Source organism: Dryas octopetala, chromosome 8 (assembly GCF_963921425.1).
Source record: "Dryas octopetala chromosome 8, drDryOcto1.1, whole genome shotgun sequence".
Lineage (NCBI taxonomy): Eukaryota > Viridiplantae > Streptophyta > Magnoliopsida > Rosales > Rosaceae > Dryas > Dryas octopetala.
In genome coordinates this window covers 823,232-891,419 of record NC_141373.1, presented here as the reverse complement: position 1 = coordinate 891,419, position 68,188 = coordinate 823,232, and the positions used below count along the sequence as shown (strand labels likewise).

Below are 68,188 nucleotides of genomic sequence, written 5' to 3'. Positions count from 1 at the left end.
TTTGGTAGGATCCGAGAGAACATGAGAAGATCTAAAAGAATATGAATATATATATTTTCGGATTGCCACCAAAAAATCTTACATGTTGGTAACATAAAAAAAAAGAAAGTAATAATAGTAATGTGGATGAACAGTAGATGTCTCTGATTCTCTCACTGAGCGAACTTTTAAACTGCAAAATCTGTTCAAATTATATTGAAAAATGGGGGAGTGGAAGGGTAGTCTCTCTTCTTGTTATATCTTCGTGTTTGATATGTAGTGAGTTTCTCTGTAGGGCCAAGCCCAGTTGCCCAAGAAATTAGCAACAGCTTGGACCTGTCAAACCCCAATCAGCCTTTGAAATACCATGGTTCTCTAACCGAGTTCACTGGAAATCCCTGCTTCATTTAACCAAGTTAAAGTTTCAGTGTTTTGCTTCATCCCTAGAAAAATTAGTGAGTTAGAAAATTTGCAAAATTAGTGAGTAATAGTTTCTATAACCACAAAAATTATGAAGCTAAAAACAAATATATTCTACTCCCACAAGACAAAGGCCATTTTACATTAAAAAAAAAACAAACTTCAGTACCTGAAGTCATGTGAAGAGAGTAACATCTCTCAGTCTCTAAATTTGGCTGGTACTGTTGCTTCTGTAAAATATTCCTTCCTGACAGTCTCCAAAGAGCAAAACCTCACCTTCAAAAGACAACTTCTTAATATGAAATGGAAGTAGACAGAAAACAACATCAAACAATAAAATCGCACATTCACAAATTTCAGGTTTTACATCAAGTTGTTATCTGCCTAGGTGATAGCAAAGCAATGCCATATAAATCTCAGAAATGAAAGGGAAAAATTATGGTTGACCATAGCCTATCAGCGTATAACAGAAATTAATACCAAAGTATAGCTCAAATAGCTTTAGCGCATGAAGGTCAGCACTTATATAGTTTATGGTAGTGAGCCTGCATCAGATTTACAATAGAGACTTAATGGCTTTCAAAACTTAAATGACAGGCCACATTCAGAAAAAACTTGTAGTAGATCAACTCAAACTCTGCTGCCTATAAAGATGAAGAGTTCAAATAAAGTGTATGAAATTTGAGTCTAAACATGCTTCTGGTATGGAGTTTACACAAGTAGGTGAAGAAGTTTTTTAGCTCAAAGATATATCATATTTGAATGCCATTCAAGTACAGAATGCAGTATGAATTTTCATTTTCAGACTGACAATAGACCTTTTGAACAATATGGTATTTAATAATAATAATAATAATAATAATAATAATAATAATAATAATAATAAAAGAACAATATGATACGAAATATTCATCTAGGATGGTAATACATACCACCGAAGCATAGGACTTTAACAAGGGTTTGGCAAGCTTCCAAATTGGCTTGAATATAAATGGAGCTTCCACAAAGAGGACTTGCCCCAATCGCTTTGGATAATAATAGTAGAATACATCAAACTGCAACATATAAAGAATCAACTCACAATGAGCACTGTCAGATCAAGGATATATTGTATTGTTGCAACTTGCAAGCAACAGAAACAGAATTTGATTAGCAAGTAACAAGAGAAAAACTAGTTACAACTAAGTATTTGAAGGAAATTAGCAGCTCGCTTGTAAAATATACCAAAAATGTTACGAACTTTAAATCCGTATTCTCTATACCGAAGCCTCGTAGATCGAAGATTCCAAGTATTTCTCCTTTCCCTTCCGGAAGGGCACTCAATGCCTTCTCAATCAAAAACACGCAGAGCTTCTCATTCTCGGCAGGATGGTGCACCTGTGGCACATTTTTGCATCAACAAACAAAAACCAAATACATACCAGAGTCCAGACAGTGGGGAGTAAGCGAGACAGAGATGGTGGTGAGAGGGCGAGACAGAGATGGTGGCGAGAGGGCGAGACAGAGAGGCGACTGGCGAGACTCGAGAGTGCGAGACAGAGGGGCGAGATGGTGGCGAAAGGGCGGCGAGACAGGATATGGCGAAATCTCCAAGAGCGGCACGACTGCACGAGAGAGACCGAGTGACTGAGAGATCGAGATTAGAGAATAGAGAGTCAGAGTCTCAGAGATGGTGGCGAGAGGGCGAGACAGAGAGGCGACTGGCGAGAGGGCGAGAGAGAGACCGAGTGAGTCGAGTGACTGAGAATCTGAGATAGTTAGAGAATAGAGACTGAGTCTGAGAGATCGAGATTAGACTTTAGGGTTTGGTGTATTGGGGTTTCAGGTTTGGCTTTGGGGTTTGGAATTTGGGGTTTTAAAACATATATATAAATATATAATTTAACAAACATACATTAATATATGGTATATACCCTAAACATATATATTTGTTAATTTACTTAACATATATATGTTTTTTCATTTATATAAAGCTTAAGGTTTAGGTTATTAATTTTATTATCTAAATTGTGTATAAATATATAAATTGGAAGAATAAGTTTAGGGTTTAGGGTTTAGGTTATTAATTGTATTATCTAAATGTGTATATAAAAATATAAATTGGAATAATAAGTTTTGGGTTTAGGGTTATTAATTTTATTATCTAAATTGTGTATAAATATATAAATTGGAAGAATAAGTTCGTTGAGAGTGAGATTTGTGGCGGCCGTGGCAGTGACATTCCCATATATCCGCTGACTCACTTGATCTTCAACACTCTCAAGTCCACCCCTTTTGACCGGGTCAAGGCTATCATCCTGGGTCAGGACTCGTATCATGGTCCGGGTCAAAGATACTAATCTTGTTGATGCCTACACAACCACCTATAATGAATGGAGCTATGATGAGCATCTCATCCGTGCAGTCATTTGCTATGCCTTGTATTCTGGAATTTGCTCTGTTGTGGTAAGCATGGCGCTTTTTTTTCCCGTGTTTTCGTTAGATTATAATATTTTCTAATTTTTTCTCTAAGTTCTTGATGTTGTCAATCTCCTCCATCTATTGTATTCATCATATTTACGCCATGATGAATACAGGCTTTTTTAATCAAATTGGGAAGTAAACTTACAATAGTCATAGGAAAGTAATTAAAAATGCTTTATCAAGCACAGTTTGGCTACATGGTCCTCAATTGGCTAAATATTGTGCCAGTGTCTGTTTGTTGTGTGTGTATATATATAAAATTTGATTTGTCCCAATATGCATTATATGATTCATTTCCTCTTGTATGATTTTCTTGAGGGCTGACATAAATGGATATGCAGCACAATGAAAAGTCATTTTCGCTGAAAGCTGTGGAGGATGGCCAGGTGCTGCTATACTCTGTAAGCATTCTTGTTCATCTCATCAATGTATCATCAATATAAAGTAATGCCCTTGATTACATGTCAGTTTGATTTTCTGTTCTTTGTCGTTTGCCTAGAACTCTGTCAATGCTTGGGAAACTAAAATTCCATATCCGTGGCTAGTTTTCAATGAGAAGATAAAAGCGAACTCTGTTTTCCTACGGGATTCAACAACTATGGGTCTGTCTTTCTCTGGCCCAGAGGGTGTCTAGTCTGGTTAATATGTTCAAGGAACTTCACCAAGATGTTGGTTGTTCAATTCCATCTCATGGCAATCTTGAAAGTGGGTTGTCCAGGTTTCTTTTGTGAATTATGATTGATATTCATTTTTCAAATTGATTCTAGGGTGTTCTCTTGCTCAATGTTGTTCTCACTAGTGAGATTCTACTTGCCCTAAATTGTTCTCATGTTAACACAGCCATGTTGCTTGTCTTAGATTTTACAACTGTTTTTTATGTTACCAGTAATGAGATTCATGAAAATATGTTACCAGTCAGGTCAAAGAAAGAAAAGATGTTACTGGTAATTTTGTTAGTTCGATATTGTTCTAAACTAGATTGTTCACAAAATGCCAATCGTTTTGCTGCTTGTCTTTACCATTTTATCAATAAAATAAGTTGCAAGAGTCTTGTAGAAAGTGTGTTGTAACCAAAGGGTGATTCTTACTTTTATTATCAATAAAATATATAGAACAGTTTCTTACTGAGCCTAATTGATGATCAATAGCGTGTATTTGTTGTTGCTATTACATGTGTACTGATTGATGAATAAATTTTAGCTTCAATGTGCTTTATGTCTGGGTCGATCGAAATAGAAAATGTTTTTGTTCCTGAAAATGAGGTAGGCATGTGGCAATGGCTTTTTGGCAAGAAAGTTAGTAGCATAGTTTTTCACAATAGTGGTCCAGGTGATGGATTTGTTGGAATTGCTGCACCTTCTATTGCAAGAATTCTACTGGTTTGTGATTTTAATCATGCCAAATTTCTGTCAATAAGGCATTTTCTTGATACATTTGCATAGCTTTTGATCCCAACCGTTGTATATAACTTATGTATGGATTCTTCTTTTTTGACAGATTGATTTGGCAATGTTTGGTGGAGAGATTTTATGCCACGTATAGCTAACTTGTCCATTTGGGATTGTTCATTGTTTAACTGAGTAATTGTTTTATGTCAGCTTCTATTCCCAGTTTTCTGTGAACAATTTTTGTCTTCATCAACTGAATTTTTATGGGAATTTGTTATAATTTTTGTACCCAGATGCATTCCTTTGTTCTGTCAATGATGTTAAAGTCTGTAATACAATTGATCAAAGGTCACATAATGCTATTCCTGGTGCGGAGGTGAGATATATATTGAGGAGTTTCTGAATTGCTTCTCAATCATTTTTTATTTTGTCTCTTTAATTTGTTTCTCAAAGCACGTTCATTTTTGTTTTCTTTTGTCTATCTGATTGCCATGTTAATGTCACTATAGAGATTTCTAAGACTAAAGCTATCTGGCCAAGGGCTTGCATTTATATATGCAGCTGGATCTGGTATGCATTTCTTGACACATTTATATGTCTGCAAATTTCAGATTGTGCCCTCATAAGAGTTTGGGTCAGGGCCAAATTCTACAAATAATGCTATTTCTAGCATAATATTGAAGGCATTTTATGCCTATTCAATGTCCAAATCAAATACAATGGTCCAATGAGAAGAGCAGTGTTTGGTGTAAGTTGCTACCATTTATGGAAAGTTTCACTCTTTTTGCTACTGCTTCTATGTTGATTACATAAGGCAATGTATTACATGCTCATAATATTGCAGTTTGTCACGTATTATCAAACTGAAAGTTGATGTTATCCATTTCTTTTTCTTCTTCTTTACTTTTTGAGGTTGTTAATTTCTTTTTTGCAATATGTGGAAATCTAATATTGAATTTGGCAAGAAGAAGGATGTGTTCTAAGTGTAAAACACTAACCGTGAGTGTCAAAACTGCTACCTAAAGTAGCTTATTGATCAAATTCATTTTTTTCCCTTGTAAAAGATATTCATAGTGTGATTGTTGTTAGTAGTTGTACTTGCTAATGAAATAATGAAAGTGAATGATTGAGTGAAATATGAAGTTGGAAGATTTATGTATAAGTCCTGATTCTTCTAATGAAAAGTGGCTGCTATTTGTAGCTTTAATTTTATATATATAGAAGATAATCTTTGCCAATTATTTAAGACTAACATTTAGAGTCTACTTTCTATTGTGAGGGACTTGAGATTTTGTGTTTGTTTTTTCATTGTTTTGACATTCAAGTTTGATTGTGGCAGCTTTTTTCAGGAATTTGGGACATGCATAGGTTTGATCTTGTGGGGATGTTTTTAGTTGAAGCATGTATGACTTAGGCATTTGATGAACATGTTATCAAGTTATTTTGAGAGAATGTTATGTTAATTCCTTTTTATTGTAAAATGTATAATTTTTCATTAGCTCAACAATGTAAGCTTATATTTTGGTACTTTTGTATATTTGACCATGTAGTTATTTTGGGTCATATAATGAAAGTTTTTAATTTAATTATTTTTGTCTTTGCATATATTATTTATATCAAGTTTACATTAAAATGCAAAGAAAAATAATTTGGGAGACACAAAAAAATGTCAACAATAACTACTATAGCATTCACTAAATGCTTGGAAGAAAAAAATGATAGTGTTTTAAAATGCTATAGTAATGATTATAATAGCATTTAAGAAAAGCTATAAAAGATATATATAATAGCATTCAAAAATGCTATTATACACAATATTATAAAAACGTAAAAACACTATTATAAAATATTATAGTTTCCCAATAATAGCATTTCTTGTATGTTACAGCGTTTTAGAAACGCTATAGTAGTAGATCTATTATAGCGTTTGAAAATGCTGTAATAGATGTGTTCTTTAATAGCGTTCCAAAAATGCTATAAAAAAGTTTGATCTATTATAACGTCGGCTGTCATAGCATTTTTTATAATGCTATTATATGGCTTTTATAGCATTTTTTGAGTGCTATGAATGACGTTTTATGTTGTAGATATATATATATATATAATTATACGTTATTACTTATCATACAAGGATCTGAAGTTCCTTAACCCATACAAGGACCTGAAGTTCCTTCATACGTACAAGAGTATTAAGTTTCCAATACCTATGTGAGAAACAAAGTTCTAATGGGGACCAAAATTCTGAACCTGTAGTTTCGGATATATCAAAATAGATGAACTTACAATTTATGGATCATAATATTATGAACCAAAAGTTTCATAATTGATTATAATATAATTTTCTTATGCAATTTTAATGTTATTTATATTTTAATTATGTTTATATTTCACTACCCGTTCTATATTATTATACACTTTATATATGATTATTCATACATAAATGCGATTAGGGCCTGAAGTTCCTTATTCTCAACATTATAAAGACTTGAAGTTCTTTGACCTTAATTATTATAATGGTCTGAGGTTCCTTATCATATGATCCAATCGAAACCTGAAGTTTCTCGATCCAATCGAAACCTGAAGTGTCATGATGATTGGTCAATATTGGAACAATATGCAATGAAGTACATGTTCGATGATAGTGCAAATACAACATATTCGATCATTGAGGTCTTGATATTGTTAAGCACTCGATTTTGCTTTATATATGATATACACGACGATTATCACATATTATATTAGGACCTGAAGCTTCTTGATTTTGATTAATCATTTAATCATACGAAGATCTAAAGTTCTTCCATTTTTATGAGGACCCTAAATTCTTTGGTTCTTATCATGTGATCAATCATAATCTTGAAGTTTCTTGTTTTTATTATATATAATAAAGACTCGAAGTTCTTCAATCTTTATCCTATCGTGTAACTAAATGAGAACCTGAAGTTTCTCAATCTTTATATAAAAATCATGACCCGAAGTTTGTTGATTCATTTTATTGGAACCAAAAGTTTCCATAGTCTATTTTAATGCAATGTTTTACAATTCCTGCTTTAATTTCATCGTTCTATTTATTTTCTTATTTTAATTATTAGCTATGCATTATTCTTTTTATGGATCTATTGTCCTCAACATCGAACCTGAAGCTTCGAATATAGATATCATTTTGCACTTGAAATTCTAATTAATGCAGCCTCAACCTTGAAGTTTTGAGCAAATTATTTTGGCATGAAGTTCAAAATATATGAATCTTGTTAAAAACCAGAAGTTCTAACATTGTACATACATAAACAAAATAAGGACTTGAAGTCTAAATATGAACATGAAGTTCAAAGCTCAAATTTTTTAGACCCGGAAGTTTTAAATTAAATTCATGTCCATGTTTTGAATCTGGAACCTGAAGTTTCAGAAATATGTTAATGTAGACATGATGTTCATGTTATGACTTTTGAGGAGTAAATATTTAGAACCCGAAATTCTAACCTACTTCAAATTTGAGGTTTTTCAAAATACATGGGAACATATCATTTGTATTTTGCCAATATTAATTGAACCAGAAATTCAGATCTATAAATATTACTTCGAATCTATAAGTAAAATACGGAAGTTAAATTACTCACATATGCAATGTCTTAATTAATTGGGCTTGTGTGGGCCATTTCATATACACTCCACTTCTGGGGAGCTAAACTTTGGAACCTATAGATTTGTCACGCTTCAGGCGTGCAATAAACCATTTTTTGTCAAATTGATGGACTACCATGTTAGGACATCAATCCATGTTGACATATATAAAACTTCCATATGTGACTTTGCAGTTTCGTTGTATATATATGCATCTAGCTTTCAAATAAATGCATTCACTAGATTTGCATTATCATTCATATCTCATTCCCATATTGAATGGTATGAAAACGACTAGTATATGCATATTATGCTATTTCACGCCGTTCTTCTGGAACGGTCATTTCTCCCCCTAATGGCGGGAAAATTTTCATAAGTGCATATATAAAAACAAATAGAGTGAGTGGTTATACAAACTCAAATGCTTATATAACTTCAGGTTATATAAAAACGAAATATAATTAGGTTTGCAATGCACATGTAGGTATATGACACTTCTGGTTTCAAATAATTCTTCAACATCTAACTTCAGGTTATAATGTGAATCAATAAATTAGTTATGAAAGTGATACAACCAACAAATACAGAGGTCATATAATGGGGTTCTAATGAATAAAAAAATAATATATATATATATATATTCATAGAACAACCATGAACATATATGCCAATATGTTCTAAATTGAAGCTATGAAACTTTCAAATTCATTAAAAGCTATGAAACTTCAAGTTTCTGTACAAAATATAAGCAGAACTTCGGGTTCTTAAATCTTGTTAAAGTATAGAACTACAATCTCATATGAATAAATGTTTTCTGCTTAATCTAAACTTAATCAAGAACTTCAGGTTCATAAGAAAAATTATGGAGTTATGAAAAATTTGAGTTCTAAATCATGGAATGATAGATCAAAGAACTTCTGGTTCAATTTGATTCTATAACATAGCACATGAAGATCAAGGAACTTCAGGTTCTGACTTGATTAAGTAATGTACATTGAACTACAAATTTTAATCAATCATAAGAACATTAGGTTCTATCGCATCTCCAAATTTCATCCACTTCTGATAAAGAAACAAAATGTCAAAGAACTTCAGGTTCTTATTTGACTGTTTAATGTAGAACTACATGTTCTGATCATATTTTTCAAGAACTTCAAATTTCTCAGGTTTTGAGTAAAACTAAGAAATAAGGAACTTCACGTTGTATACGTTAGAATATCAATTTCTTTATAAGTTTGATCTCTCCATTCCGTGATAGGAGGTATAAATACAGTATAGATCAAAGATTTAGAACTTCAGGTTCTATATAAAGAAAATAATATAGCCAACTAGTGTACATAATGAAAAGCGGATTAATTACCAATGTACAACATTTAAATTTATAGATCTGAACTTCTGGTTCAATCAATATTGACAAATTAAATACAAATAATATATTCTCATGTATTCCCAAAACCTCAAATTTGGAGTAGGTTAGAAGTTCGGGTTCAAAATATTTGCTCATCAAGAGTCATAACATGAACATCATGTCCATTTTAACATATTTCTGAAACTTCAGGTTTCAGATTTAAAACATGGACTTAAATTTAATTTGTAAACTTCTGAATCTAAAATGTTTGAGTTTTGAACTTCAAGTTCATATATATTTAGACTTCAAGTCCTTATTTTCTTTATGTATGTACTATGTTAGAACTTCTGATTCTTAACAAGATTCATATATTTTGAACTTCAGGCCAAAATAAATTGCTCAAAACTTCAGGTTGAGGCTGCATTAATTAGAATTTCAAGTTCAAAATGATATCTATATTCGAAGTTTCAGGTTCGATATTTAGGACTACAGGTCCATATAAAAAGAATGATGAAATTTTGCATAGCTAAGAATTAAAATAAGAAAATAAATAGAACGATAAAATTAAAGAAGAAATTGTAAAACATTGCATTAAAATAAACTATACAAACTTTTGGTTCCAATAAAATGAATCAACAAACTTCGGGTCATGATTTGTATGTAGAGATTGAGAAAGTGGACAATGTTGTCTGTCTAAATATGGAAAGTTTACATTGTTGTCGGTCCAAATATGGAAACTGAACAAAATTGTCGGTCTAAATAAGGAAAGTTTCAAACAATGTCGGACCGAATAAGGAAAGTTTACAGAAATCTGTCTGGTCGATTATGGAACAGTATTTCTGTTGGACCAATAGTTAATAATAGTTTTTTTCTTGGGCCACTATTCTGTCATAGTTTGGTTTTTGGGCCTAATATTTTCGCCCATTATCTTTGTTGAGCCAGTTTATAACTAAGTTTCCGCTTAGAGTTATTTTTAGGCCAATACTTTATGCTTTTCCTTCTTTATGGTCGATTTTTGGTCCAATTTCCTTTTCTGCATATTTTTATTTATTATATAGTAACAGAAAAACAGTATTTACCAATCCATTTGACACCCACGAGTGTTCAAACACACCCATAAGTTTAGTCCAAACAAAACAAGAAATAAGTTTTGTGGGTTTTTGCAGAAACAAAGCAAAGATGGTGCTACTCAAAGACACAGTGCCTGCAGCACAGAACAACATAGACACAAGGTTCATACTTTTGGACAAAGGCAGGAAGACAGCAGAAGGCCAAAACAAGACATGCTGGGAACTCATGGCGGATGAGACGGCGGCAGTTCACTTCCAGCTGTGGGGAGACGAGTGCGATGCATTCGAGCCTGGCAACATCATACACCTGGCTAATGGCATCTTCTCTTACAACAGGAACAGTCTTGTGCTCAGGGCTGGCAAGAGAGGGAAAATAGAGAAGGTGGGAGAATTTACTATGGCATATGTAGAGACACCCAAGATGAGCGAGATTCACTGGGTTCGTGACCCAAATAATTCTAAGAAGTACATCAAAGAGGATGTGATTTCACCTCATTCACGTGTCTTTCCACCTAAGTATTGATTGTAGTCTTGTTCCTTCATAAAATTTGTCTTGCTAAAACAATACTGATTAAAGTTTTTTTTTTTTTTTTTTTCTAAACCTGTTCATAAACTTGTCTTGCAAATCCAAACTTGTTCTTAAACTTGCCTCTTCATTGTGAATAAAATACTTTAAAAGAATTAAATGTTATTATATATGTTACATTACTGTAAAACTAAACAACCAATTTCCCTCCCCTATAAGTTATCTCTATGAAGCATAAAAACTTCTACATCTCTTCCGCAGACTATGTTGTACATATATTACAAACTCAATTATGAGGAATGAAGATTATTCAGTCGCTACCGTCTAAATTTCTAGCATTCTCAGGCTGTATACACTAGACAAGGCCTTCAGCTTCTGCAACTCTTAACTTCCAAATTCGGCAAGCCCATGCTACTATGAGAGAGGCAATCCACAATTTGAGAAATGGGAAAGGATCAAGCCTCCAGAGAAATGTGGATTGTCACATTCACAAATTTATAATCCACAATCTGTCAACTATATATATGCAAGTGAGTTCCTATCAAGATCAGGCTGTGGTCGACCACGAGTTGGAGTTGGTGGCCTCTGAATGTTTAGCTCCTACAAGACACCAGAAAGATATGACGGTATGAAAGAGAGCAGACAAATTCTCTGTTAACATTAAATAATAATCTGATATAAAGGCATATTATGTATTATCAACATTATAGATGCAATGGCTTACCTGCATCCATGTGTCATCTGTGACCCGTTCAGGAGATGTCTCTGGTGACTGAAGAGGAGGTGGCAAAGGATGTATTAATTTTGGAACCACAACCAACCCTCTGCCAACAACCAGTATAGCACCAGCATTGTTTGCCGTCCCTAAATGAAAAGGCAATATGAGACTGCAAGCACCAGACATGGAAAGAAACTGACAAAGATTTTGCTTACCACAATAGTTAGTAGCAGAAAAAAGAGTGATCAACTGTCCCTGGGCAAATCGTTCAAACCCGTCCATGACACATTCATGAGCCCTTATAATGAGCTGTAATTTGTTTCTCTTACAAAATTCTGTGACACGATCAGGCTGCAAGTAGCAAGAATATATATTGTTAGGGTGGACACGTATGCCTATCCTAAAAGTATGCACATGAAAGCAGTGACCCTATGAGTGAGTCATCAGACGAACAAGAACACTAACATCTCTCATACCATTCAAATATAATGTGCCAAACTACATTAATAGTGATAAGGTATCAAGTATCAGCTCTCATACCATTCAAATGTAGAATGTGTTTGATCTTAAAGAATACTTTCAGTAAATCTATACCCATGTTTACTAATGTATGTGAATTGTCAATTTGTCATAGATTTAACATCAGAACAGTGGCTCCTACTTTTTTTTTTGATAAGTGGCTCCCACTCTAAACCCCTAAACAAATACTTCTATGCACTAACATCACCAGAAAGGGGAAAAAAATTGCACGTTAAAAGCAATGTACATGTAGAAATATGAGAGAAAAAAAGGCCTGGAAGTGCGTACCCCAAAAGTGACGAGACCAGGCCCTCTAGCATTTGGTCTCAAACCCTCTACACTATCGTTTTCTGTAGGATCAGACCTATGTACATAGATTTTATAAGACCACAAACATAAACAACTATTAAAAGCAAATAGACACATGAATTGAGCAAGAGCTTACCACAGAAGATCCATTAAAATTATAGACCCAGCATCCATCGTAATGGGTCTTTCAAGCTTCTCTATCTGTTCTACAGAATTTATAGATCTCCCAATGCCACCATGCATACAGATAATTTTCTTTTCAATTAGTGCAGCAAGTGGGAGGTAGTTGAAAAGTTGATTGAACCGTGTCCATGCCCATATTCCGTCATTCTCTCCCTACATGCACATAAGTTACTAGCACATTTAATATTCTGAAATTTCAGAGCAAAGACTGTATCATGACTGCATAATTATGCATACCATTCTCTCAATGCATTCAATACGAAAACCAAAAAGAGCATTGATATCAGCAGCCTCATGATTCCCACGTATTAAGTGAACATTCTCAGGATACTCAATCTGCAGAATCAATCAGGGCATTATACAGTCAAATATAAGAAGTGATAGAATACAACTATATATCAATTAGATTACTTAAAGGCAGAAGTTTGCCTTGAGTGCAAGGAGCAAAGTTATGGTCTCCAAGCTGTGCTGTCCTCGATCAACATAATCCCCCAAAAACAAGTAGTCAATATACCTGTAACATTGATAGACTAGCTGAACAAGTCTTGTTTGTTGATTCATAATTTATATATAGAAGGGTAGTATCAGCCCTTCTAACAAAACTCACTTCAACATGAACTAGAAATTTTTTGTGATCTATGACTAGAAGAATTCGAGTAAATTTTTTATATTTATTTGAATGAGAATTTAGACTATTGATTCTTGAATATAACTCAGAGAGACACAATTCTGGTTCAAAACAAATTCTTTCCACGAGTATAATGACAGATATGGCATGAGAGAAAATGCTCAACTTACGTTATGTCTCCTGCAGGGGATGGAAATCCATATTCATCAAATAAGCGCATTAAATCACCAAACTGTCCATGAAGATCGCCAAATACTTTAATTGGAGCTTTCAGCTGAAGAACTGTTGGCTCCTGCATAAAGATCTGCTCAGCAGCATAACAAAGTTCTCCTACTTCATAAGAATCCAGGAAAAACTTCCTATTGACAGGAGCTTTCCAGTTCCGAGGCCTCAGCAATGCAGATATAACCTGCAAGGAAACAAAAGACAACAAACAACCTTCAAGTAAGAAATAAAACGTAGAAAGAAACAGAAATTCAAATGTTAACTGATGCTTGCCCTTTTATGTAGGCCCTGTGGAGACTTCTGCCTGGTGAACTTTTTGTTAGGATATGGTAAGTCGTTATTCACCGGAATCATTCGTCTGCTCTCATTTTCAAATTGATCCAAAGACAACTGTCTTACCATCCCACCCAGGTTACCTACAGCCTCTTTGGCAACGACGACCTGCAACAACAGAAAATTATAATTATGCCATATAAAGAGGACAAAAAAATCCCTTGATTGGGCATCGATGCAAAGGACATACAGCTCTGGGATGAAGGCGAACATCTGCCTCATTGTCACTACCATCAGATACTGTTTCTGCAACTTGTGAGTTATCATCCGAGACAGATGTTTCTTCAGCAGGAGCAGCAGATGTTGACTGCACAGCATGCCAAACAGCACTAGCTGCCTCAGCTTCGGCAGCAGAAGCTTCCCGTAGTTTCTCCATAGAATTTTTGTCCATGCTGCCAAAAATGAATGTGTATTGCATAAACTATGAGTATGTGGCTCAGTCAAAGTACTTGGGAGAGATGGAAAAGAGGATATGGAATAATACCTCAAGCCACTAAATGAGGGACTCTCGGGTTCACCATCCGAAGATGGTGATGTTCCAAAAGAACTTGTGTTAGGGTGATACATTCTGGGACTTGTCAAAGCTGGGGATCTCTCAGATGTTAAAACAGGCAAATTAATTTCAGACTGAAATGATGAATTTTCTGCAACCAGGAAATCATCTAGCAGGATGTCTGTACAAGAAGATGAAGAAATAATATATTACAACATGGTATAGTATATACAAAACCACATAATTTGGCATATACAAAAACAGGGGAATTATTAGAAGTATACCTACATACCATATGCAAAATTCATTTTTTAAAAATGTTTTTTGTTTTTTTTTTTTTGAGATAGCCCCTTGAATTTCCATGATACCAAGGCTTTAAATCCGACAAGTCAAGAATCTTGCAATAATTAGAGAGGAAATCCACCAGACGATAATAAACAGAGGCCGTGTTTGTTTAACCGGATTTCAATTTAGGAATGGGAATTAAATTCCCATTCTGCCAAACTGGAACCTTTGGTTAATTTTTATTGACTGGAAAGGAAACGGAAGTAAGGAATAATTCCATTCAATGGCCTGAATTGAAATACCAATGGAGAGTGGAGAGGCGGTATTTCTATTCCATTCGACATATGGAATGGAAATTTACAGCAAATACTCCTTTAAAAGTCAATAACTATACAAACTAAAAAGGAAAAAATGGAAACCTTCATTATCAGAGTCTAGTGCAGAGCCATTAGTAAATGACTTGCTTCACTCTGCATCCGATCTAATCTATGTAAATATCTATATTCTGTTGGGGAAGAAGATAAAGTTAATTATTCTAAAAACCCTTTGGAAGATCTGAAACCAAAATAAGCTCTGCTAGTGCTGCCTCCTACATTAACCCCTTTCTCTCTCCCTTTGTTGCAAACCAAAAGGCTGCTTCCTCCATCAACAGATATGACTGAGATCTGAAAAATTGATTTAAATTCTTTCATCTCCAGCACAATAAATCGTGGGTTTCTAGAGTTTTCCTTATTATAGTGGATCTTTATGTCGTCCTCTTTTGGTGGGCTTATGACTATATATATATAAGGGGTTTTAATGGGCCGTCTCATTTCTCAATAAGAAGGATTTTTTTTTTTTAAATAAATGAAGTATTTACACAAACTTGATGGCTTGATGTCTCGTTTCTACGCTGTTTCTTTCATTTATCAATTGATCGATTTTTTTTATATTTTTTTTATATTAAAAATTGGGGATCTTGGAAATTTGTGGAATTATAGTGACGAATCAATGCTATTAAAAATGAAATGAAAATGGTTAAAATTATAATAGAGGAGGAGGTGGTGGATTGTTGTAGAACTGCGGGAGAAAGCAATGATGATGGGTGTTTTGTTTTTATTTATTAAAAAGGGTATGATTGGAAAAATATTAAAGTTTTTAGTCAATTCCGATCATTATCTAATCTTAATTACTTAGTTGTTCCAAACACTAAAATATAAATGTTTATACTATTCCATTCTGGGATGGAATGGAAAAAGAGTTGAATCTCTATTCCTACTCTAACAGTCTAGTCAAACAAATGGGCCAGAATGTTTCAGTCTACTCTTGTATTTAACACTTTGGCTTCCTTCTTAACAACCAAAAATCACTATGTTCACTCTTCATTATCTAATAAAAATACTATCTGTTCTGAAATTACATTATTCAATATTCAATTATGTTATAAAGTCTTTACCTCCCTTAAGACCACCATAAATATATATACGAACACCAAGAGATGCAGCTGCATGGCGACAACGACGCATAAGCTCCAATGGAGGATCATAGTCATTCTGTCCCTTGCTTGTGCGTGAGGAAGTCACAAGCCCATTTCTATCTAACCAAACTCCAGCAGCAGTGTCCAACACTATCAAATAAGGAAAAAAACATAGAAAAAAAGATATTAAGAAAACTTACTGAAATTACAATATTTTCATAGTAAGGTAATCTACAAACAAAAGATTACCTGCAATAGCTGCTTCACCTTCTACACCACGCCCTCCCCTAAGAACACCTCCTGTAACATGTAATCTTGCACCAACAAAAACCTGAGAGAAAACAAGGTCAATTCAGTGATAAAAAAAGGCTCAATACGATAAAGCTAATCCAAAGACAGGCAGGCCGTTATGTACGAAATGCAAAATGCATTCATACCAAGAACAATATATGATTTCTTCACTTGAATAAATATTCAATCATATAAGTCCTACACTTTGAAAACACATATCAAATGATCCTGCAACATACAAATGAGTAACTGTATATTCCTGGTTTATATATTATCACTTACCGCAGCATGTTGATACCTTGGTGAAGGGGACACTCCAGGTGCAAGGGTCCACTCCCACTGACCATTCCTATGCATGAGCAGTCCATAAGCATCTGCTAGTGGCTGTGGGAGCATAGATAGGAGCAAACAAATCAGAAAACCTATTTAGCTCAAAAGACCTCAAGTATAAATTGACATAAGAAATAACCACATATTTCTATCACTAACTTCAGATAAAGAAAGCGAATTTATTAAAGAAATATTAATGAACTATATCCACGGTTACAGGGAAAATCTACTTTTAAGAGAAACAAAACCTCTGCAATTAAAAGAAACATCTTTAAGACACTTCGAAAGTGCCAGAACTAGTTAGGATATAATTAAGAAAGCCTTTCCAAAACTTCAATGAAAATATTGATGATCTTCCAGCTCATGAATGCAAAAGATTCCTAATAGTTCCCCCCTAAGTTTCCTATTCAATCCTAAATCACTTTATGCTCCATGTTTCGCATATGATTTAAATCTTTTTATGGAAACATAGGATTTAAGAATTGATTACTTTATCTTGCTAGAAATGATTCCACATACCGCCCCAGAAATATCTCTTCCACCACAAAGCAAAAACATGCCATCTGAGCGGGCACTGGCTGTTGCATACCTGCAAAATAAGGTTGGTTTGTGAAATATTTAAAACGTAGGCATCTTTCATAATATTTCGAAAATCGAAATATAAATATTACTCACATTCTAGCAGAAGGCCTATCACCTTCTGGATTCAGCCTAGCCCATGCATAAGGTTTCTGAGCAGTATCCAGAGCCCAGGCATCAGAATGCACTCTTTTTCCTTTAAGAAAAAAAAATTAAACAACGATGAAAGTTACTATCACATGTAAAACCATACATTCTCACCATGAAAACTAACAATAACATTTTTGACCAGGTGATGTATAAGCATAAAAGTAAAGACAGTTCCTATACATTAAGTAAAAGTGCACCCATAAATATACTTATCTACCAAGGGAGGTAGAAACAAAACAAACAGAATTCTAGGTGAAACCTTTTTCCTTGAGGGCTGCTATATGCACACCCTCTTTCCTCTCACTACACACCCCTCCCTATCAATCTGTTTATTTAAAGAAAAAAAACAAAACACAACAAAAGGAAAAAACAACAAACCACCTAAGACCCCGATCCCAGTCCCCCCCTGCTCCTGCCACCCTGACACCACCCACGTCATCAGCGGTCGGCAGACTCCTCTCTCTCTCCCCTCTTTCTTTCTCTTTCTCTTTCTCTTTCACACTCCCTTTTCCGGATGAGGGATGAAGGTCGGCGACCTTGCCGGATCCCAGATCGGAGGTCAGAAACTTCCGACCTGGAGGCCAGCAAGGCCGCCGGCCTCCCTTCCTGTTCAACAAGGGGGGTGCAAAAGAGAAAGATAAAGAGAGATCTTGGCTAATAGATCTTTTCCAAAGGGGTGTGCATATAGTAGCACTATTTTCTATTTCTGATATTTTCCAAATTAGATATTCCGTAGAGCTGGTTTATTTCCAATTCAGAGATTGATTTCATCCTATACTTCCCATGCATTAGAATTGTTTGTTTATCCAGTTCAAATAAAAACAAAAGTCTGGCCATGACATGCTAAAAGCCTAGAATCAACTATATGAAATATTTTTCACCATCTGCCACTTCAAAATTACACATAAAAAAGCATTGCATTTGACAACACATAAATGTACAGATAATGATGACTTAAGCTTTAGTGAATACACTCACCATCATTTCCACTGACAGTAACAAGATATCTTTGAGCAACTAAGTCCATTACATGGCCATAGCGAGGCCCAGGTCCTTGTCCTTGTACAACCAATCTACAAACAAAAATACATAAATAAAGATGATTCGTACCAGAATTTTAAACAATAATCAATAAACCCTGAAGGAGAAGAAGCTCAGTTTAGGTCACTTATGCCCACCTGTGCCACTTAAATTTATCATTGGTCAAGTCAAGCACGTAGAGATCATCTGTGGAATGTCCAGCAGGACCAATGCCACCCTAGTCATAGAGCATGAATCCACCAATATTAGGCTAAACACTCACTCAATAAACCCAGTAAAAAAAAAAGTTATTATTTAAACTTCCAAAGTACCAAAAACCCAGTAAAAAGAAAACCTACAAATTTACAATCATTCCTAAAGGCTTATTATTGCTTAAATCACCTGAAAAACAACCATGGTGCCCACTGCAGCTGCTGCATGCGCCGCCCTCGGAGAAGGTGGGTCACCAGCAGGCCTCATTCTGCAAAATTTGAACACTCAGAGCAGCTGAACAATCAGTAGGATCCCAAATCAATAATTTCAATTCCAAAAAGTTGAAAAAGTGAGAAACTTTCTTCTAAAAGGAGGAAAAAAAAAAAAAAAAAAAAGGAGAGAAGAGAAATATAATTCACAATTAGTAAGTACCTAGTCCACTTCCTGGTGAGAACATCGTAGGAATGAACCGAATTGGTCACACCCGCTAACCCTACATTCACAATGAAGCAAATTTCAAAATTCAATTGAACTAAAATCAAGATTCGAGTAAAACAAGTTGAGAGAGAGAGAGTGGGGGGGGGGGGGGGGGGGAAGTACTGATTCCAGGGGCGGAGGAAGCGGCGCCGCCTTCGATGGCGGTGGCACCGCCGAAGAGGATGAGGCGAGGACCATGAGTCTTAGTGGCGGCGACGGCGGTGAGGGTGTGACTGCAGCGTGGGCCAGGGGCGTCGTCGTCGGTATCCCAATAGGTCTCGAGAGTACGATAGGTAGGAGCCGGGTACAACCATGGCTTCGCCGAACCCATCGGACCAACCCAAACCCAGAACCAAACCCAAACCCAGACCCAAGCCAAAACCCGAGCAGCAGCAACCAGTCGTCGATTTGATCTAAGTGCTGCTGAATCTTCTTCTTTTACTCACTAATTTGGAAGAATCTGATTAATAAATTAGAGAAAAAAAAAAATAAGGAAATGAAAAGCCGGACCCTCTTAATCTCTTTTTCTGCTTTCTTTTATGGCATGTTTTTTAATTAATTTATTTTTTGAATAAGAGTTCTTTATTAGCATACTGCATACCAAGCAAGGTATTCAAAACATACCCAAATTTTAATTAAATTAATTTGAGAGCTTAAAGTTTATAATATAATCTTTAAAATTTATAGGATTAAAGTCCTAAAATTTTAAATATAAAATCATAAAACTAAATCCTAAATGTTTAAACCTTAAAATAATACTACATTATTCAATAAAAAATAATTTTATAAAATTATAAAATATAACTATACAAGAATTATATATTATATTATAATAAAAATAAAATATAACTATTTATATATTATATTATAACAAGATAAAATATAATTGTCTAAGAGTTATATACAATATCAGAAAAAAAGTTTAGTTTTAAATCGGTCTTTAAGTTTTAACTTTTGGGGTTTCTCACACTCGTTTGGGTCTTTTTAACTGTTTGTTTTGTCTGTGAGATGTGGTGAGTCTGGTGACAACTCTAAAGCCTACAGACTATAAATAACAAAGTCAACGTATGTTGTACTACAATGGATCAAAACTACGCAACATTCTTACCAAAAAATACGCGACATTCTTACAAAAAGGAAAAAGAAAATACACAACATTCTTACCAAAATAAAATGTACGCAATATTCTTACCCAAAAATAAGATTACATTTATTTTTATTAATAAAGTGCCTTTTTCACAAAATAAATTGGCACAAAAAAAGTTGGTCTGGAACAAGGTGTACAATGAGTCTTTTTTGAGCCAAGATCTACTATGACTTGGTAAATTATACGAGCCAAAAATAAACTTACAAAATATTTTAAAAAAAAAATTTTTATTTTTTTGTTTTATAATTGTAGTAATTAACTTTTGGATCTCCTTCTTACGAATGAATAAGATGGGCTTCTTACAAAAGAGAAATAGGCTTTTAGGACAAAAAGAATAAGGTTTCTAAAAATCAAGCCTATCTCCAATTTTTTGAATTTTTGAATTTTTTTCATATTAATATATAAAAATAAAAAAATAAAAAAAAAACTTAAAATACGATGATAACTTGTAAGTTTGATAGAGAACCAAGACTTTAATGCTAGCGTTCAAATCTCACACCCATTTGACCTCCATTGTAAGTTTGTAACATAAATAATGACTCAAAATTTTGGAATTTACACACTTGTAAAAGGGTGCGCAACAAAAACAGCAACCCCGTAATTCTAGATACTGTCTTACGTGAAAAAGAAGTAATAAGTAAAATTAACCCAAATTTAGGTGCACATGGGCAATTGGTCTTCTTCTAGAAAGGCCAAAGAGTGATTTTCTTTTCTTTTCAACCATTCATTTGTTTATTTTCAAAGAACGGTTAGTCCACACCCCTCCATGCATGTATGTAACATAGACTTCACCAAGTCTTTCTTGACTGTTATCTCATGCCTGGTTCTTGTTCAACGTTCTGAAATGACCAAACTACACATTTTTCTCACTGCCAGTAAAGAATAAGGTCACAGACCCAGTGGCCACAAATTAAGGGAATTAAGCAAAAAGAATGTAAAACACCATCAGATCCTATCCTATCTAGTGTAGACAATAATTCGAGGATATCCAAAATCTTGTCACTTTCAATGTATCCTATAATTTTATATAGTTTATGCCCGGACCCGGATCCACTTGGGCCCAAATATGCCAACTGAAAGGGTAGCATATGGCACACATATCACCATCATAATCGTCAATACATACTTTCTGCTAAAAATATATGCAAGACACCCCATAATTTCACTGTTGTTATACCTGTACAACACTTGCACATGCTTATCTCGTAGGTCCACCAGAGCTTGTTCCAAAACTCGTTATGGAAGACCAAGAGACAGTCTCTACAGGTTTTCAGGAACTTTTCTAGACCAATGTCATCAAAACATCATTTAACTATCAATGCAATGAATTTTACGGATAATATATACCAGAGATGAGATGTGAATCCATTTCAGCTATTCTGACAAAATGAGGAAGAAAGTGAAAAGCATGAATTTTGATCAGGGGCATGGGTTGGGAAACCTTTCATGAATCTTGTTGATTTCCAAAATTACTTCAGGTGTGAGCTCAACCTTGCATGCAGCTACAACCTCCTGAAGCTGCCATGACTTGGTTGCTCCGAAAACAACACTTGCAACTAGAGGGTGACTCAAAACAAAGGCTGCCACATCACAAATCAAAATGCACAAGACATAACTATTGAGTACAAAGTTGACAAGTATAAATGTATTAAATGAACAAACGCCACCTATGAACATAGTTGTATTAGCTCAAGCAATTAACGGAAGTCCAATCTGAATCCATCATTTGACAGCCTGCAATGATGCTTTTCTAGAAGAAATACTTTTGCATCCATGATTACTGTACTAGAACATGGAGAAGCCAGAGAGAGAGAGAGAGAGAGAGAGAGAGGTATCAAACCTATTGCAAGAGATACTGGATGAAGACTGTACTTTTCTGCAATATCAATGTATTCCTGTGAACATAAGGAAATAAAAGCAGATTAGTGAAGTCAGCATGCGAAGGGCAATATATGAGAAATTGAAGATGCAGTAAAAAGGATATTTGGAAATGACCAATTAGTTAATCATCAGCTTTTGTAGCCCAAGATTTTCCATTATGAACAAGGACAGAACTACAGGCACACATGCACAAACACAGGTTGAACACCCAGACACCCACTCAACCACACACGCAGTATGAGTGTATCCAAATATGCATACACATAAACAAAAATAATATATTGCCTTTATAAAATTCCTGGGCATCATAACATATGAAGTAAAATGGGATTGAAACAAATTCAGTGAAAAAGGTACAACTACCATGTTCTTCTCAACCAGATTTATCAGAGTTTTTAAAATGCATTTTCTTTAACTTGAATTGAATGTTCTACAAAACCATGGATTTATTAATCTTTCAAGAGGCCTATTGTGAAAAACAGAAGAATACCATGGATGCTGCTCTTATGATGTGATTGGACAGGTTGTATCTAGATTCCCCTTCTGAATATTTCCCTGTGAAAGAAAAAATAACAGTCTAATTAAGACAAGATCGCCATCTAGACTGCAGAAAATTCCTACATTTGAAAAGATTAGATAAACAATTTGAGAATTGACCTCTAAAATGATTCAACCGAGCATCTGCTGGACACCCATCAGGCAAAAAATACTTCCCAGTGAGTATACCCATTGCAAGGGGGCTGTAGGCTAATAAGTTGATCCTAAAACATCCAATGGCCCAACAAACAAGTCATGATTAAAAAAGAAGTAAAAGTGGCAATAATATTTCAATGTAGAATTGAATTGATCAGTTTACCACCCAACATAACTGGGCTCAGGAACTCAGACTAATAAAGCTCCTTTTTGTAATAATTTTGATCAGGTGCAATTACAGGACAAGTGAAAATGGAATCAAATTATCATTGTATCTATTAAGTTTAAGTTAGCTGCCATGAATCTCAGTTGCTATAGAACACAACCATATGACTTCATCATTCTAACCCACTTCAGCACCAAGGGAAAAAAGGAAATCCAACCATTTAAGGAAGCTAAACTTTTTACTTACTTCAACTTTATTAAGAAATTGACATTTATAAGAACCAAATTGTCCTTATCATTTCATACATTATGAATAGTTTAATTACCAATTTTACTTAAAACCAACACTTTGAATACCTCTCATGATGACAGCATTCAGCCAATCCAGAATCAAAAGTTCGGCAGAGCAAGCTGTATGAGTTCTATCAAATAAGCAATAAGTTGCATTAGTTCCAGAATCAATACAGTGACCAATTGAATCAGTTTGTGCGTGCATGTGTGTGTGTGTGTGTGTGTGTGTGTGTGTGTGTGTGTGTGTGTGTGTGTGTGTGTGAGAGAGAGAGAGAGAGAGAGAGAGAGAGAGAGAGAGAGAGAGAGAGAGAGAGAGAGAGAGAGAGAGAGAGAGGGGAGCACAGAGAACAGCAAGCCTCAGTGTTCTAGATTAGAATGAGCCAAACAACCTGCACAGATACAATCTTTTGATGGCAAGTGCCCCTTTCAGCTACCTGAACAAACTTCATCACACCATATGGTGTTTCATTACTGAGACCAACGTATCTGATCTACAAAACAAAAATTGTCCAATCGCATTCACATTCCTTGTTCTTAAAACATTGCAAACAAAGGCAAAAGCCAATCAAGCTAAACAACTTATCAAAAAAGTGGGGGGAAAAGCAACGGCATGAAACTAACCTTACCAGAATCAACAGCTCTCCCAAGAGCATCAAGCTGTTCCTCTATAGGAATTGAACAAAATTGTCGGGTTGGATCATATTCAGTTTCTCCAAACATGGGAACATAGCTACAAAAACAGTCATTAATCAGTTCAACTGTTACTAAAGGCTCAATGCACAAGGAAATACAAGGGTCCCTCATGGTGTAGGCACAAAGTGGAAAAAGCAAGACAAGCCTGGGTGAAGTCCATTGAATTCTGGAGTTGTGAAATAAACATACATAGTCGGGGAGAATTAAACTTTAAACAAGATGAAGCATGGGGGATATGCAAATCTTGCAATGAACTTCATTTTTACATTAAGCATACACCATTTACAGTAATGCCAAAAATAACCCCAAAAAACTAAAGGGAAGGATCGACGTACAAACCGATCAGGCCAATGAATCTGATAAAGATCAATGTAATCTGTCTGCAATCGCCGTAAACTGCATGAGAACAAAACATTATAATCTATATAACTACCACTCAGCATAGCTTTATACAAAGTGTTCAAAAACCGAAGTACAATTATGAACTGTTTGGTTGAGTTAACCTGCTATCAATGGCCTCATTGATATTCCTAGCATCCAAACACTTTGGACCATCTCGAATCCAAGTCATCTGCCCAGATGGTCCCGTGACCTGTATCAGAACAATGTTCAACACCAAAAATGAAAAGCAAGAATTCATACGAAAAGAGCTATTCAACAACCTTGGTAGCCAAAACGACGCGGTCCCGAGGAATGTTGGTCTCCCTAATCCAACGGCCAAGGTACTCCTCGCTCCTCCCCTGAGTCTGAGCTCGCTGAACCACAGGGTACATTTCTGCAGAGTCGAAGAAGTTGATTCCGGCGTGGAAAGCTTGGTCCAGGAGGCGAAAGGACTCTGGCAACGAGTTTTGCTCACCGAAAGTCATGGTTCCTGGAAGAATGAATTTTACATTTGAGGAATGATAAGAGAGAGAGAGAGGGTCAGAGGGATTGGAATGAAGTATACAGAGAGAAAAGGAACAGAGTCGAACCCAAGCACAGCCTTGAAACTGTTAGATTCGGAGCGAGGTTGAAGAAAGGCACCGCCATTGGCGCCTGGCTTAAAAAAGTCTCCGTCTGAGTTTGTGAATTGTGACCGGTACAGAAAGAAACCAGAAAATGAAAGTGGCGGCAGTATTGGGAATTTCAGGAAGGGATTGGACAAGATAAAAAAGAACGGACTCACTATATGCACCCTTAAAATTTCTCACTGCACCCACTAAATAAAACAAGTTTTTGTTAAAATAGTAGAATTATCTTTTTATGTCAGAGTTAACATATAGCCTTTAGTTACTGGCCAAAAAAATAAAAACATATAGCCTTTAGTTATTTAACTTATTTGTAATTGATGTCTACAAATTACTTTCTTAAAAAAATAAACTATTTATTTGAGATTATTTACCAAAAATTACTAAATTATCATTTCACCTTTTATTTTTTCCTTCTACATTTTAGTAATTTACTTTGGATGACAAAGTGTGTGTTTATTGTTGCTTCAAGCCTTCAACTGCTACACAGTTACACCAAGTATCATATATTCCATTTTTAAAAAAAAGGTACCATATATTACCAAAAAAAAAAGGCTTAATTATCAATTTACCACCCAAAATTGTAACTCATTCCCACTTTACCACCTGAAAGTTTTTTTGTCCCAGATTACCACCTATAACTTACATCTGTGTCCCATTTTACCTTGTTCCGTCAACAATTCCGTTAATGCTGACGTGGCACGCTGGATGTGCGCTACGTGTCACAATTTTTTTGTATTTTTTGATTTTTTTGATTTTTCTATTTTTATAAACTTTGAAAATTAATTAAAAATAGCTCTGAACTTAGAAAAATACACGGAAAATTCCTACCGACTTGTCTTAACTAGTACTAATTTACTATGGGGTCAAAATGCTAATTTTCCCACTAAAAATTTCCAAAAAATTTGGAAAGTCCAAATTTATTTCTAGAAAATTAAAATACTCTAGACTCTTTGAAAATTCATAGAATAATCTCCCGAACTCCAAAAAATATGAGGTCTGCACCGTTAGTCTTCTAAAAACTAACAATGCCTTTCTCGTGAACACTTGCTACCCAAAAGACCTCTTGCCTTTCTCGTGAACACTTGCTACCCAAAAGACCTCTCGGTCTTAGAGAAAAATAAAATTCCCTATAAAATAAATTCTAGAAAAATTCTAAAATTTCTATAAAGTCTCGAAATAATTCTCTAAAACAAGCTTTTGGTAATTTTTCAAAATATTTTTGAGAATTTGTCCAAGAGTTTACGAAAATTCTAGAATTTTTTCTAGAATTTATTTAATAGAGGAAAATTTATTTTAATTTTTTAGAAATAAATTTGGACTTTCTAATTTTTTTGAAAATTTTTAGAGGGCAAATTGGTAATTTAACCTTATAGTAAATTAGAGCTAGTCAAGACGAGTCCGTAGGAATTTTTCTGAGTTCGAAGCTATTTTTAATTAATTTTCAAAGTTTATAAAAAAAAAATGCGAAAAAAAAAAAATGTGACACGTGGCGCACATCTAGCGCGCCACGTCAGCATTAACGGTCAGATCGTCAGCATTAACGGAATTGTTGACGGAACAAGGTAAAATGGGACACGAATGTAAGTTACAGGTGGTAATCTGGGACAAAAAAACTTTCAGGTGGTAAAGTAGGAATGAGTTACAGTTTTGGATGGTAAATCGATAATTAAGCCAAAAAAAAAAAAAAGTACCATATATTCCATTGCTTGTCTAAAAAGTCACAATTCACAGATAATTAACAAAAACCCTTAATCAATATCACTCTGCAGAAAAATTATGACAAACAAACCAAAATTATTCTATGATGATTCTGTATTTAATTAAACATCCCCAAAATTTGTGTTTACAAGTTACAACCAATTAGTCCCAGACTTTAAACTCAGACAAACAACCCTAAAACTCTTGCGACGCGGATCCAATGTCACCCTTCTCTTTACCAATCTTCCTCGGCAACAGATTCTGATGAATGTTTGGCAAAACACCACCATTAGCAATGGTGACAGATCCCAAAAGCTTTGTCAGTTCCTCATCGTTACGCACAGCCAGCTGAATATGCCTTGGATTTATTCGGTTCTTCTTGTTGTCCCTTGCGGCATTGCCAGCAAGCTCAAGTACCTGTAAACCAATCAAAACACATGCTTCAGAATCTATGTTTGAACCGTAAATTTTCTCACAAAACAAACAGAAAGAAGAATCGAATAAATAAGAAAATTAAATAATTAAAACACTAATTTCTTTTCACCCTCCGATCAAATGTCATCTCCGATAAAAATGATCCAAACAATTCTATTCCCGCATTTTCTCACAAACTAAACAACCACGAGAATCAACAAAAGAAAGATCGAAAAGAAGCGAATCGAACACAAACCTCAGCAGTAAGATACTCGAGTACAGCGGCGAGATAGACCGGCGCACCACCACCAACTCGCTTGGCGTATTTGCCTGCTTTCAGAAAGCGAGAGATACGGCCGACGGGGAATTGAAGGCCGGCCTTCGCAGACCTCGACACGGATTTGGATGCTTTGGGCTTGCCTCTGCCTCCTTTGGCCGGAGAGCTCATGGCTTTCGAATTGGGATTGAATTTGGGAAACCCTAGCAGAGAAAATTGAGAGGAGATGGAGTGTGCGCTGGTGTCTTTTGTAGCCTTGTAGGTGTCTGGTGTTCTGAAAGGCTAAGGGGAAGAGGGTGGTATATATCGTAATCAAGGGCGGTGGGAAGTGAAAGGGGTGCTTGGTTCTGATTGGTTGATTAGAGTAGTCGCGGATTGCCAGCGTGGAAAAAAAGATTTCAGGAAACTGAAAAAAGAGGGAAAGTTTTATAGGACGAGGGGAGCTGGAAAGTTTTTGGACGTAGAATCAAAGTTCAAAGTTTCTCACAAAGGTAGGCCTTGTTCTCTTAATTACACCCATGATACTTGGGCTTGGCCCATTTGGAAACCCAATTAGCTGGGCTAGTCAGACCTTTATGATTGGCCCACTAAGAGTAAGTGCAATTGTCATTCACACAACTCACAAAACACCTCTCCAGGCTCTCCTTCAATGATAAATGCACAGAGGTTCTATAAACTGAGGGCAATCACTATCCACTATTCAACTTCAAAATTATTTCATAGAATGTGGAAAAGGTGAAATTTCATGAAGTATCAAATTGCTTTTGCGTTTTGCTTTCCGTCACTATTAAATTGTTAAAGACTAAACTGCTTAAAAAATTCTGAAGCTAAGTATTTCACTCAAGGAATTTATATACTTAAGGCACGTTGCTCTCTCAATTTTTTCCATTGGACTAATAAGATCTATAAGTCCTAAATTTTCATTAAACCCAACTATGTTTCTTTTAATCTCCATTTGAGCGCACTCTAAGTTTACTTTATTCTTAATTTCTTTCCCACTGCAATTTTTTTTTCAACCAAACCTTACCAAATGAAAAATTTAAAGGCTCGCAATGGAGATTTTTACTTCACACCTTCAACATGTATAATATGTTCTTCCATTTTACCAGTTCAATAAAAAAATTGGGCACCATTTCCAAATTCAAATTTAAGGATTATAAAAAGTTTAACAAAATAAAAATAAAACCCCAGAATTGAAATTAAGATTTGCATTAGAGATTGACCACGAATACAGCTGAGTAACATTTCTGTAACCAAAAGCTTTACAAATTTATGAGAGCTACTTCAATACAAACTACCCATCAAACCTAACAAGGAGCTCAATTTACTTAATTTTTCCCCAAAAAACAAATCTATGAATCCTAAAACTCCTGAGAGGCTGACCCAATCTCGCCCTTGGCTTTCCCATTCTTCTTAGGCAGCAAGTTCTGATGAATATTGGGCAGAACACCTCCATTGGCAATCGTCACAGACCCCAAAAGCTTCGTAAACTCCTCGTCATTTCGCACCGCAAGCTGAATGTGCCTCGGGCTGATCCTGTTCTTCTTGTTGTCCCTTGCAGCATTTCCTGCCAACTCCAAAACCTGAACCCAACACCATAAATCAAACACTTAGCGAACAACCAAACAAATCACCCACAAAAGAAAAAACACCAAAAGTCTCTTGAAACGACGACGTACCTCAGCAGCTAGGTATTCGAGTACGGCGGAGAGGTAGACCGGAGAGCCACCGCCGACACGCTTAGCATATCGGCCGGTTTTGAGGAACCGGGCGATTCGGCCGACCGGGAATTGAAGGCCGGCTTTCTGGGACCTTGAGACGGACTTGGAGGCCCTGGGCTTGCCCCTGCCGGCTTGGGTGGTTGTAGCTGTGGTCGAGCTCATGGTGGCAATTTCGAAATTTCTCAAGAATTTCAGTTCGGGTTTGAAGGAATTGGTGAGTTTTTGTGAGGTCCGGGGCTCTGTGGGTTTATATAGAAGGAAATGTAGGTGGGATAGAGCGTTGTGATTGGTCAGCTTTGGTTTCACGCGGATCGCCAACGTGGCAGTGGAGGGAAGTTTTGGTGGATTTTAAATATTTTGAGGGCGGGAACTGAAATTCATTTGGATTTGTCGAATTCGTAACGTCGCCGTTTTGGAGCTCGTGGTTCGGATTGGGCTTTGTGGATTGAGGTTGAGCTTGCTTTAGCAAACAAAAATATGCTTTCGACCAAAAAAAAAACACAAACAAAAATATGCTGGCCCACCTACGGTAGATGAAGCCCAACCCAAATTTCGTCAATATGATGTTCCTCTTGCATCATATTGTTCTTCTAGAGAAAGTTTAGTTCAAATGTCACATTCCTTATGGTGGCTGGTACGTTTCAAATTCAGTTGAATTCATTATAAATTCTTGGTGGTGGAATGACCCAATTGCTTTATATTATATTATACTTATTATGTATACGTATATACTCTATATATTAGTATATATATTAGTTTAATTACAATTATATATTAGCGACCATCTTATAATTTCGGGGGAAGTTCAGTTGCCATGCATGATGCAAGTTATAAGCTTTTGGCAATTTTTTTTCGTTATCAAACTTGGGATAGGCATTCTTTCCATATGCCCAACAAGGCCTACTGCTTCATATTGTTGGTTGTTGATGGATGTGTTACAATGTAGACCAATTGTTGGCTCACATAGTTGAATCCTAATGAAATGGTTTTGACCTGAAATGAAATTCCCTTCCAAGATATTTAATTAAATTGATCTCCCACCATAACATAGTTAGCTGCTTTGCAATTTGCATGACCCTTCTTTAATGTATGATAACTCTTAGTCCAATCAATTAAAAATTATATCATACCGTTGTATTTATATATTATAAAAACACATTTTTAAAATAATTTTTAACCCTTAAATATTGACGAATTCACTTTTTCACCGTTAGGATATAGATTGTCTTACTATTCAATATGTTTGTACGAAATATGCTCTCCATATCATAGATAAACTTCCAATCAATACCATAAACTTAGTAGCGAATCTACTTACAAATTAAAGACGTTAATTGCTCATTAAACTTTAAGTGGTCTTTCTTTAAGAGACAGAGGAACATTTTTTTGATTAAATGCATGTCTGAAAAAAGTAGTTCATAGGCTAAAGGGAAGAGTGTGAAACCCACTAAGCAATTTAAGTTAATCATGCCCCCACAAGGATAAATTTATGGATCCGCCGTTGCATAAACTAAGACCAGAAAAATTGGAGGTCTCAATTTGGAACCTGGTCTTTATGTCATGGACTTGATGAAGAACACAATGTTCCACTTAATCCTGAACTTTTACTTATGGTTTGCAGAGTAACTGGATCAACCACTTGTATTACACAATATATCAAGCATTGTTGTTACACACCATTGTTGTTTCATACTTGGATTACTTCAAGAATAGTGGGATAGGAAGCATTTTGCAAACATGAATGATATATGGAACAAAACAAGCATCAACTACTGTAAAAATCTCAGTTCATTTTTTCTGCTACTAAACTCGATCCTCGTAGTATACATGAGAGTATGAGACTGAAGCTTCAAAGGCCATCTGGGTCCTCTTGAAGTGGGACTTACACATTGGTTGTGGAGGGGAGACACAAGCTCTCATCTCTCCCTGCCCCAACCATTCAAACTCATCACCATCACCAATTGACCATCCACATTACACATAGACCTAGAAATTAACAAAAACTATATACAGATTCTGAGTGACATACAACAAGAAACTTCAACAACCAGACTGAGTCTTCCACATCTTCCATTCAAGCTCGCTCCTTTTCATGACACAGAGGATGAACAAGAGCAGGGTGGTTCTTGAAACGGTCCAAATTGATAGGAACAATGCCCTCCAAACTCTTCAAATTGGCTCGAGCTCCGTGAGAAATCAACAGCAGAGCAACCTGCACATGCCCTGCCTCCACCGCGCAATGCAGCGGCGTGTAGCCAGCATCATCAACAGCTTCAACTAGAGCACCATGGTTAAGCAGCACCTTCACACACTCAATCCTGCCTTTGAATGCAGCCCAATGCAAAGGGGTCCAACTATTTTGGTCCCTCCCATTCACCTCTGCCCCTTCCGCAAGGCAACTCTTCAAGCCATGCACGTCGTCCAATCTAGCCGCCCGGAGCAGAAAGTCGTCGAAACGGAGCAAACCGAGCAAATGCGAGTGCCCGTTATCGGCTGCGAGGTCAAAAGCTGTCTTCCCATCTTTTGTGACAACGTACTTGACATTGGAGCAATTCAACAAACACTTCACGACCTCCAAATGACCCTTCTCCGCAGCGCAGTGAAGCGGAGTCGAACCAGTACAGTCCGAAACCTCGGCATTGCCTCCAACCGAAATACAAAACTTCACCATCTCAACGTGGCCGCGCGCCGCCGCGATATGAATCGGAGTCCGGCAATCCGAATCGACCCAATTCACGTCGATTTCGGCGAAACTACTGCACAAAATCTGAAACAAATCGACCTGGTTCATCGCCGCCGCGTCGTGTATAACCAAGTCGACCGAATTATTAATTTCACAGCCAGAGGCTATCAGAGCCTTCACAATTTCAATGTTTCCGGTTCGAACGGCCAGAGATAACAAAGACCCAGAATCCGAATCTCTATGATTCGCATCGCCACCTGCGTCAATCAGGTCCGAGACCAAATTGGGGTTCCCAGAAGCTATGGCGGGTTTGAGCAACGCTGTTAGCTCAGATGCAGAGCACCCAGAAATAGCTTTGTTGAAGAAGGAATTGAATTCTGAGATCTGGGTGGAGATCTGGGTGTGCTGAGAAATTAGAAACTCAACCACATGTGGACCCACAAAGGAGATGGGTATGGTGGCGTCCCTGAAAACGTGGGGCCCCGGCCTCGAAAACAGACGGCGGAGATCGTCCTGATGGGCCTTGCCGGTGGGGAGCATGGAGGCTTTGACGTTGATGACGTCATGGGGGACGGTGAGAGGGAGAGGTGGTTGATCGGACGACTTAGAGAGGAGGAGGGTGTATGATGAAGAAGAGAGAGGTGGGATTATAGAGAAGGGTTGGGTGAAGGAAAAGAGAGATTTTGTGGTGGTTAAAGACACTGCTACAGACATGGTGTGCATTAGGTTGCTTAGCCTGAACGTTGTGCTGCACTTCTGGTCTCTCTTGAAGTTGAGCTCCACTTCTTTCACGTCTGGCTTCACCAGTCTGTCCATGGTGAAAACCCCTTTTGGCTTCTTGGAAAGCTTTTTCTCGGGAAAATTTGGATTGTGTGTTTGGTTTGATGGGAAAATGGTACTCAAGTGAATTAAAATGCCAAGAAGATGAAAATGGTGAGGTGGGGCCGCTGGGACGTGGTGTGGCGTGGTGTGGGGATCTTTTCCTTTCCTTTTCGTTCAAAAGTTTTAATATTTTTTTGGTGTGTGTGCGCGTTTGATTGTTTATTGTAGACGTGATTAATTAATGGATTAGTTTAATGCTTGCTTTAGGTTTGGTGCGAAATTGAGAGGTGGGGGACTTGGACAATGAGAGAGTCGTTGTATGGCTTTGTTTGAATATGAAAGCATGAAACATTAAGGGGGAGACATTGAGGTACGTCTCGTGCATTTGTTCGTGTTGAAACTTCAACTTCCTGACCAAGTGGTGATGTTGTGGTGTGGTTTGTGTGGTTTCCTAGTAGCTCCATTTTCTGATAAAATCTCCACAAAAGTCAGATCATTTTGTTTAAGATTTTTAGGTGAGATCCATCAAGTTTAGGCGCGCAGCTGATAATGATGTTCAATTAGGAAAATAGTATCTTATGGCATTTGATTGAAAACAAACATATCATTGTGAAATGAATTCTGACTCATCTGAAAATATTTTTTAGTTTATTCTTTAGCACTAAATGTAAATTGTAGTGCGAGTTTTTGAATGGGCAGAATTTGGTGCTATATAAAATTTTGCAGTGGTAAATGAATTTGGTGCTATATAAAATGTTGTGGTGTGGTTTGTGTGGTTTCCTAGTAGCTCCATTTTCTGATAAAATCTCCACAAAAGTCAAATTATTTTGTTTAAGATTCTTAGGTGAGATCCATCAAGTTTAGGCGCGCAGCTGATAAAGATGTTCAACTAGGGAAATAGTATTTTATGGCATATGACTGAAAACAAATATATCATTGTGAAATGGGATCTGACTCATCTGAGAATATTTTTTAATTTATTCTTCAGCACTAAATGTAGATTGTAATGCGAGCTTTTGAATGGGCAGAATTTGGTGCTATATAAAATTTTGCAGTGGTAAATGAATTTGGTGCTTTTGAAGTGGCAAGTGGTAAATGATCCACCAAGAGATGGTGTACTATATTAGAAGGGGATGGGGTGATCAACCTAAATCAATCTACTATTTCTCAGATTCTCAAGCCTCAAGCTCATACCTTAGGAGCTAGCAGCATATACATATTTGAGTTGCACAGCTTGGCCTCTATAAATTTTGCAGACAGTGAATTACTCTTGCAATGAAACATTATTGAATTGCCTTCTTATGTAAGAACTTCATCTGTATTGTAGTTTTGGGTGTGTGTGTGTGTGTAAATATCCAATGAGCTTAGTTAAAATGGTAACTAGAATGTTTTAAAAAGAAACCAAATATATATTTCAAATTGATACAGTCTGTGAAGACAAAAAATGCTAGCTTACTAGAGGTCATCTTGATTGCAGCATAAGTAGGCATCCGATGAGCATTGAAAGTAATTGGGGCTGCATATAAAAGAGTACAGAAATATATCAAGTCACCTGTTCTTGCAGACTTGTTGAGGGTCGACATTTTAACATGGGCTCCATAAACATAAGTGACAATCATTGCCCTTTGTCTAATGAGAAATGCCGCTAATTTAATTGACTTATATATTAAATCTAATAAGATGCTGTCATTTCTTATGGGCCACCCATCAAGAGAGAAAAATATATAAAATGGACCACTAATTGGATGCTTTCTGTCCAGAAAAAGACATCCTTGTTTATTTTATTTATTGAACCATGCCAATTGTTATAATTTATATGACAAATTAGTGTCATCATGGTTGTTCTTTATTGTTTCATTTCATGTTTTTTCTTTCTAATGATATAGTAATTTTTGGCTCAAGTATTGTTTCTGAAGTTACAAATTACAATGGGGAAGAGACTCATGTTTGAAGCAGCATATTAGTACTTTTTTTATTTTTGGCACCTCTCAAGAGCATCCAACATTTTAAGCTTGAATTGGTCCATCTTACTCTTGGAGTTTCCTGTGATAACAGTCACTCTATAAAGATACTGAATCGCCCTGATAAAATTCTGGTTCCTGTTATAACACTTTTTTTTTTTTTGGTCAAATGGTTCCTGTTATAAGTTATAACTAGTTGCCTAAGTTTGTTGTAATAGGCTGCCACTTGACCACAATTCTTTTGTGCAGTAGGCTCATAATCTTATTCATACTCCTTCAAGTAATAGATTTGAGCAGTAGTATTTCCCATCCAAAGTGTTTAATTCTGAAGCATCACAGGAGGATGTTTTTGGTGAAATATCATAGATCGATGGTACGTACAGAGTGCGCTAGATGGCTATAAGGTGCATGTTTGTCTGCACTAGAATATGTCTTTGTACATAATAGCTAAATTGGATCAGTTACATGGTGTCTTAAGTCTTGTGGTATGTGTTTTTAATGCTAGCAACTTGCTGTCAATGTTCTGCTTATCCTTTCTTCTTTTTATGTAAATGCATTATTGGATTACATCTTCTGTATTTTAAACCATTTATAGTACTGCTTATACCTCTTTGGTGAATTAGCTTTCACACTGGGAAAGACATGTACTAAAAAGAATATTGGCTCCCTTCTTGTAGCTAGGTTTGCATACGGTCAAACAGGCTATGGTAAAACCTATACCATGATGGGGGGACCAAAAAGGTTTTGATACCTCCTTCTTTGAAGCTAGCAGATACTCAAAACTAGACAATCTCTTCAAGCCCAGGGCTGGAAATACACCTTGAAGGTACTATACCTTGTTTTTCATCTGTGTTACAGTTGCAAGTTATAACGTACATTTCTCCTTTTAAATATATACATGTCTCAATGCTTAGATACATCTGACGCATGTATTTGATTTGTTATGCGACGAAATTTCTAGAAAAAAGTGCACTATAAGAGAGGACATACATGGGTATTTTTACATATCTAGTCTCGCCGAATTGTTATTCAAGAATGAAGATGAATTTTATTATTTAATAGACCAAGCTACAAAGAGAAGGTATACCTCAGAAAGAACATCTTTTTTTTTTATATTGATAAGAATAAGAGGTAATTTTTTAACTTTTTGCTTATAGATGCTTCTGTATGCGGGAACATTATAGAGTACTTGTACATAGACATGTCACGTACACACAATGCTAGTTCTTAATAAATGACTTGAGAGAAATTCAATGAATTTTTGTTGCTATTTGATGTATTAGGTCTGTTGCGAAGACAAAAATAATTGAGCAATCTCTCATAAGGCATTTTTTGTGTTGTTTGACTATATATGGCAAGCATCAGGTGATGATAGTGTGCTTAATTAGCTTTCTTTCATGCTTGTTTGTTCTATGTTATCTGCTGACATGCTTTATTAGAACCGTGAAGAACGAGTCGAGGGGGTCTTAAACCTCATAGATCTCGCTGGTAATGAGTGTCACGGACTGGAGCAATTGGATGAAACTAAGGTATTTGTTTTTTTTAAATCTCCCTAAGATGTGTGTACTTGTATTATCTATTTTGCTAACTTGTCTATCAAAGAGGCTATTTAGTCTACACAATTTGGGCAATGTCATACGTGATTTGAGCGAAAATAAGCTTTATGTTTCTTGTAGAAACTCACCGGCCGCTCACCAAAGTCCTGCAGGTATAATGATTTCTTTCAACTATCTGTTATTTGGGTATTCTATTGTGTGACAATTATGTTTTAATAACCTCTCATTCTTTAGCAGGTATAAACAACCATATTTAGGAGGGGATTCAAAGTCCTTGATGTTTGTCAACATATCGCCAGATCCTTCTTTAGCAGGCGATCGAGTCCCTATGCTCTCTCAAATTTGCTGAATTAGTAAATAGCTGCAAACTTGGCATTCGGAGGCAGCAGACAATTAAACATACTTTATGTATGCTGAAATGGGAACAAGATTGTTGGTGGAACATGTACTTAATTGGTTGTTCTTATAAATTAACATGATTGGGGCGCTTTTTTGAGTGTTGTCAAGGTTCAACGACATTGTAAGTTCTTATAATGTGTTCTGCAAAATCATATTGCTTATGGGCTTAAACTAAGATGTATGTTACAAAGATCCAACACACCATTGCATAGTTTAGACCATGAAGTAGCCCAGCTCACAAAGTTAAGATCAGAGCCCCATGAGAGGCTTAGCCAAGTTGGACCCAGGAGGCGGGACCTGCCCATTTCCACGGTCAGGATGCTGGCATGTTCTAAGTAGATATTTGCCGGTGAATGGTCCTGTGCTTGTCGACCAAATGCCTAGCCGAGCATATGTCTCACAGTTTTCATTGCCGGGTTTCAGGTAACATGTTTACGTACGTACTGCTGGCACTTCAAACTAAATTTGGAAAATTGGGAGTACGTATGATGACCACCATGACATCTATTTTTATCGAGTTCATATGGTTTGCTGATAAAACCTATGGGGAAAAAAAGAAGAAGAAGAAAGATGGTTTTGTAACTTGTGTTGTTCCTCAGTTATGACTTGGAAAAAATTTGAACTTGAAGTTACAATTTATATCTCAAATGCAGTGATTGTTAGTGATGCTATAGGTTAACTTTAGTTGTTGTACAAATGCATGTTCTTTGCAGGATAGCTACATTAGAATATACAATGTGGACAGAGGGTGGAAAGTCCAGAAGAACATTCATGCCAAAAGTATGCGATGGTCGACTGTTACTGATACGTCTCTTTCCCCATATCAACGCTATCTTGTGAGGCCCTGTATATTGCATGTTATCTCAATTTCATGTAAAAAGGTGCCTTTGCGCTTATATTTTTGGATGCTCAGATATAACATTCTAGAAACTGGATTCAACAAATTCAGTTTCTTTGCTGTTTAAGTTGCAGTATGGACGCAAACCCTTCTACTTAATATATGTACACTTTGGGAATAAGATAATGGTGGATATACAAGAAAACATGACATGTGAAGCCTACAAGCAAATAATGTGGAAAAGTCGGTAGCTATATTCTCAAGCTCTTGTCAGTTTGAGGATGATAAGGTCGGGATTACCTTCAAATTTTTGGTTGGCTTATGCTGTGCTGAAGAAGCCATTAGGGCTCAGCGCAGAGAGAGAACGATCGAAGAGTGGTGTGTTTTCTTTTCTTTTCTGTTTTGTGTGTGTCGGCTGCAACTTCACAAAAGAGACCCAAAGCCCATAAGACATAAAAGAGGGCTAAGGTGTACAAAAGGACAAGATATTTAGATAATGAGTTGTGGGGAAGGACATGAACATATCAATGGGCTGGGCTTAGTTATCAGTAACATACTAACATGGGTTTTTTTTTAATTAAAAAAAAAAATTGGGATGAGTTAAAGCCCATCTAGCTCTCTATATTTTGATTGCATATATTGTCGTGCTGATTGCAGATTGAAAATCTCAATACCATATAACACAAATGTTTTAGGAAAACAGTCTTTGATACCCACCAAAGACAGTTTATTATATAGAGGTATGAATACAAAGAGTCAGAGTTACATTAGAATTACAATACTATGAATCCTTTAACTCAACCCTTTCTTTTCAATCGGAATTGCCCAATGGCACTAATGCTGAGAGCTTGAGCCCAATGAGCATATGTTACATATGGTTCCTTCAAGTTGAAGAAGGGGGGGCTATTCAGACCACCCAAAACCACTGAATTGACCACCCCATTAATTTTTTGCCCCTACATAAAAAAACTCACCCCTCCAATTTTGACTGGCCACCCCTCCCACCGCACGGCGCGACCCCACCCCTCCCCTTCGCCGGTCGACCCCACCCTTCCCCATCGCCGGCGCAACCCAGCCACCCCTCCCCTTCGCCCGATCTCCCTTCTCTCTCTCTTCCCTCTCTGTCATCTTCTCTCTTTCCCCTATGTCTGCCTCCCTCCCTCACCGGACCATGGGTGGCCGGCGCGACCCCCGATTTGGAGGTCTATAGGGTCGCACCGGCCACCCATGGTGGTTCGGTGAGGGAGGGAGGCAGACAGAGGGGAGAGAGAGAAGATGGCAGAGAGAGGGAAGAGAGAGAGATAAGGGAGATTGGGCGAAGGGGAGGGGTGGCCGACCAAAATTGAAGGGGTGATGGGCAAAATGGGGCAAAAAATTAATAGGGTAGTCAACTAAGTGATTTTGGGTGGTCTAAATAGAACCCCAAACCCCCCTGCCCCCCCGGCCCTGGCAGCCGTGTTGAAGAATGAAGAGGAAGACTAATGTTGTGTACTTGTAAAAGTTAAAACTAGAACCAATCCAAGGCCTTTTTTTTTTTTTTTTTTGGCCAAGCAATCCAAGGCCTTGCTTGTAGGACTACTACCTTATCCACAAGTTAGGAAAAAAAAGCACATATAGTGAAATTTATAGAAAACTCATACTTGTTTATACTTGTATTTGACACAAATAAACTAAAGCTTATTTTGCTTCTCTGTTCCTATTACCAAAGCGACCCATACCTTTTTCCCTTTACCTTTTTTCAGAATCTATTCACATCTTCTATAGTGCTATTCCTAGCCAAACCAAAAAAACCCAAACAAACCTCCGTATATCTAAAACTAAGGTAGTAAGAAACACAATTAATATCTTCTATTTATATTTGGAAAATATTTGGGTCACCCTTGGGGGTACCCCAAGGTCACACCTCCCCTCAAAATAACAATTTCGGTAATGTCAGCGCATCATCGGAACCGTTCACTTTTTAGATCACCTATTATAGATCATCTCTACAAAAAATCAAATCAATCGGAAATCGTTTGGTTATATAACTGTTGTCAATTAAGTAGGAAAAATTGATGATTTTCAATTAAAGAGTGATTTTTTGACCAAACCGTTAATTTTTTATATTTAATCAACAACAGTTATATAATCAAACGATTTCTGATTGAGTTGATTTTTTGCAGAAATGATCTATAATAGGTGATCTAAAAAGTGAACGGTTCCGATCATGTGCCAACATTACCGAAATTATTATTTTGAGGGGAGGGATGACCCAAGTAGTGTCCTTTATATTTTGGGGGGTTATTAGCGTTCTCTTTTTGCACTAATGCAATCTAATTTTGGATATTTCTAAAAATGGGGATTGCTCATCGATCAAAAGCAAGTATATATTCTCAAACTTTAAGAAAAGATTGATCCAATTCAAGGTAGATTGTTTGTGGGTCTCCCACAAAATTGGCTGAGATTGTCTCTCTCCACAATATTGCATGTAAACGTAAAACGTGCACACACACAATCCTTGTACTCAATGTAGGGAACCACATCATCGTTGCCAATTGCCATAGTCGTTTTCTTTGTTATTTTTTTCGTTTCATCAGTTCGCCATCCATGTCATCATCATCACCCTTGATCACATCATTTTTTTATTGCTATTGAATTGGAAAATTCAATGCCAATTTTGTGTAATTTAATTATGTTTGGTCTGACTCAATCCTCTCCTATAATTAATATAATTAGATAAACAAATTTTAATCCAACATTGACAAATATATTATCCTTGGAGGAAGAGTTTGTGAGTTTGTGAGTTTGTAAGAGCTGTCCATGTTACCAATTTTGTGATGCGACGTCGGGGAACACTGCCTTACCATTGTAATGTAAAAGCACCTTAAAAGGAGAAGTCAACTATTTTCATAATTATTTTCTTAATAACGTCCATCTTAATAAATTTTATTTTTCAAAATAATATGAATGTATGCTCATACATATAATCCTATGATTCCTATCCAATGACCAAGTGGGTTATTTTTATTTATTTATTTTATTAATTATAAATACTAACAACTAATAAATTATGATAAGTATCCAAACTTTCTTTCTATATTTTTTTTCTTTTTTTTTTATAGGTTCCATGTATTTTTTTTTTAATGAAGGGTTCTTTGTAAGTTGAAGCTAATGACTAATAAATAAAAACCAATTTGGCTAACTAACACATGCTCTAGTCATCTAATTATTCTTTCGCGACATAGAGACATTATGTCAACCTTCACCCTACATTATATATTTATATTCCATAAGGACCATAACCACTTGCCTACAAAAATTCATGTATGAAAAGAGTATGATACGCATGGCCAAAAAAAAGAAAAGAGTATGATACGAGAACAAATTTATAATTACTATGAACGATATCGAGATTAAGGTTCATGATATTTACAATTGCTTATAGTTAAAATCTTAGCAAAGAAATAAATTAGGAATGATTGGAGCATTATTAGAGAAGATGTGGGTAAAGACTAATACGGAAAAATGTTCTCGACTATAATTGTTGCCAAACTTATTCAAGACCCGTTATGAGTTTTGAGGTATGGACAAAATCTATAAATTTTGACTAAGACCCTTTTTTACGAGAAATTTTTTAGTAATACTGTAAACCATTATGTTGAGTTATTAATCAGTATATTATAATATATGTGAATAATAAATTTATAATATTAATAAATATACACGTGTCAGGTGATTAATACCAAATAAAATGTGATAGTCATATCAAATAATTATTACTTTTGTACACAGTACACACTCATAGTTTAAGAAAAAAAAAAGTATAATTTTTTGTTGTTTTATAGTTGTAATAATTGTTTCTTGGGCCTCTTACAAAACAGAAATGGGTCTCCTACAAAATAAATAATTGAGTTTCTTAAAAAATACGCCTTTGGCAATTACCATATAATTTTCTTATTTCTTATCACATTATAAATATAAATATGCGAAGAAAAATAAAAAAAATTAGTTGTGACTTGTGAGCTAGTGTCATGCTAATCTTGCTTTGGGCCATTGGCCTCTTTACTCTACCCAATAAAATTGATGCTTTATTAACAATTTAGTATTACCTAACAAATAAAGCATGGTCCGTGAGGACCATGACCTTTTTAAGCTTTGTGGCTTGAAAATTGGAGAAGATGCATTTAGACACTCACACACACACATGATGCTTGTTTTACTTAAAAAGGGAATCTAATCAGTAATCACCCTAGGCTTCACATACAATGTACATTCTTATTCTAAGCTGGTGTCTTTGTTTTAATCACGAATAACTACGTACTCTTCCAAAGGCCTTCATTCATTGTACATGGCTTTCTTTTTGTCTTTGTATCCATTGAAAAGGTAAACATTGTAAATGTAAATTTACAACAGTGCTATGTGATATGATTAGAGAGGTTTATTATGAATTATATAGGCTCCTTTTATTGAGATATACCTCAACTTATTTATATTGAGATATGTTTTAATAGAAGGAGCCTGATAAATTATATATATATATAATAGTTTATTGTTAGATTGTATGTGAGAAAAACACTTATATATAAATCATTTTCAAAATATGGTATACAATTTAAGATAAACTTGGACTATATACAATTGCTTAAAACCCATGTTTATTAAGTTTTGACCATCCTAATTTATGAGATTATAGATTCAACTCAATCAATGTATATTAAAAGAAATCAAACCAATCCATTCTAAGTTATGAGTATCAAACTTTGAACAGATTTAGATCAGAATTTGAATATCTCAGCCCTTTCATTTAAAACACGTGTAATTGTTTTGTTTTGGATTTTTTTTTTTCGGATTCACAATGGAACACAAAATTTCAAAATAATTGAATTGATCACATTTAGTGGGATTGACCCAATCCACACAAGAAGCCAAAATCTGTTCCTAGTTGTTGACCTAATGCACAAAAGGCCAAACCCAATGTGGGCCGCACGTTAGTAGAAAAATCAAACTCCCAAAAGAGAGAGAGAGAGAGAGAGAGAGAGCAGACTAATAAATAGGGGAAGATAACTCTCTCAGGCCGACACACACCTCCAAGTTTTCAAAGAGAGAAAAAGGGAAGCCAAAGAAAAAGAGAAAAGTGTGAGCCACACGGCACTGTGTTTGGTAGAGTTTGTGTGTTTTGAGTGGGGCGTGGCACATGCTTAGCCACCTCTCATATACGACAACGTATGCATCCAAATATACAAAAGCAAAGCACTGAATAATAAATAATAATAATAATAATAATAATAATAACAGTAATAATATTCTTTCATAAATTTACATAATGGGGTTTGTTTGGACTGTTGTTTAATTTTGTGGGCTTCAAGAAAAACCACTTGGGTGTGAATGCTCACACACTCCCTAGCTTGCAAGCTCTCGGAAGCTTCTGGGTACGTGTTGCTATTGGGAGTGGCCATTGTAGACAGCCAGTTGGCCATTTAAGATATATTTATATGTATGTTGTTGCAATTGCATTGTAGGTTTCACTCACCAACAAAATTTGGTCTGCGATTGAAAAGAAATGTTCTTGATGTGTTCCTTGTTTATTGTGCTTTATGTCTTTACTATTTGGATGGAATGATGTTCTTTCTTCAAATTATGTTATTAATTTGTTAATCTAAGCCATACATTTATATAAGAATTAGTAGTTGATAAAATTTTTCTAAGAAAAAAACTAAGATAAAGGTTGTTATTAGTAGTTGATATGATGATTATCAATTTATTAGATTAACCAAAAAAAAAAAATGAAAGATCTAGAAGTTGAAACATATGACCTATTAAAATCATAAATTTAAAACTATATTAGATAACCACCAAATTTGAGAAACAATATCTATATCAAACTAACACTATACTCTAGAAACAACCGAACAACTTTCAAATTTGTATTTTTATAGTTTATTATCTACAATTTATGAACCTAACATGTCTTGTGAAAAAACATTTTTCTAGTTTCACAAGAATAAGTATAATATTGGAAGAATCTTATAAAAACCAACGGCAATGACTAATGGTCTAAGAAAAAACCAAAGGGTTTTTTTAAAAAGTGTCCAACTACCATCACCTCCTTTTATTGTCTAATTTTTTCTCCTGCACCACCGTGGTCCATGACTCAACGCGTGGGTTACAACTTGCAACAGAAAAAAAAAAAAAAAAAAACAATAAAACCTAAAAACCATTTGATTAAAAAACTCAATAAAACCAACGGTGGAGATCTACCAAAGTGTGCCACATCAAATGTCACAGGGAATATCTAATCAATCATCTCCTAAAAGCCAACCATGAGGTCCACGTGGCAAGCTTCACATGGTTTAGTGGCCATCACGGGGGCTTCAGGGGGTCCACCACAAAGTTCATCGTATCAACTTGTTTTAGGAATAAGGCCCCTGGATAAGGGTCCCACCATAAAACGTGAGCGATGCGCACTCGCCACGTGTCCGTAGCCCACGATGAGGATAGAACAGGCTCCGGGTAATACGACAAAACTCAAAGCCCACGTTATAAATAATTTTGTTTTTATTTTTAATTACACGAAAAAGGGCCTCCCCAATAGTCCCCTCAGGCTCTGACAAAAAACATGTCGTCACGCGCCTTCCACTACCGGACAAAACAGTGTCGTCCTCAATGACAGGTTCGGGTTTTGGCGGACGGGAAAAGGGTAGGTTTGTAATTTCATTAAGGTAGTTTGGCAAAAGAGTCGGGACGGAAGCCTTTGTCGCCATGTGCTTGGCGTCGGCGGCGGCACTTGAGAAAAATTATAGATTAACCGATATACCATTATAATGATATAATTAATTTAATATATAAAGGTAATTGAATGATGTGTTTATATTAGTATAGTATAATATTAATAATATTCATTCATATTATAATACATAGATTAATTATATTACATGTCAATATATCTGTTATATAAAATAATTTGTCTATACAAAAACTTTTGTCTCTCCTTTTTTGTCTTTGTTTTTATTTTTTTAATGTTTGTTAATTTGGCTAATTTCATAGATTTTCTTTTTTCAAAATAAAAATAACTTTCAATTCTGAATTTTATTTCTTGGTTTTCCCAACAAAATTGATTTCATAATACTTTTTTTTTTACCATTAATTTCATAATACCTAACATGTTTATATTGAAGGCACTCTTTCAACGAATATTATGAATTTTTTCTTAAAACAAGTGAATATAATTCATGGCAAAAAAAAAAGGGAATATAATGATATCATGAAAGTAAATAACCTAGTTTGACTTAACTCTAGTACAATTATTTAATCATTAACAGAATTGTGTGGAACATAGTAGAAATTTGGTCTCTATGCAATGCACTAGGCATTTTCTATAATTTTGTATTCAAATAAGAACAATTTGCATTCACAACTCACTACTCACAAGGTTCTATTTTAGTAATTGTATATACATTTTCCTTGAAACTTTTTCTAAATAGCAAAATAATTAATAACATGATGTAAATAAAAATGTAAATGACAAATAAAGAAGAAGAAAAACACACCATATTTAAAAAACTAAAAAGTCACATGAAAAAATTATGCATATGCAATGTGTAATAAAAGATATCAAATGAAAATTGATTGATTGAAAAATGAAAATGAAAGTAACTGAAAGTTAGGTAATGTGGGTACAATATTATTTTAAAAATTTTTTAATCTATTATTAAAGTTGATTCAAAGAGTAATGATGCTTATTGATGCATTTGAGATTTTTTAATATCCAATTGAAAATTTGTAATAATTAAAAACGATAAAAATATAAAAATAAATAAAATAGTACAAATACAATGTAAGCCAAAACAGAGTTGTCAGTAGGCATTCCAACCCTTTTTAACCCATTCGCAAGAGAGAAAGAGAACGCGCACACACACACACTCGTCTCCCTCTCTCTCTCTCTCTCAAAAAAAAAAAAAAAAAAAATAGTAGCAGAAAAAAAGAAACGGAGTAGAAATTGAGAAATGAGAATACACCAATGGTGGCAATAGAAAATCGGAGAATATATGCCAAAGAAAAATAAAAAATAAATAGAAAAAAGAATTGGTGGGTCCCAGTGAACAGTTTAATTCGGCCGCCTGCTTTGTCGTCTCTCTCGTCTCCGTCTCCACCACCGTCGTTCCTTTGCGTTTGACTCTCAACCTCTCTCTCTCTCTCTCTCTCTCTCTCTCTCTCTCTCTCTCTCTCTCTATCTTTCTCTTTCTTTTATTTGGTTTTCGTACGCTCTCTCTCTCTCTCTCTCTCTCTCTCTCTCTCTCTCTGTTGTGCTGGCGTGGTCTGAGCTGTCTCTGCTCTTCCCTTATTTCAGAAAGAGAAGTGTCTCTTCCTTGTTCAGTGAAAACCCAAAACGAGGAATCAAAATCCGCGATAAAACTAAATAAAAGAGAAGAAGAGGAACAAATACAAACCCAAACCCACCACCAGCAGAAGACCAAGATTACGTAGAGGGCACAAGTCCACTGGTCCTTTTGGTTTCTCTCCTAAGTCTCAACCAACCAAGTTTAACCCTTTTCTCTACTTTCTATTATGACCATTATTAAAAGGGGTCTTCTGCTCAAGATCATTGCTGGGTTTTAGCCTCTCTTTCTGGGTTTGAATCTTTTGGTGTCTTGTTGAGAGCCACAGAGAGATAAAGAGAGAGTCATGGCTGGTAGTAATGAAGTCAACCTCAATGAATCCAAGGTACACTCTTGGTCAATTTTAGTCCCTCACTCACCCTTCTTATTTTTCTTAAATTTTCGCTTTTTCCACACAATATGTGTTGCGTTTCTGGAAAAAAAAATTGATGATTTGGTTAACGGGTCCTCATTATCTTTGATAAACTTGTATGTTATTGTCATATTGGGTCTGGTCATTTTCGGGAACTTGGGTTTCATTTGGGGCCAAAGTATAGCTTGTTTTCTTTTTTCCTTTTGGTTTGGCTTTGAGGGTTTGAATTGTTTTCAAGGCATTTCTATCATTCTCTTTAGTTATTAAAGTTTTGTGCATAGAAATATGATGGTATACTTCGTGGGTTTTGTTGGATTTTCTTAGTTCTTTCTATTTCTTCCATATCCGGCATCAAGTTTCTTGTTCTGGAAAGTACAAGTTTGATAAGTTCGAGTTTCATTTGGTGCAAAAGCTTGGAGCTTTTCACTAAGATTTGGAGGTACTTGAGGTGAATATAGGCATATCCTTGCTTGTTTTTCCCTTTTGTACTGCTTTTGCGTACTCCTTTCATTAATTTCCTGCTGGCTTTTTTGGGTTTTCGTTGTTTGCTTACACTTGTAATTTCTTTTCTGTATGTAGGTGTTTTTTTTTTCTATATGCATATGACCAATCTGGTTCTTTGTACTTTAGGCTTTTGAAAAAATAAGCCTTTTTTGATAGATTAAAGTTGTAGCCCATCTAATCTCTTTTCCTTTTCTAGAGGGTCGTTCCACTTAATACATGGGTGCTAATCTCCAATTTCAAGCTAGCTTACAATCTCCTCCGCCGGGCTGATGGAACTTTCAACCGCGAGTTGGCAGAGTTTCTTGACCGTAAAGTCCCTGCCAATACAATTCCAGTTGATGGGGTTTTCTCATTTGATCATGTTGATAGAGGGACTGGGCTCCTTAATCGAGTTTACCAACTGGCCCCTGAAAATGAGGCTCAATGGGGCATTGTGGATCTTGAGAAACCCTTGAGCACCACCAAGATTGTTCCTGTTATAATTTTCTTCCATGGTGGAAGTTTCACTCATTCTTCAGCCAATAGTGCTATCTATGATACTTTCTGTCGCCGCATGGTTAACATCTGCAAGGCTGTTGTAGTGTCTGTAAATTACCGCCGATCACCTGAACATCGGTATCCTTGTGCATATGATGATGGCTGGGCAGCTCTCAAGTGGGTTAAGTCAAGAACATGGCTTCAGAGTGGGAAGGATTCTAAGGTTTATGTTTACCTTGCTGGAGATAGTTCGGGTGGCAACATTGCTCACCATGTTGCAGTCAGGGCAGCTGAAGCAGAAGTTGAGGTATTGGGTAATATCCTTCTTCACCCAATGTTTGGTGGGCAAAAGAGAACAGAATCAGAGAAGAGATTAGATGGGAAGTACTTTGTTACAATTCAAGACCGCGATTGGTATTGGCGAGCCTTTCTTCCTGAAGGAGAAGACAGAGACCATCCAGCATGTAATATATTTGGTCCCAGGGATAAGAGTCTTGAAGGGCTCAAGTTTCCCAAAAGTCTTCTTGTTGTGGCTGGTTTGGATCTTGTCCAAGATTGGCAGTTGGCATATGTTGAAGGGCTCAAGAATTCGGGTCAGGATGTAAAGCTCCTTTATCTAGAGAAGGCCACAATCGGGTTCTACTTCCTGCCAAATAATGAGCATTTCTATTGTCTCATGGAGGAGATGAACAACTTCGTGAATCCTGACTGTTAATAGACTACTTAACTTTACCTACAGACAGCCATACATAGCAAAAGCTTGACATTTTACTCGGGTTCTTCCCCCTCTTTTGCAGCGATCGTGTGTAGTTGTAAGATTGTCTAGTATTACTTCTTACTTACTGTGCTTACCATTTGTTGTGGTAATTTAAGAGTTATCCTACCTTGGAACTGTTTGTCCTTGTTCTGGGGATAGTTGTCTATGTCTGCTAAGTTGCATAAACGTATTGCCGGATAAGAAGACCATCTTCAGCAGCTCAGAAGGATCAGAACTCGTGTATGGAATTTGACAGAACCACCATATATAAAAAGCTTGGCCGGGCTTACTTCTGGCCATGATTGATGGACAGTGTAAGGGGTAAAGTTTGGTGGTTCATCAATCTGTTTAGTAAACCGATTTTCTTGTAAGCACTAATTTCAAAATGTGGACTGGAACATATGCTTATTGTTATGAACATAAATGTTATACCTTGTGGTTGTGTAGGGTTAAATATAAAGATTTGGTTTGTGTTTTAATCTCCAGTTTCTAGCTTCAGGCTTATTGTTTCATTGCTTCCTTTACTGATGAACATCACATAGGTCATAGTTCTTTTCTTTTATCAAATATGTATTGCCAAGTTCAATCATGGTTTTCCGAGTGAAGAGCTTTGACTCTGTTGCCTTTTTGTCTTCATCCGTGACATGAGGGATCATGCGTGACTATGCCTTTTGGCTTGCTTTGTTTTCTTGTGTATTCTTGATGAAGTCCATAAAGACCCATTTAGATTTTGTTTGATTAAAAGCAGATTTCTATATCATCTTTTAGACTACCACTGATTTTGTCTGTATAATGAACCAACACCAAGAATGGTATCTGCAGGATCATTTTCCAAATTCTAAGAGTGGGAAAAATTGAGGGAGATGGTGGCATGACTTCAATAAAAGGAAGTGATTTTTTCCACTAAGCAGTCTATTTCTACCCTCTTTTCTGTGTCCCATTTAAGGATTTAAACCTCAAATTCACAAATTGGACTCAAAAAGATGATCCCTAAAGTTATAACGAAAAATAGAAAGATGGGTTTTCTTTTTCATGTTGTTATTATAATTGGTACAAGACCTCTCATGGGATGGTCCGACCATCCCATCCCAAATGTCTTCCCCCCAAATCCAAAACCAAACCCCATCTATCAGAAAAAGACATGAAAATTGAGTGAGAAAAAAATGATTGGACACAGAGCTGTAATCATGGATTTCACCATCTTTCTACATCCGTTTAGCTAATTCTTATTCTGGGATTTTGGGATAATGGCAAATGCAAAGAATTGGATTTGTATTTTCATGGTGGGGGAGACTCATCTGGTTGATAGTGGTTGGGAATTTTGGATGTACTCCAAGGGACCACAAATGAAAACCCAATACAGAAAAAACAAATAAACAAGTAAATTTAATAAGATTTTTGGGATTGCTTTTAAGTGCTTAATGGCCACTAAGTGCTAAGAAACAGATAGGCTTGGACAAGGACATGGAACCCTGTCTTTATTTGACTTTCTATGCATTCTTTCTTTCTTGCTTAGAATGAATATATGCTTATCATGCTTTGCTTAGGTTGCATCTGAGTCTCTCACCAAATTATATTCAGTTTGGTATTCTAATCAGCTTTGTTTTTAGTTTAATATTAGTTAATTGAATATTAAGAGCTTTCTTGCTTGGATTGTCATGTTTTTTTCATGTCTTATTATGACATGTCCTTCACTCCTTTGTAAATAGGCTGTTTATGTTTTAACGTTTATGCCCCTAATACGACAGAAAATTAAAAGTCCTTATCAACAAAATGGCTTTTTCCTTTAATGGCAATTGGCGATTGCGGACAAAACCCTTAATTTGTTTGGTGACTACCCTTACTTTTGGACATTATTATATAATTTGAGGGGTCATTGGATGAGGTGCGTGTTCACATTTGCTTCATGCCTTTAGTGGGTTACCCTTTTTTTTTTTTGGGTTTTTGTTGGACATCATCAATTGGCTGGTTCTCATCAAGAAAGAGGACACTATGTCTAAGCCAGTTCATTTGGATTGTTTTTTTTTTTTTTTCAAAAAAAAAAAAAAAAAAAAAGAGCAAGAAGAATCATGTATAGATTTATATGTATTATCCTTACATATGGATCATGTTGACATTGTTCGTTCCAATTTTATTGGATGTTGATGAAGATACATATAAGTTCATTTGTTTATATGGATCATGTTAACATTCTCCGCATCGCTTATTCCAATTTTATTGGATGTCGGCAAAGATACATATAAGTTTGTAAGTTCGTTCGTTCGTTTACATGGATTATGTTAACATTTTATGTATCATTTCTTTCAATTTTACTGAATGTTGGAGAAGACACGTATAAGTTCGTTCGTTTACATGAGTCATGTTAACATTCTATGAATCTCTTGTTCCAATTTTATTGGATGTCGGCGAAAACACATGTATGTACGTTTGTTCGTTCCCATGAATTATGTTAACATTCGTTCCAATTTTACTGGATGTCGGAAAAGACACGTGTAAGTTTATTCGTTTACACTGCTCAAATCTTACTAGATGTCGACGAAAATGCATTTAAGTTTGTTCATTTTGTTCAAATATTTTTTTTTATAAAAAAAGATGTTCCTTATAATTGATGACATGGCATTTTGAAGTCTGATTCGAAAAAAAAAATTTAAAATGAAGTCTAGTTTGGTAATAATTTCAAATGGGAAGTTTGAGAAGTGCATTCAATTGAGATTTTATTCAAAGGAGTTATAAGCTCTTGCAGATTTCATAGATTTTATGGATTTTTATTGAATTTCATGGAATCCATCAAAATCCAAGGGGGAAAAGTCGGAATTCTCATAGTCCTTATTTTTTGTTCAAAATCCACTACTTAGTGAATTCCTTTAAAATTCATGAGAGAGTAAATACACCTAGATTTTTATGAAATCTTTAAACTTCTGAATTGAATACACTTGAATTTTTATGGAATTCTTAAAATTATAAATTGAATACACTTAGATTTTTATGGATTTTTCAAATTCTTTTAAAATCTATTAGAATCCCAATTGAATACACCCTCAGTTTGGAAACAAAATTCCTTAAACTATTTGTCAAAAATAGCATTGAAACAAATAAAGTTTTTTTTTTTTTTTTGTGGTAAAAAAAAAAAAAAAAAAAAAGCTTTTGAACACTTGTATTTTTAGAGGAAAAAAAAAAAAAAAAGATTCACACCCAAGAACATATAGCATGTCGTGCCAAATCAATTAAGTTGAAATTAATGTCAATATAAATGAAACAATAAAACCTATTGAAATCTGGGAAACAATAGAAAGGCATGACAATCCTTTATTTATGCGTGGACAGTGACAGATTAACAATGATAAATTGATAATACATTCTTATTCTTAATAGGCTCCAGAGGAAAGTATGCTGTTTGTATGAACTTTTGAAGTCATTTTATTTGGACATAAAGATTGGTTTTGCTTTCCCAATGAAACAAAGAAAGAGTGACAGTGGCTTGCATGATTGCATCCCATGTTGTGGACTCATGGCCCATTAAGGGTGCAACTTTAAGGCATAGTTAGTTCCTTTTTTTTGGGGAAATAGTGAGCTAAAATACAATTTTTTTTCCCCTTTTCTGTTTGGATAAAAGAATGGGAAATTTTCATTAAGAAATAATGAGGGAGATAGAAAGATGTAGAGGACTAATCTCATATTGCTTTCCCATCAATTCTTCGAAAGACGAAATATGTAGTACAAAGAGGTGAGGTGTGATTAATAAAAAGATGAGTGCACGTAAGAAAAATACATTAATCCTTCAAAATCTTAAATTAAGAGCTAACAATGTCAAACCCAGCATTCAGATTCCTGCCTCGACCTTGCATTGGGTTTGGGGGAGTAAACAGTAGAAATCTTTGAGAAGAATGAGAAGTGTTTACTTTTCCAATATTCATAAACACATCCGGCATCCAGACATGTCAGTTTACAAAGCCACACAATTAAACTGTACTTTGATGGTCCTACTCCTAGAAAAAAAAAAAAAAAAAAAGTTTATTAAGTTTGAATTGGTAGCAAAATTGTTGATTTATACCATCTTAAAGTACACGCAACATCTGAAAAACAGCTTCAAGATATTATCTTGCTCTTGTTTCGGATGTAGTTTTACCCATCATCTTCAGCCCTTCAAATAAGGTAAATCTCTTCTTTGTCAATGTAGTTTTCTTAAAAATTAGTAGATTCAGTCACAAATGCGGGGACTGTGTGCAGGAAGACAGATGCGCCCTCTTCGATGTCTTGGTGGAACTTATTTGGATTTCTATAGGCAATCAGCATTTTGGTAGCCTTGGTCCATGAAAGAATGTACAGAATCAGTAACCCAATGTAGTCAATCAATTGTGTGTGAGTATATGTACATATATATGCAACCAATGGTATGATAGACTGATGACAAAAAACTGAAATGACATTGACCATGTCGACTTCATTGTGTGGTCAGCACGATCAACAGCTCACAACCATTTTCATATCCCACAATTGAAAAATTGTGTATGTGTATACGCACATGCTTAAAGTTACATTGTTCAACAATCTACAGAACATGGGTTCCAAGTCCAGCACATTATATTGTTCAATAAATGCATGCCTATAAAATTATTCATGAAGTCCTATACTATAAAGCTAACTTCATTCAATGCAAAGGTATGACATCATAAAACCAATTAGTAATCTCAAAGACCATGCATAATTATCAATGAATCAGGGAAAAAATCAGTTTCTATCAAGTTCAGTTCAACCAACAATGGATAGTCCATAAATCATTCAACCATAACTAACTGATTCCATCAATTGAATCAGAGAGAAAAAACAATTGCAACAGCTGACTTGAACTTAAAAAAGTCACTGCATCAGCCCAAACCATTTCAATCAGCTCATATTTTGACTTCTCAGTGTCTACCAAAGCATGTGAGATGTAAATCCTTCCATTCAATGATCATAGGATGCTATCAATATACAATTTTGGTCAATTCAATGGGTAGGACATGAAAGAATACTGTTTGACAAAGACAACCTTATTTGAAATAATTCATTGTCTTCAATGAATCCAGGTTGGCACTGAGCCAATTGATGGGATTAGTAAGGTTCTCAGTCTCCTATAACTTTGGAAAAGGTAGGGAAGGGAAGAAAGAGGCCATTGAGAATAACAATATATAACAATAGGATTCTTATCAGTTACATTAACAGGCAATGGTGTGCAGCATCATGGACTGATAAGCATGCAGTGCCAACAAAAAATTCAGGCCGCTAACTACAAGGAAAATGAGTAAACGTAAACAAGAAACTTTCTGATGTAGGATGTATACCTGTGAATAATGTTGAACCCCTGTTGCATCTTATGGAAGGGATGAACCATTCGCAATAATTGGCTGAATGCTTTATACAATTTTCTGGCATCCAATATGTTCTACCGAAGTGAAAGGGAGAATCATGATAGCCTTGCATCCAAAGGAACATCATATCCATGCTTCCACATTAATCCTATTACTTTTGCAACCTTATATCTTTGACCACACATTGAGTAGGCCTTGTACAATATCCAAAATGTATTTTTGGTAGGGTCCAGGTTAAAATTCTCCATCTCACTAAGGACACTCTCCATTTCTTCTAAGCGCTTTTGTGATGCATACATGACCATCTTGCAGTGATATAGGGACCGACAGATTCTCCACCTAGCACATTCTGCACGCTTCACAAAATTCGCAAGTCTGTCCACCTCATTGCATCGGAAATAACTTCCAATTATAGATCGCATAATAAGTGCAGTATGCACAGAGGTTTTGTGCTCAAATGCCTCATTTATTGACTTCTCCATTGCCTCAAACCAATCCTCTTGAGCATAAACCCTAATTAACAACACATTTAACCAAGGCCTGTATTCATCTTCCGGAATAAGCCTCATTAGACTGTGAATCTTTTTAACTCTGTCTGTGACAGAACTCTTGCAATATGCACATATCATAGCTCTTATCAATGGGATATCATGGTCATTTACGTGATGTTTTACCAATTCATATGTCTCCTCCATCTTTACCAAATTCCCTGAATGAGCATACCCTCGAAGCATTAGCAAGTAGGTGCTAATATCAGGACTAACAGGACCCGCTTTCATCATTTGGAAAGTTTTTTCCATACTATCCCACATCCAAGCTGTGATATATCCAGCAATCAAATTATTGTAGGTGATTAAATTAGGCGAGAGATTTAAATCATTTAACCCCTGCAGAGTTGCCTCCATATGATCAACCAGCATCAATCGACCAAAGACGGAAATAAGAATGTTGTATGTTGCAATTGTAGGACTACAATTCGGTTCCCTCTTGAGGTCTCGAAACAAAGACTGACACTTAGCAGTAAGACCATTGAACATATAAGCACTCATAAGTGCATTATAAATGGAAGTTGTCTTGATTCGCTTGTTTACAGCCTCAGTAAATAACTCAACGGAAAGTTCAACATTCTTAATTCTTCCTGCAATTGTAATAGCCTTGGCATACTCCTCTGGCATCACAGGAGTGCCACCACCCACCTGATTTCTTCTCCAATTAAAGACCTACAACATAAGCAACAAAGTTAGAGAAGAAAAACAATAGTAAAAAACCAACAATGCCAGGAAGATTTTATCTGAAACAAACATAGGTAAGGCACAGCAAAGTTTAATCATCCCCTCAATTTTGTATGTATCTGTATGTTATTAATCATCCCCTCAATTTCATTCTATTCGTATGCATTGCCCATAAACTGCATAATTGCACATACAACTTAGGAAACACTAATACAAATAAAAAACCAAAAATCGTTACACAATCTACATCAAACAAACCGATTGCATTACTTATATCACATACACCACACCTAAAACCCACAAAGATTTTACCTTTAAATTTAAAGTCTCAAATTTTATACCTCCAGGGCTAAACGAGGCCACGAACGTAACTGATACAGAAGCTCAACGAAAGCACATGGATCCTTACAGCTCCACAAAAACTCAGAGCCCTTCTCATCCAAAACCCTTACAATCTTGTCAGGGTCCCCAATATGCTGAACCAGTTCGTCTCTCAACTGCGTGGCCTTGTGGACCAGATCCTCTCTGGAACTTAGGTCTGAGGCCGACGGCTTTTCAGCAAACAAACGCACGATACTTGAGAAGGAGATGGATGAAGATGAAGATGGAGATGGAGATGGAGAGGAGGAGGGGGTCTGGGCATTATTGATGTCGCGGGTGAAGCTGTAATTGGGGGAGTTGGTGATGGAGAAAGTGCAGGGGGTTAGGGTTTGGGGCTTTGCTGAGCATCTATGGCGGCGGCGGAGCAGCTCTGCTTGGGCCGCATCTGAGAGCTTCCATACTCGCTTCATTGCTTGGTGGTTACCGTTGTGGGTGCAGCTTCTGGGTTTTAGGAAGGTTTTTCTCTCTGCCTCCAACTCTCCAAGACCCAGAGACTACCCTGCAACCAAAACCAATGCTACGGATTTGGTTTTTTTTTTTTTTTTGGGTAAAAATAAATTACAATACAAACCCACGAGTCCACGACAATAATCAGAACCAAACCTTAAAAATTAAACAAATAATTAATATGGAAGAAAGGGGATTTCAAACTTCGGACCCCTTTCACAAAAATATACCTATTAAGGGTTTTTTTTTTAAATCCATTATAGAAAATATTTTTTTTTAAGGCTCATTATAAAAAAGCAAGTCCTAATGCATCCAATTTTTTTTTTTTTTCACGTTAGAAGAATTGTTATTGTCCAACAATGGTAATTCCCAACGGGTCCAACTTTTTTTTTTTTTCACGTCAGGGAAATTGCCATTGTTACGGTGCAATAATATTTAATAATTGCCATTATCCAATAGTAACAATCAGGGAGTGATAATAGTTACTATTCGATAGTAATAATTGCTCAGCACTTCCAGATCGCGCCCAAAACTTCCAAATCACCCCTAAAACTTTCAAATTGGAAGTCTCCGGCCTCCTTCAAGGCTCCAATGTTGAGATATGATGAAAAATATAGAGAAAAACAAATAGACAGAGAGAAATAAAGCAACAGACAATGAGATAGAGCAGATAGAGAGAACAGAGAAAGAGATCGTTTAAAGAGAGGTAGGAGAAGATCACGAATGGGAAGGGAGGGATCGGGGGTAGAGAGAAAAAAAAAAACTTATTTTTTTAAAAAGTTGAGTTTAAAACTAATTAAGTTGATTATTTTATGTAAAGTAGGTGAGTTAGTTTATTAGGACTTTATAATCATTATATGTTAAATTAATAATTAATTGAAAACTAAGAGTTAATTACACTTACACCCCCTGAAGTTTTTTGCTTTTTCACATACACCCTCTAGGGTTTTAACAATTACACATATACCTCATGAGGTTTCAAAACTGTTGTATATAACCCCCTATAGTGAAACGAAAAATGATGAGAAATTATGCAAAAAGACATGCTAAGAGGTGAAATGGCCTTATATCACTCAAAGTGTAAGGTCCAACCTCAATACAAATATTTTTTTTTTGTTTTTTTTTTTTTTTCTCTTGTAGGAAGTTATATGTAATAGTTTTGAAATCTCAAGAGGTGTATGTGTAATTTTTGAAACCTGAGAGGGTATATGTATAATTTTTGAAACCTCAGAGGGTGTATGTGAAAAGACGAAAAACTTCAGGGGTATAAGTGTAATTAACTCTGAAAACTAATATAAAAAACCAAATATATATGATTAATAGAGGAAATGGAATACATATGATGAGAGAATGTTGATCAATTTATAGCACTTTTGTGTATGATGAGAGAATGTTAATAAAAATCATTCTAGTGTTAATACCGGCCAGGTATTAACTAACAATAACGGCAGAAAAATCACTTTAGTAGTGATAAAAGTAATTGGCATACAAACGTTGAGTCCTATAGTACAATGTTAGTATGACATACAACGTTGTATTGTTGATTTTTTCAGAAAAATAATAATAGAAGTATTGGTAATTTGTTAGCTAGGAGTGATAATTACTAGAGATAATTAAGCTTAGATTTTTTAAAAAAGTTTTTAAATAGAGATTGGGGGTATTTTAAAATTTATAAAAAAATTATTTTAATTCATAATATTTTATAAGAAAATTATTTTAATTCATAATATTTTATAAAAAAATTATTTTAATTTATAAGAAAATCATTTTAATTCATAATAAATTATTTCCCTCTATTTGAAGGGTATTTCACTATTTCTCCTTCTAGGGGTGTAGAGTAGGCTTTATAGAGGCTACATCCGCTCAAAATCTTAGAGTTAAAACCTAACATAAATAAAGCTGTTAAAGAATAAAAATAAAATGACTTAATTAAAAATCTTAAATCATTACAAGTTTTAATCTAATAAAGACTCATAAAATGAATTAGATTTTAAGTCTCCCTTACTCATAAATGGTCTTAATTACTATTCCAATTGTTATTGTTTTCTTTTGTTTTCGGTTACAAGAAGGGTCAAAGACCCAACAATAAACACACAGTCTGGGTCTAGCTTCTACAACCCATAACTCACTAAACATCTCCATAGATTGTAAGATGAGCAGTAAACTTCTGTAAGCCCAAATCCAGTCCAAAACCATTGCATAAAAATTGATAATTACTCTTGTAATTACTCTAGTAACTCTTGTACACCCTAATGGGTAACTTCCAGTATATATACAACTTATACCGCAAGTCCTCAATTAACTGAGGCATTACAAACTCATATGATTTGAGTTATGGTATCAGAGCCTAACGTTTAACGACACAAAAAAAAATTTCTTCTCACAGTGCCGCACCAAACCCTCGTTAGCCTACAATTTGCTCTTCATTTTCCTTTGACATGGGCTCACAGTCAGCTTCCTCTTCAATCACCATTGGTTCTTTTTCATCTTATTCGGTCACCATTCGGAATGTGACAAACTCCTTGAATGCCCGTTTGGATAAACACAACTATATTTTTTGGCTTGTACAAATTGTGTCTTTGCTTTAATTGTAATGTTATTGATTCACCTTTTATAATATAATTGAACGATAAATATAGACTTTTAAGGTACACACGGTTCACACATGTTATATAATTTAAAACTCATGTCAACCTATTTTATTTATTGATATGATTGAAAACATCATTTAGTCGTTTTCTGAATTTTCACTATAAACTAGAAATTCTATTTTGTGTTTTTCAAAAACGATTTTCTCAATACGGCAACTAAACATATTTTTGTCGTAAAATATTACCAAATGCACCCTAAAATAACTAAGTAATTGGTGTTTGGCTATCAACTTAATTGGTGGGAAGAAATGATCATATTTAAGATAGAGACATCACCTTACTCAATTAAATGGACTTACACTTAACTTTGAGAGGGAAGAGAAACAAACTCAAACTCAAACTCAAACTCTTGTGTTGTTGCTGCACTCAATGCTATAGAAAGGTATTTAACTTGCTGTGAAATTAAATGTCTAAATGAAAAAATGCTGAAATTTATTGTTTATCTAGTTTAGTATTACTTGTGTTGTTTGTGAAATGGCAGTGACTCTCTTGGCAACTACTAAACTGCATCTTCATAAAAAAAAACTCTATGCCTAACTGCTATTTTAATTATGTAAGGTGATATGACTAATATAATCAAGGCTTATTTACATCATTGCCCCCTGTAAGATACACTTTTTTTCACTTTACCCCCTGAAACTTAAATCCTCTCAGTTTGCCACCTGAACTTCACAAAGTTATTGCAAAAGACCCTATGCCGTTAACTTTGTCAATTTTTCCGTTAAAATAGCTGACGTGACACCTATATGGCATGAGTGAGACCCTTTTTTAGTTATGTAAAATCCATGTGGACAAAAAAAATAATTTTTAAACTAAAAATAATAAGATCCATGTCAATTTTTTATAATTTTGCTTGTCTACATGGATCTTACATAACTAAAAAAGGGTCTCACTCATGCCATATAGGTGCCATGTCAGCTATTTTAACGGAAAAATTGACAGAGTTAACGGCATAGGGTCTTTTGCAACAACTTTGTGAAGTTCAGGTGGCAAACTGAGAGGATTTAAGTTTCAGGGGGCAAAGTGAAAAAAAGTGTATCTTACAAGGGGCAATGGTATGAATAAGCCTATAATCAATTAAGTGTAAGCAAATAGCATTGCTCGTTTCAATATTAACAAAAAATTTCTCTAATTATTGAATGAAAGAAATGGTTGCAATTTGCAAGAAAGGCAAGCGCTATTTACTAAATCATATTATGATGTCATGGCCGTAAGATAAGGCGAGTGAAGCCAGCAGTCAGAGTCACCGATTTGAGCGAAGCTGCTTGTTTGTTTGTTTGTTTTAAAAACACAAGCAAGCGACGTAGACAAAAGTCGACCACACCTAATGACAGTCTGACACCCCCCAACTCCAAACTCTTCAATACCATCTTAAGTCAGAGTAATACTGGATTACTACTGACTACTCAATGCACCCATTTGCTTGCTTACCCACAAACCCAACTTAAAATCCGTATATTATTTATGATTATCCACCTACTCACTCATGTGCAGTGAAACCCTCCAATTCAACACCCTTTCTACACCACAGGTGAGTGTCTTCTTTCTTGTTTGTTGAATTTCAGCTGTTCTTTCTTTCTTTTCCATAAATTTTCTGAAGAGGTCGATCTAACTGGTAAATGGTTGCTCATGGAATTTATTGTGCACAGACTATGGCTTAGTATGAAACGGTATTAATTTAATTAGCAGTGACTGAGTAGGTTCACATATTACAGTTGAGGATACAGATTAACGGTGTTCTTAAGGTTGGTGGAAACTTCTGTCCAAAAAAGGTTGTTGGGCACAAGTTGTTTTATTGTAACATTTCCCAAGAAAGAAAGTAGTTTCATTTGAGGTTTATGTATGCTGAAATGGGAATAAGATTGTTGGTGGAACATGTACTTGGTTGTTCTTATAAGTTAACAAGTGGTCATTTTCTTTTGGTTGTTCGTATATTTGTAGGATTGACATGATTGGGGCGTTTTTTTGAGTGTTATCAAGGTTCAACGACATTATAAGTTCGTATAATGTGTGCTGCAAAATCATATTGCTTATGGGCTTAAACTAAGATGTATGTTACATTACAGCCGCCGCAGCTGCAGTTGATGAATTTGATGAGATGGGCTATTCACTGAGTAGATTGACGATAGAATCTGACCATTTTGATGGTGGGAATGCCATCCATGAAGTTGGGAACTGTCAAAGATCCAACACACCATTGCATAGTTTAGACCATGAAGTAGCCCAGCTCACAAAGTTAAGATCAGAGCCCCATGAGAGGCTTAGCCAAGTTGGACCCAGGAGGCGGGACCTGCCCATTTCCACGGTCAGGATGCTGGCAGGCCGAGAAGGGAATTATTCAGGAAGGGGAAGGTTCTCTTCTGCAGATTGTTGTCATGTTCTAAGTAAATATTTGCCGGTGAATGGTCCTGTGCTTGTTGACCAAATGCCTAGCCGAGCATATGTCTCACAGTTTTCAGCAGATGGATCTCTTTTTATTGCCGGGTTTCAGGTAACATGTTTACTTCTGGCACTTCAAACTAAATTTGGAAAATTGAGATTATGATGACCACCATGACATCTATTTTTATCGTGTTCATATGGTTGCTGATAAAACCTATGGGGAAAAAAAGAAGAAGAAGAAAGATGGTTGTGTAACTTGTGTTTGTTCCTCAGTTATGACTTGGAAAAAATTTGAACTTGAAGTTACAATTTATATCTCAAATGCAGTGATTGTTAGTGATGCTATAGGTTAACTTTAGTTGTTGTACAAATGTTCTTTGCAGGATAGCTACATTAGAATATACAATGTGGACAGAGGGTGGAAAGTCCAGAAGAACATTCATGCCAAAAGTATGCGATGGACTGTTACTGATACGTCTCTTTCCCCAGATCAACGCTATCTTGTGAGGCCCTGTATATTGTTATCTCAATTTCATGTAAAAAGGTGCCTTTGCGCTTATATTTTTGGATGCTCAGATATAACATTCTAGAAACTGGATTCAACAAATTCAGTTTCTTTGCTGTTTAAGTTGCAGTGTGGACGCAAACCCTTCTATTTAATATATGTACACTTCGGGAATAAGATAATGGTGGATATACAAGAAAACATGACATAATGAATAAGGGTCGAAGGAAGGATATCAAACTACTACATAAGTAGAAAACATAATTACATATCGAGCACTAAATGGATATTTCTCACGAGGGCCACATATCAATGTTTCAATAATTTCATCTTTAATTTATTTGCATTCTGCTATTTCAGGTTTATGCGAGCATGTCACCTATTGTTAATATGGTTAATGTGGGGTCTGCAGAAACAGAGTCCTGTGCAAATATAACGGTATGAGTCTCGTGCAATTTTAGTAGACATTGCAATTCTTATAAGAGCTAATGCATACCACGGTCTGGAGGAGGATTAATGGTGAATATCATTTAAACTCTTTGAGACAAATATTGGGTGTATGAGATTTCTTATGAAACCAGGATTTGTTTTCCCTTCTACAATATGTTTGCTTGACATCGGAGAATGGAAAATAAATCCTGATTTCAGAAGAAATCTCATACACCCATATCTAACATTCACCATATTCCTTCTACATGTGTTTGCTTGACATTCAGGGAATTCTTATAAAACAACATTTAGAGAATGATTTCTTATGCAGGAGATCCATGAGGGTTTGGACTTTTCCTCTGATGATGGAGGGTACTCCTTCGGTATTTTCTCCATAAAATTTTCAACAGATGGACATGAAATTGTTGCTGGAAGTAGTGATGATTCCATATATATTTATGATCTTGAAGCCAATAAGCTCTCCCTTCGAATTTTGGCGCACACGGTAGAGCATTTCTGAAGCTTCTAGCATGGGGATCTTGATTTTATTTGCTTTTTTTCTTGTCAACTATAAATTCTTGTCTTAACTCCACAGAGGAAGTGGGGCTGGGTACCTCAACCCCCTCAATGAGCCACACTAATCAGTCACAATTTTTTTATTTTTTTATTTTTCTTGCTTACTTACCACCTTCTACTATTTTATTTGGAGTTTTTTTGCCCTCATATGGGGGAACACTTCTATGTAATGTGGTGACTGCTTTTTGAATGGGAATGTAGAATTCTAGAGGTCATTAATTTGATTGGTCTTTTCTTTTGCAGTCTGATGTGAACACTGTATGTTTTGCTGATGAAAGTGGCCATCTTATTTATTCTGGGAGTGATGATACTCTCTGTAAGGTAAATTTGACGTCCAAACACACACACACACACATGATGCTGTCATTCTATTGAAGTACTTCTAATTTTGAGTTTCTCTTGTACATAACTACATCTTGGTAGACTTTATGTGTATTTCACAGAAGTCATATTTTATAACTTGTCCGATTGCATTTTTCTCAAAGTTTTAGGAATACAGAAGTTTTTGAGGAAGTCATTATTATTTTATTAACATGAGAATATGAGATTCATGCAACAATTTCATATAAGGTATAGCTTTGTCTAGGTGTGGGACAGACGTTGCTTTACAGCTACAGGAAAGCCAGCCGGAATCTTGACAGGGCACCTTGAAGGTGTTACATTCATTGACAGCAAGGGAGATGGTCGTTATTTCATTTCGAATGGTAAAGATCAGACCATTAAACTTTGGGATATCAGGAAAATGTCTTCTAGCGGTACCTGGTATGTTCACATCCTGGCTTCTCATGGTGCGCTTGAAATCATATATGTACAGGTTTTCTTACTTTTATGTGTCTACTAGTTAATCATGGTCATGAAATGTTATCTATGTGTGTGAATACTATGTTATTAAATCTGTTATATAAACATCCGAATATCATCTTGTCTCACTTCTTAATTCAAGATCAGCGTGGTTGTGGAAAGGCTGAGTTATATTATTGTCAATTTATTTGCTCGGTCTGCAATTTCCAATTGTGTTTTCCTAAATTAATCACTATTGCAAGAGAATAACAATCGTTCAATTTATTCCAGCATTCCAGGGCATAGAAGTTGCGAATGGGATTACAGATGGATGGACTACCCACCTGAGGCAAAAGATTTAAAACATCCATATGATCAATCAGTGGCTACTTATAGAGGTCATTCGGTCCTGCAGACACTTGTTCGCTGCTACTTTTCCCCGGCATATAGGTAAGCACAGATCATAATCTTTTTATTCATATTTTCTAGAGGTCTAGAAGCTGTTTTCGGATCCTAGTCAAGTTTTTTGTTTAAATGTATTTGGTCAGCTTGAAATTTAAGTAACTCTCTAACCTATTTTTACATGAATGTGATAGGTCCAATTTTGAATAAAATAAATATTCAACATCTTTTGAGTCTATTAAACTTATATTTTAAAATTGGTTTCTCGTTGCAAGTTGTTTACCTTCTTTGGCAGTACTGTCAATTATTTGAGACTTCTAATATACTTCATCTTCTTGAAATTTGCAGCACAGGTCAAAAGTACATCTACACTGGATCTCATAATTCTTGCGTTTATATATACGATTTGGTATGTGATACATGTAGTCATTCTTTCTCTGTAGCTCCACATTTTATTTTCTGCATGTGATTCCAAACCTGGGTTAATGGATCAGGGAAGATTTGGGGATGCAATTCTCTTACTTATTCTATGCTTCGGATGAAAGTATACCAGATCATGAGAATTATGCATGTTGGTTTTCCCCAATCTTATCACTAATTCAGTGTCCCATAGTCAATGCTTAAGTGCTAAGTCTGTGGCTTGTGCCAATCTGGAATGCTTGCTCTTTCTTCAACCCCGCTTGCCCTTTCTGCACTAGAAGATTCCATGCCTTAATTTATGGTAATTTGGTTAAATCTTTGTAGGTGACTGGAGCTCAAGTTGCAACACTCAAGCACCATAAAGCAGCTGTAAGAGATTGTAGTTGGCACCCGTATTACCCTATGCTGGTAAGCTCTTCGTGGGATGGGAGTGTTGTTAAATGGGAATTCCCAGGGAATGGAGGAGCACCAGCACTTTTCAGCAGAAAGAGAGTCTGGAGGAGACAGTTTTCTTGAACACACCCCCTTGTGGTATTGCAATCAACACATTTTCATTGAGGACACAATTGTATCCTCTGTCTAGTTTTCAAAATGATCAAATAAGCCCTGTGTTGTGTATTAACCATATTTCACCCAATCAGTTGTACATAAAGAACCATGTACACATCCGATAAAATTGGAATGATACATAAAGAAGACAGGAACTGTTGTTGTAAGCTACCCTATTGTACTTGTACTTGTTATTGTTTTTGTTTGATTATTTGCTAAGTTTATACTCATTGTGTATAAGCCAGTTCGAATTTGAAGTTTTCTAAAGAAATTGGACACAATAATGGGAAAAAGAGGAAAAACAATAGTGGGAAGGAATAGAATCTGAGTAATTTTCATTGTTGAAAAGAATACAATTATTTAGAACAGCGAACAAAAAAAGAAACAAAAACTCAGTAATACAGATTTAGGGGAGGGGAGAAAACCTGTATTCCTCAATCATTGTGTCTGCCCCATGATGGAGTAGTATTACTTTGAGGGCCCCTAATCGATTTGGATTTCTACCACAGAGAATGATTAAGGGGGGTCATTAAAATTGTGAGGTGACATAAACCAGAGGGCCCCTACTTCCCCTACTTAGGTGATTGATTAAATTTTCCTTAAAGAAGCAAAACAATTGAATAATAACATAATCAATGAGGAAGCCTACTTGGGAATGAAACTTAATGATGCACAACCCTTACAATAATGACCACTTTATGTAGCATGCAAAATATTTCTACCCCTCCCAACTTTATGTAGCATGCAAAATATTCTACCCCCTCCCAAAAGTAAAAAAGAGAAGAAAATTTGTACCGAAAAAAAGAGAGAAGAAAATTGGTAGACAGCACATTCTTGTAAGAAAAGCTTAAGAGAGACTGCCATCCTACCCAAGCTTCACAAAATCCAATTACCAAACTAAGAGTCTAAAAACATGTTTTCTTGCATAGTGCAAATACCATGTTACATAAGAGGCATAGTCAATCCCTGCATGAGGGATTAAAAAAATTGGGTTTGACCTACGGTGCCAAAAGAGCTAGCACTGGCAGAGCTCAACATGTATACCTATGTATTTAAGGGAAATGCGTTCAAAACTATTGGCAGAAGCCAAGATGTACACCCAAAAAGAAGAGACAACAATTGAGTCAATTTTTTCTTTTCTTGTGTCATAGATTGACACTTGTGCTGACTACTATTGCCTTTGTCCTCTTCTTTCCATGTGCTCCAAACCTTTTGTTTATCTAATCCTCACCTAATCCCCAGCCACCTTCACATGTCCATCCATGGCTTACACAAGAAGGTGAAAATAGCAATCAAGAGGACAAAAGACGACTATAGGCTCTTAGCTTTACAAAAATATGGCCTTATTCTACAATTAGCATTTACTTTTAGTTGCTGGTTTAGTTGAGTTTTTAAGTAAGAATATATGCACCAGTACACCAGCAGCACCCATCATCATAAAGACTAAAAAGAAGCCCAACACTGTGTTATATTTATTCTATCTAATTGTATGTAGTTTGCGGAAAATTCTATCATACAAACACAATTTGAACCCTCAAATCTTGAGGGGTTTATTTTTTCATTATTAAAGTAAAGATCTTTCTATTGTCAGATCTATTTGTATATTATATCAGTATATGATGAAGAGCTAACGAGTAGATGATGAATGTTGGTTCACATTTCACTCAACTAGCTGTAGCTGGCTCCAATGATGAATTATGGTCAGAAGCCCGTGCATAACAAAAGCCGAAAAGCATCAGGACCAGCAAGCAAGCAAGCAAGCATTGGATTTGGAGTCCCCCCACAACTACTCCTCTCCTTCTCTTTCTTTCTATCAAAAAGAAAGCAATGAAATGAAGAACGCATGGTCTTGAATTTTGGAAAGTAAGTGAGACATAAGAATTGAGAGGCAGAACCTGAATTAAGCAGAATTGAGAAACTACAGAAACAAAGAGGAATTGCTTGTTTTGGCACAAGCAGAACCTCAACCTAATTCAATTTTTGTACTCATCAGATGTTTCACCAGGACAAGAATGCATAACATTCGGCTTATTTGATGGTATGATACCACCAAATCTAAATTTCTCACGTTCAACAAAAATATTAATGCACGATTAAGTGTCATAAGAATAATTAACACACCACACAAATATTCCATACACCAACACCATTTACATCTAGATATTCTTGACAAAAAAATGTTCATATTTAATAGTAGCGCATAAATTTCCCCTACATAATAGTTTCACTATTTCTGACAATATCCACAAATCTTCTTCTTAATTCTTATTCATCATTTACCCACCATTTTCCACAAAAATAAATAAATGAATCTAAACGAACCCCCCACAAAAATAGAAATAATTAATTTTCAGAGAAACAAAATTATGCCCATCTAAACTTCCCATTATACCCCCATTGATATAATCTGAATTCCCAACTTTACCCCCTCCACTCGTTACACTGCGCAGTAGGCCTGGTGTTCTGCTTCCCAGCCTTCAAGGGGCACGGCGTCTGTACGGGCGGGACCATACAATTATACTGCAGACACAATGAGCTGCTCAGTGGAATCTCAGCCGTCGGACTAATCTGAATCCCAGTAAGAAAATTGTGCTGTAGATACAGTATTTGTATATTCGCATCCAGTAACCGGTCCACGAAACTACCCGGAACCTCACCCGTGAACCGGTTGTTATTAAGGTAGAGATTCTGTACGGTCGAGAACAACGGTGAGATTTCACCTGATAACCGGTTGTAGCTCAGATCAATGGTCGGAATTGAAACTTGATCGACCGGTTGGACTGGCCCAGTAAAGAGGTTTCTCTGCAATTGGAGGTTGGTGATTGGGAAGGTAAATAAACGACCCGGAATAGTACCCGTGAACTGGTTCATACTGAGGTCGAGGTAGTTGAGCTGGCCGAGCCGGTTCAAGAGGCCGTCGACCGGACCGGTGAACCGGTTCCAGGAGAGAGAGAGGTATTGGAGAGATGGAGGGAGGGAGTTGGGAGCGAGCGAACCGGAGAGGTCGTTGTGCTTCAGGTCGAGCCGGGTTAGGGTTTGGGAGAGGAACGGGGGGACCGAACCGGAGAGGCGGTTGTGGCAGAGAATGACGTTGGAGAGCTCCGGTAAGGTTCCGATGGAGCTAGGGATTGCGCCGGAGAAGAGGTTGTAGCTGAGGTCGAGGGTCCTCAGGTTGTGTAGCTGAGCGAGACTCGCCGGAATCGTACCGGAGATGAAGTTGCGGCTAACGGCGAGGAACCGGAGGCTCTTCAACTGCGAAATGGACTGGGGCAGAGCGCCGAAGATCCGACCCGGGACGACTGAGAGCTCGGCGAGGGCGGAGAGCTTGCCGATGGCCGGGTCAATCCGACCCGTTAGACCCGGAGCGCCGGCTCTCGGGTCGCCGAGATTGAGAGCAATGACCTTATCGGAATCGCAGTAAACGCCGGCGAAGTTACAGGGGTCGGAGGTGAAATCCCAGGAGGCGAAGTAGTTTGAACCCGGCATGTCTTCCAGAGCTTTTCGAATCGATTGCAGAGCCAAGAAATCGACTGGGTCGAGAATCGCAAAGGCGACTGAGTTCCATTGGAGCAAACAGATAGAGAAGACAATGTAGAATCGTAGTAGAAGCTCAAAGGTCTTGAACCTTTGCTTATCTGCCATTAGAGGTCAACTGGGTGAGGAAAGAAGAAGGCTTTGGTTGGGTTTTATAGCAGACAGAGCAGAGAGAGAAGGGTTTGATGGTTGAGGGTTGAACGGTTTAGCTTTTTGGTAAGAAGGGGTTGGGAAAAAACGCTTTTCCGTGAGAGGAAGCTACCGATTTCTCGTGGGTTATAGCGTGAAAGCTTTAATGGCAACAGTCTGATCAGTATCAGCATCCAGAACACAAAATGAGAGAGAGAATGAGAAAATGAGAAAGTGATTGATGGCTTTGGCTTGGAGAATAAGCAATTCTTGAATCTTTTGTTCTACACTTTCAGCTCTCAAAGCCTTTGCTTTGTTATTATTTTGGCTTCTCAGAGAAGACGCAATCACTCTCACTCTGCTATACAGCCTAACAGCTACTACTACTACTGCAACTGCAAAACACTTCAATAATGTTTTTTTATTTTCTTTATTCTTACTGGTTTTGTTTCTTTATTGGGGTTTGGGAACAGGGTCAAACGGTTGTCCGAGCCTACGTGGTGTACCGAACCTCAGGTTCGGATACCAGCTTGGTAAGTAAGGAAGGCGGTGATTCGGATGGGGATCACGTGACCTTCGCGGTAACGTAACCTATAGCACGTGGGAACATCTAAAGGACCTATCGAGACTATGATCTGAGGTGGCCATTGCCAGCTAGCTTTGGTTCCTCCTCATAAGAAATACG

The 68,188-nt window shown here is 36.1% G+C and overlaps 11 protein-coding genes across 18 annotated transcripts; 3 read left to right on the top strand and 8 right to left on the bottom strand.

The window, feature by feature from the left end:
• Positions 1–87: 87 nt before the first annotated feature.
• On the bottom strand, positions 88–2,717 carry LOC147275660 (phosphatidylinositol transfer protein CSR1-like). Its single transcript, XM_086253976.1, has 5 exons — positions 2,643–2,717; positions 1,624–1,776; positions 1,333–1,454; positions 569–657; positions 88–422 (listed from the first exon to the last, which is right to left on the bottom strand). The coding sequence occupies exons 1-5, from the start codon at positions 2,715–2,717 to the stop codon at positions 355–357; spliced, it is 507 nt and encodes a 168-aa protein (XP_086110102.1). The 3' UTR covers positions 88–354.
• Positions 2,718–10,398: 7,681 nt separating this feature from the next.
• LOC147275659 (uncharacterized) lies at positions 10,399–10,826 on the top strand. The gene has a single exon (XM_086253870.1). It carries the CDS (start codon positions 10,399–10,401, stop codon positions 10,810–10,812), a length of 414 nt encoding a protein of 137 aa, XP_086109996.1. The 3' UTR covers positions 10,813–10,826.
• A 96-nt stretch (positions 10,827–10,922) lies between these two features.
• LOC147275658 (serine/threonine-protein phosphatase BSL1-like) lies at positions 10,923–19,485 on the bottom strand. Its single transcript, XM_086253866.1, has 21 exons — positions 19,148–19,485; positions 18,980–19,040; positions 18,737–18,815; positions 18,493–18,572; positions 18,293–18,387; positions 17,261–17,360; positions 17,105–17,174; positions 16,538–16,639; positions 16,214–16,295; positions 15,944–16,114; positions 14,215–14,404; positions 13,921–14,122; positions 13,671–13,838; positions 13,343–13,581; positions 12,974–13,058; positions 12,782–12,880; positions 12,498–12,697; positions 12,341–12,416; positions 11,749–11,884; positions 11,540–11,679; positions 10,923–11,415 (listed from the first exon to the last, which is right to left on the bottom strand). Exons 1-21 carry the CDS (start codon positions 19,353–19,355, stop codon positions 11,332–11,334), a joined length of 2,667 nt encoding a protein of 888 aa, XP_086109992.1. The 5' UTR covers positions 19,356–19,485; the 3' UTR covers positions 10,923–11,331.
• A 1,722-nt stretch (positions 19,486–21,207) lies between these two features.
• On the bottom strand, positions 21,208–24,993 carry LOC147275657 (uncharacterized). 3 transcript variants are annotated; one of them, XR_015123951.1, is made up of 12 exons: positions 24,866–24,993; positions 24,557–24,765; positions 24,398–24,486; positions 24,234–24,290; positions 23,823–23,931; positions 23,591–23,692; positions 23,268–23,332; positions 22,710–22,813; positions 22,543–22,607; positions 22,012–22,066; positions 21,349–21,751; positions 21,208–21,244 (listed from the first exon to the last, which is right to left on the bottom strand). XR_015123951.1 is itself a non-coding variant. In XM_086254890.1 (11 exons), the coding sequence occupies exons 1-11, from the start codon at positions 24,921–24,923 to the stop codon at positions 21,591–21,593; spliced, it is 1,074 nt and encodes a 357-aa protein (XP_086111016.1). In that variant the 5' UTR covers positions 24,924–24,993; the 3' UTR covers positions 21,214–21,590. The 3 variants fall into 3 exon arrangements, 2 of the variants coding, with proteins under 2 accessions (XP_086111016.1, XP_086111017.1); XM_086254890.1 differs by having other exon boundaries at positions 21,214–21,751; XM_086254891.1 differs by having other exon boundaries at positions 21,214–21,751; positions 24,398–24,465.
• A 1,582-nt stretch (positions 24,994–26,575) lies between these two features.
• Positions 26,576–27,554, bottom strand: LOC147275656 (histone H2AX-like). The gene is made up of 2 exons (XM_086255517.1): positions 27,273–27,554; positions 26,576–27,019 (listed from the first exon to the last, which is right to left on the bottom strand). The coding sequence occupies exons 1-2, from the start codon at positions 27,462–27,464 to the stop codon at positions 26,798–26,800; spliced, it is 414 nt and encodes a 137-aa protein (XP_086111643.1). The 5' UTR covers positions 27,465–27,554; the 3' UTR covers positions 26,576–26,797.
• Positions 27,555–28,486: 932 nt separating this feature from the next.
• LOC147275655 (histone H2AX-like) lies at positions 28,487–29,221 on the bottom strand. The gene is made up of 2 exons (XM_086252773.1): positions 28,973–29,221; positions 28,487–28,876 (listed from the first exon to the last, which is right to left on the bottom strand). Exons 1-2 carry the CDS (start codon positions 29,174–29,176, stop codon positions 28,655–28,657), a joined length of 426 nt encoding a protein of 141 aa, XP_086108899.1. The 5' UTR covers positions 29,177–29,221; the 3' UTR covers positions 28,487–28,654.
• Positions 29,222–30,784: 1,563 nt separating this feature from the next.
• On the bottom strand, positions 30,785–32,606 carry LOC147275654 (protein VAPYRIN-LIKE-like). Its single transcript, XM_086254149.1, has one exon. It carries the CDS (start codon positions 32,511–32,513, stop codon positions 31,089–31,091), a length of 1,425 nt encoding a protein of 474 aa, XP_086110275.1. The 5' UTR covers positions 32,514–32,606; the 3' UTR covers positions 30,785–31,088.
• A 12,910-nt stretch (positions 32,607–45,516) lies between these two features.
• LOC147275653 (gibberellin receptor GID1B-like) lies at positions 45,517–48,223 on the top strand. The gene is made up of 2 exons (XM_086254625.1): positions 45,517–45,973; positions 46,701–48,223. The coding sequence occupies exons 1-2, from the start codon at positions 45,935–45,937 to the stop codon at positions 47,694–47,696; spliced, it is 1,035 nt and encodes a 344-aa protein (XP_086110751.1). The 5' UTR covers positions 45,517–45,934; the 3' UTR covers positions 47,697–48,223.
• A 3,261-nt stretch (positions 48,224–51,484) lies between these two features.
• Positions 51,485–55,221, bottom strand: LOC147275652 (pentatricopeptide repeat-containing protein At2g30780-like). Of its 2 annotated transcripts, XR_015123907.1 has the most exons (3): positions 54,660–55,221; positions 53,060–54,306; positions 51,485–52,040 (listed from the first exon to the last, which is right to left on the bottom strand). XR_015123907.1 is itself a non-coding variant. In XM_086254508.1 (2 exons), the coding sequence occupies exons 1-2, from the start codon at positions 55,107–55,109 to the stop codon at positions 53,182–53,184; spliced, it is 1,575 nt and encodes a 524-aa protein (XP_086110634.1). In that variant the 5' UTR covers positions 55,110–55,221; the 3' UTR covers positions 52,100–53,181. The 2 variants fall into 2 exon arrangements, 1 of the variants encoding a protein (XP_086110634.1); XM_086254508.1 differs by lacking the exon at positions 51,485–52,040 and having other exon boundaries at positions 52,100–54,306.
• A 3,886-nt stretch (positions 55,222–59,107) lies between these two features.
• On the top strand, positions 59,108–64,051 carry LOC147275651 (transducin family protein / WD-40 repeat family protein). Of its 5 annotated transcripts, none has more exons than XM_086254830.1 (11): positions 59,108–59,328; positions 59,447–59,542; positions 59,739–60,288; positions 60,563–60,682; positions 61,045–61,122; positions 61,445–61,618; positions 61,933–62,010; positions 62,276–62,451; positions 62,761–62,919; positions 63,220–63,280; positions 63,616–64,051. In XM_086254830.1, exons 3-11 carry the CDS (start codon positions 59,896–59,898, stop codon positions 63,805–63,807), a joined length of 1,431 nt encoding a protein of 476 aa, XP_086110956.1. In that variant the 5' UTR covers positions 59,108–59,328; positions 59,447–59,542; positions 59,739–59,895; the 3' UTR covers positions 63,808–64,051. The 5 variants fall into 5 exon arrangements, with proteins under 5 accessions (XP_086110956.1, XP_086110958.1, XP_086110954.1 ...); XM_086254832.1 differs by having other exon boundaries at positions 59,447–59,569; XM_086254828.1 differs by lacking the exon at positions 59,447–59,542 and having other exon boundaries at positions 59,864–60,288.
• A 1,952-nt stretch (positions 64,052–66,003) lies between these two features.
• Positions 66,004–67,877, bottom strand: LOC147275650 (uncharacterized). Its single transcript, XM_086254414.1, has one exon. It carries the CDS (start codon positions 67,480–67,482, stop codon positions 66,262–66,264), a length of 1,221 nt encoding a protein of 406 aa, XP_086110540.1. The 5' UTR covers positions 67,483–67,877; the 3' UTR covers positions 66,004–66,261.
• Positions 67,878–68,188: the final 311 nt, after the last annotated feature.

What these genes read in the sequence shown, in the direction of transcription:
- LOC147275660 (XM_086253976.1), bottom strand. Translation starts at nt 2,717, where the DNA reads ATGATACGAGTCCTGACCCAGGATGATAGCCTTGACCCGGTCAAAAGG. An exon ending in TTGAGAGTGTTGAAGATCAA is followed by an intron (nt 1,777 to 2,642) that starts GTGAGTCAGCGG and finishes AATGTGCCACAG; the next exon opens with GTGCACCATCCTGCCGAGAA. An exon ending in TTAAAGTCCTATGCTTCGGT is followed by an intron (nt 658 to 1,332) that starts GGTATGTATTAC and finishes TTTTGCTCTTTG; the next exon opens with GAGACTGTCAGGAAGGAATA.
- LOC147275659 (XM_086253870.1), top strand. Translation starts at nt 10,399, where the DNA reads ATGGTGCTACTCAAAGACACAGTGCCTGCAGCACAGAACAACATAGAC.
- LOC147275658 (XM_086253866.1), bottom strand. Translation starts at nt 19,355, where the DNA reads ATGGGTTCGGCGAAGCCATGGTTGTACCCGGCTCCTACCTATCGTACT. An exon ending in CAAGGTATCAACATGCTGCG is followed by an intron (nt 16,296 to 16,537) that starts GTAAGTGATAAT and finishes GTTTTCTCTCAG; the next exon opens with GTTTTTGTTGGTGCAAGATT. An exon ending in TTATGGTGGTCTTAAGGGAG is followed by an intron (nt 14,405 to 15,943) that starts GTAAAGACTTTA and finishes CTTCTTGTACAG; the next exon opens with ACATCCTGCTAGATGATTTC.
- LOC147275657 (XM_086254890.1), bottom strand. Translation starts at nt 24,923, where the DNA reads ATGGCGGTGCCTTTCTTCAACCTCGCTCCGAATCTAACAGTTTCAAGG. An exon ending in TCGGTTGAATCATTTTAGAG is followed by an intron (nt 22,608 to 22,709) that starts GTCAATTCTCAA and finishes TTTCTTTCACAG; the next exon opens with GGAAATATTCAGAAGGGGAA. An exon ending in TCCAGTATCTCTTGCAATAG is followed by an intron (nt 21,752 to 22,011) that starts GTTTGATACCTC and finishes GTGATGTGGCAG; the next exon opens with CCTTTGTTTTGAGTCACCCT.
- LOC147275656 (XM_086255517.1), bottom strand. Translation starts at nt 27,464, where the DNA reads ATGAGCTCTCCGGCCAAAGGAGGCAGAGGCAAGCCCAAAGCATCCAAA. An exon ending in TCGAGTATCTTACTGCTGAG is followed by an intron (nt 27,020 to 27,272) that starts GTTTGTGTTCGA and finishes ATTGGTTTACAG; the next exon opens with GTACTTGAGCTTGCTGGCAA.
- LOC147275655 (XM_086252773.1), bottom strand. Translation starts at nt 29,176, where the DNA reads ATGAGCTCGACCACAGCTACAACCACCCAAGCCGGCAGGGGCAAGCCC. An exon ending in TCGAATACCTAGCTGCTGAG is followed by an intron (nt 28,877 to 28,972) that starts GTACGTCGTCGT and finishes TGTTGGGTTCAG; the next exon opens with GTTTTGGAGTTGGCAGGAAA.
- LOC147275654 (XM_086254149.1), bottom strand. Translation starts at nt 32,513, where the DNA reads ATGGACAGACTGGTGAAGCCAGACGTGAAAGAAGTGGAGCTCAACTTC.
- LOC147275653 (XM_086254625.1), top strand. Translation starts at nt 45,935, where the DNA reads ATGGCTGGTAGTAATGAAGTCAACCTCAATGAATCCAAG. An exon ending in TCAACCTCAATGAATCCAAG is followed by an intron (nt 45,974 to 46,700) that starts GTACACTCTTGG and finishes TTCCTTTTCTAG; the next exon opens with AGGGTCGTTCCACTTAATAC.
- LOC147275652 (XM_086254508.1), bottom strand. Translation starts at nt 55,109, where the DNA reads ATGAAGCGAGTATGGAAGCTCTCAGATGCGGCCCAAGCAGAGCTGCTC. An exon ending in GGCCTCGTTTAGCCCTGGAG is followed by an intron (nt 54,307 to 54,659) that starts GTATAAAATTTG and finishes CTTATGTTGTAG; the next exon opens with GTCTTTAATTGGAGAAGAAA.
- LOC147275651 (XM_086254828.1), top strand. Translation starts at nt 59,896, where the DNA reads ATGGGCTATTCACTGAGTAGATTGACGATAGAATCTGACCATTTTGAT. An exon ending in AGTCCTGTGCAAATATAACG is followed by an intron (nt 61,123 to 61,444) that starts GTATGAGTCTCG and finishes TTTCTTATGCAG; the next exon opens with GAGATCCATGAGGGTTTGGA. An exon ending in ATGTCTTCTAGCGGTACCTG is followed by an intron (nt 62,452 to 62,760) that starts GTATGTTCACAT and finishes AATTTATTCCAG; the next exon opens with CATTCCAGGGCATAGAAGTT.
- LOC147275650 (XM_086254414.1), bottom strand. Translation starts at nt 67,482, where the DNA reads ATGGCAGATAAGCAAAGGTTCAAGACCTTTGAGCTTCTACTACGATTC.